The sequence below is a fragment of the Polypterus senegalus genome, chromosome 2 (genome assembly GCF_016835505.1).
Source record: "Polypterus senegalus isolate Bchr_013 chromosome 2, ASM1683550v1, whole genome shotgun sequence".
NCBI lineage: Eukaryota > Metazoa > Chordata > Cladistia > Polypteriformes > Polypteridae > Polypterus > Polypterus senegalus.
Genome location: NC_053155.1, coordinates 4449847 through 4521935, shown reverse-complemented (window position 1 = coordinate 4521935; position 72089 = coordinate 4449847). Strand labels below are relative to the sequence as shown.

The 72089-nt window shown below is 40.8% G+C and overlaps 1 protein-coding gene across 1 annotated transcript; it reads left to right on the top strand.

The window, feature by feature from the left end:
* The first annotated feature begins 25901 nt into the window (after window positions 1-25901).
* LOC120521494 (E3 ubiquitin/ISG15 ligase TRIM25-like) lies at window positions 25902-71706 on the top strand. Its single transcript, XM_039743077.1, has 6 exons — window positions 25902-26513; window positions 43148-43243; window positions 50280-50513; window positions 55283-55442; window positions 64105-64170; window positions 67221-71706. The coding sequence occupies exons 1-6, from the start codon at window positions 25935-25937 to the stop codon at window positions 67760-67762; spliced, it is 1677 nt and encodes a 558-aa protein (XP_039599011.1). The 5' UTR covers window positions 25902-25934; the 3' UTR covers window positions 67763-71706.
* The last annotated feature ends 383 nt before the right edge of the window (window positions 71707-72089 follow it).

The following is a 72089-nucleotide window of genomic DNA, read 5'->3' as shown; positions in this document are numbered from 1 at the left end:
TGAGTTAAGTGTTAAATGATGTGCCCTATTTGGTAATGATCAGTATTATGGCCAGTGTCACCAGGGTCACTATCAGCTATTTCAGGACTTCCCAAATTAATATTGCCAAGCAAGCTGGCTGATGGGGGATAGAAAGATTACTGATAAGCAACAATCAACTGAGGCAGGTTAATCAGGGAAAGCAGGTGTGTTCAGGAACCGACAACTTCAGTTTCTAGGAGCTGTTCTATTTTCTGTCAATGATGAACCAGCAAACCAGAATGTACCCATCTTTGGAGCTTGCATGACCATGTTTCAGACTGTGGGAAAGGTATAAATGCTTAGACATGGCCCATAACTGCAGAGCTTACCTACTGACAAATGGAAGACATCATTCCTGCCTGTGCCTAGGACACAATGCTTTCCCATGTGCTCTTTCTCGAAGACTGGACAAGCGCCAATTGCAGGAAACCTCCCCTGCATTAAAGCTTTGGGCAAGTATAAGCTCTCCTTCCATTATTCTTATTATTATTTTATTGTGAGTGTTAAGCTGATATTAAACTGAAGCTAAAATATAATCTTTTTTAGTGTTACTGATTCTTTCTTCCGTTTAGAATCACCGCCGTACCACTAGGGAATGATATAATTCTTTGTTTTATATATTTTTATGTATATTAGTAGTATAGTAAAAGCTACAGTCTCTAACAAATCTCTTCCTATGGAGCATGAACCCCTCTGCTGGATACAGAAGCACAAGGAGGGGAGGATTTTCTCAGCTGGCAAATGATGGTGTCACTTCTGAATGTGTGTGATATCACAGACCTGCTGAACACACTTTGAAAGCTGCCATTCTCTGATCTCCAGATTGCAAGACATGCATATCCCATACAGATGACTTCTTACAGAATTTCAGTCTGTTCAAAAGTGGCTTCAATTTAGATGTAATGGTGATGGAGCTGACTTTATTTGCACTTCTTGTATATCAAGGCATAATTCAAATTTATACAGAACACTAGCTGTGATAAAAGTGCAAAAACCAACAGCTAACAAATACACAGACATCCTGCAGTAAAACAAACCTAAGCTGAGCAGCAACCAAAATTTTTCTGTTAGTGTGCATCTGTCTAACAAAATTGTTCATTTCATTTTGTACATTTGGGGTTAAATTCAGGATAGACATCTGCACTCATAATGAATTAGATTTGCAGTCGCAAAATTAATTTGAGCACTGTCAAAAAAGGAGAAAGAAATCAGATATGAAGCAAAAAACTGGATCCAGTAAATTTTAGCTGTTGCTACAATGTAGCCTTTGAAGACTCTTGCTTGTTCAGAGAATGTCTGATGTTCAACCACAGCATCCCATAAAATGTTAAATGCGTGAAAATCCTAATGGAAAATTAAAATTAGTTTCTACTTGTACAATGTTGATTGAAGTCTGTGTTATGTCAGTGGGTACACCTTTCTAATATTGATTTGGACCGCATTTACCTCTAGAACAGAATACATTCCTTAAGTCGTGGGTTCAAAAAGGTTCTTGATACATTCCTTTGGGAAATTTGGTGCTTGCTGACTTGATGTTATTACTGAGTTCCAGCAAATGTTCTTGTCACATAATAATGCTGCAAACATCCCATCTAACCTGTTTGCTCTATGGTTTTGTGACCTGCAAAGTATGCTGACCACTGGACTAAACTGAAGTCACTGTCATATACCGCACAAGGAGTTGCTGAACTAGAGTCAATCGCACGAGAGGGTGCTGGAGAAGGTACTCTAAAAGCAACATAGTGCTAGAAGTGTTCAATAAATACATAGTAGAAGAACTGACTCCAGGTGAAGACCCACAGCTACCATCCCAGATTAGAGATGGGAGTCTGACACGGGCCCTCATTCTGTCTTAGTAGTGCGGTCTGGAATGGGCTGAATTGAGGCAGGTGGGATGAATGAATAGATACAGGTCAAGAATAGTGTGGGGCTTATTTAGTATATAAGCTCAGAGAGGGTGACCATAGGGACCAAGTGAGTGCAAAGTGTGAATGAGTTAGTGAGGGAAAGAGCATTAGAATAACTGACAGACTAGTGCGGGGAAAGTGCAGGGATGTGTAGGCATGAATAGGGTTAGTACAGTAACTTTACAAAAATAGATAGGTGACCATAGGATAGAATAGGGGTGACGGAGTATGTGAGGAAACAGTGATTAGTTGACTGAATGGAGATTCTGCACAGATCTAAATATAAGCTTTGCATGTAGTGTTGAATATACATATATTGTGTTTTAGGCTTGAATAAAATATAATTTTGTATAAGCACTTGCCAGTGTAGCCCTGTTAGTGAACATGAACTGATGGTGTAGGGTTTTAGGTTAATAACACTAAAATTACAACAGCACCTAGTTGAAGTGTAGGCAAACACACACATATATTGTAAATGCCCTATCACAGAATAAGAAATGATTGAGTCAGTGAGTGACTGCATGAGCTCTCTGTGGTAGTAAAATGAGCCACAAGAACAAGTATGAATGAGCTCTGGGACACTGGTAGTGGGTAACGAGAGATGAAATAAAGTAATTAAGCCATAATGAGTGTGAGTGGAATTTTGTAGTCGAGCACCTTTTTTATTGAGACACATATAGAAATTTTCAATTAAGACATTATTGCTATTAGGAGGTATAACAATCAATGTAGAGATATATTAGCCAAACCAGTTCAAATACGATGAGTATAAATTGTAAAAATCATACAGTATATATAAAAAAGAAAAAATAGCAATTGAGAAGTTTGAGAAAAACAGATAAAACTGATAATGTAACTCGAGTGCATTTAGAAGAGATAGGTGTGTGCTTTGCTCACAGTCAATATACAAAAAAAATCAGAGAAAGAGAATACAATGCAAAAAGGCATCCACAAAAAAACCTGGGGAATAAAATTAAATGTGTGTTGTTTTGCTTGTATTTAGGAAAAAGCTGCTAAAGGAGTAACATGGTTTATCAGACAAAATTTCTTAATGTAAGTTTACTGACATGATTTACATACTCACACTTAACTTAGGTTTCATTTTTGCAGTGTACTAGGATTTCATAAAAATTATCAAGAAGCATAAATGAAACAACCATAGGAAAATTAGGACTGGAAAAAACACAAACATATGGGAATTGGAAAAGTATTTTAAGTAGAATTTGGATAATAAAATGTAAGAGAAGTGTTGAAAATGTTAACTCAATTGAAATACTTGTGCCTCATGTTAGTCCTTATTGAAGAACAATTTGAGCTGTATTTACAGGTTTGCTGAGCATAACGGCCTAGAGGGAGGAGTAGGAGGAAAGCACTAAAAGAAAAATTAAGCGATAGAAGATTTTGCCCGTGTATAGACTATATGTGTGTATGTGTTGTGGAGCTTGGCCCAGACACAGACAGGCAGATATCACTTGAATCACCTAACGCATGCTTTATTTACAAATATTATTTACAAAGGTGCACACAACCCTAAAACTCCCCCAAAGTTCAATGCCTCTCTCTCTTCAGGCCGTCTCCTTTCCTCTCCTCCCAAGCTCCATCCTTCTCCGCTCCTGACTCAAGCCATCAGATGGAGGGAGGCGGCCCCTTTTATAATCACCTGGACGTGCTCCAGGTGCCTCTGGATAAAGTACCGGCTGTACACACGGAAGCACTCCAGGTGTCCCTGGTCATCTTCCCCTCAGCACTTCCGGGTGTGGTGGAAGTAATAATAATTCTTTGCATTTATATAGCGCTTTTCTCACTACTCAAAGCGCTCAGCAATTGCAGGTTAAGGGCCTCGCTCAAGGGCCCAACAGAGCAGAGTCCCTATTGGCATTTATGGGATTCGAACCGGCAGAGGACCAGGGCTCTCCAGGCATTGGGGCACCCCCTGGCGGTGACCACGGGTCCCTATAGGATTGAGCTTCAAAGCTCAGTTCCCATGGTCCCCAATGCCATCAGGGCGATCACCCCCTCATGGTCTGGAAGAGATGTAATCCCTCCTCCGGTCCTTCTGGGCATCCTGGCTGGGTGCCACCCCCAGCTGCTTGCCACAGTGCCCCACCGCAAGCTGAGACCCCTAGGGACCAGCGGCCCATCCCGCGAAGGCAGGTCTCCCACAGCGGGAAGCTGACACACTCCACTCCAGGGCCCGGTCCTACAAAACATAAATCAGAACAAGCTCCCAGCCTCACGTCTACCCTTATTGCAGGAACTGGCTCTCTTCCTTCAATTCTTCCTCTTTCTCTGGGATGCTGTGACGGTTTGGGTCTCCCTATGGGAAAGGTATAGACCTCTGTCCCGTCTGCGTCCCTGTGGAGCAACGTCAGACTGTCACTGGCTCGGGGCGTAGGGCGCTAGGACCTGCGGCACACATCAGCTGGCGTCCTGCCTGCCCTCTCGATCTCTCCCCCGTCACCGTACGCTCGGCTCTCACCGTCACATCCACTATCGGAGCCCCCCACTTGAATTCAATCACTTACGTCACGGTTCTTTTCGGTGAAGCCTCCCTTATCCTGTACAGGGCCGGTTCTACACAGCTGCCCCGCCATGCCTCTCTGGCCGAAGGATCCAGCGTCATGTCGTTCCATCCACTGACGTAGCGTCTTCACAGACGCGACCACTTTCCCCTCCAGCTTCTTCATTTCCTCTTGGAGGGCACGTATCACCTGTAATAGCAACTCTGCGGGCTGAAGGCACTCCCCCAGCTTGCTCAGAGCCACTGGCAAGCACAGAGAGTCAGCCGATAGTGGACTTACCTGTCGATCAATCACACTCCCCGGCTGCTTCCTGTGGGGCCTCTCTCTCGGCCCAATTGGGTCCTTCCCCGGCTCGGGATGGACATTCCTTGGTCCCGCCTCCATCGAAACCCTTGCCTTTCTAGGGGAGGGACTTCCGGTCTGTGGCCATCTTGTCTCCCCTTCTCCTGGCTCAGTGGCATACCTCCGGACACCCTCACAGCTACTGCGGACTCTCAAGCTGCAGCAACTCCTCCTCTGCAGCTTCTCCTGCTGCCGCCGTGCTGGCGAAACCCCACAGACCGGAACGTGTCTGCCACCAACGCGGATCTGGGCAGTCCCTGTCTACAACGCACAAAACACGCCTGGCCATCAAGGGCCGGCTGCCGGTGAGCAGGGAACTTACCTCCCGGGTCCTGCATGTCTGAGTATTTGTCCTTGGCATGGCCTCACTAGATGCAATGCCGTCCCAGGCGCCTCCAGCAATGGCATGCTTGTAGGAGCCCGCTGCACTCCTGCAACACCCATTGTCTTCCTGCATCAGGGGGAAACGGCCCTTCTGCGGACCGGTGGCAGTCAGAGGGGTGAGTATCTCTCACAGGGTTGTGTGTGTGCTGCACCCGCGGCACGTGTGTAGGTTCCCCTGCCGCGCCAGGCCATCCACAAAATTATTTACGACGGGTCCCTGCCTTGCAACAGGTGGAGATTCCCATCTGGGATGCCATTGTGGAGCTCGGCACAGACACAGACAGGTGGACATGGTTTGAATCACCCAACACACGCTTTATTTACAAATATTATTTACAAAGGTACACACAACCCTAAAACTTCCCCAAAGTTCAGGCCTCTCACTCAATGTCTCTCTCTCTTCAGGCCACCTCCTTTCCTCTCCTCATGAGCTCCCTCCTTCTCCGCTCCCAACTCAAGCCATCGAACGGAGAGAGGCGGCCCCTTTTATTATCACCCGGATGTGCTCCAGATGCCTCCCGATAATCTTCCACCGGCATTCCCCAGTGTAGCGGAAGTACCGGCTGTGCACCCAGAAGCACTCCGGGTGTCCCTGGGCGTCTTACCCCCAGCACTTCCGGGTGAGGCACTGGAGCTCCCCCTGGCGGTGACAACGGGCCCCTATAGGGTTGAGCTTCAAAGCTCAGTTCCCATGGTCCCCAAAGCCACCAGGGCGGTCGCCCCCTCATGGTCTGGAGGAGGCGTAATCCCTCCTCTGGTCCTTCCAGGCATCCAGCTAATATACACCCACAGTGTATATATTTATGTACATATTTGTAGGGAAATAATGAGACAGAAAGAAATGTGCACTGTATTTGGTTTCATGGGTACCTAGCACACACTAATATCTATTTATGTTTGTGTGCTGAATTTATTCATTGTGTGTGCGCATGTTTTAAACCTTATGTTTTCGCTGGGGCTATGAGGATTGAAAGCAGTTTTTCCAAACTTATTTGTGTGTGAGCCTGGAGAGAGCAGTGGAGTGGTATATGTGTGTGTGTAAGGGAGGGAGCGAAACACTGAGACCTCTGGGAAATGTAGTTTAATTGTAATTTGCTGAAACTACCTTGTGCAGATAAATTCTCAAGTATTAGATATAAATTTCCAGAGCTCTGAGCAAATTTGGGTTAAAATGAGTTTTGAATATGTGTAATCTCTAAATATATATAATACCCAACATCTGTCTGTCTGTCTGTCCGCTTTTCTGCAAGAGAATTAATTAATGGATTTAGATAATTTTTTTTTCTATAATTTGTTTGAACATTCCGGTTGAGTTTGCTGCTTCTCTCATTGTGCTATGTATTATAGTTCATTTGCGGTACCAATTTATTTGCGCGAATCCGAAAGACACACAGCAGGCTGCGTAGCTTTCTCTGGGAGTGCTTTCTTGCTGTGGTATTGTACTGCGTGGTTTCTTGATAGTTGAATTTGTCCTTGTTGTTGCAGAAAAATTAGATCGCCAATGCAGTCTCCTTGATCTGAAGACCAGTGCCATGTGGAGCTGAGCAAGATTGTATTGTGCTCCCTACTTCATGACGTTTAACACCAGTTAGCATTGTGAGAAGCTGATTGATGTTTGCTTGTCCTGATTAATAATGTTAGTGAGAGTGGAGGTTGCTCTTCTTTGGAGTTCTTTTATTTTCTGTTTCCTTTATGTATTGTTTGCTTATAAATATAGTGTGTGAGTAAACAGATGTCTTAACGATTGGTGAATTGAGAGACGGAAAATATAAACCTAAGAGGTAAAGAGTGTGTTAATGCTTTAAACAGTAATAATACTGGGGTGAGTCTGAATGTGTTAAAGACAGTTTGGGTGATTCTGTGTGTGTGTGTGTTAAAGGGATCCCTGTGTGTGTATTTAAAACAAGAATAATCGTGTTTAAGAGCGTCTGTGTCAACACATGTGCTGCTGTTTGAAAGGATGAGACGACTGATAAAAATGTGTGCAAGAATGGAAATATGTCTGTTTGTTTGTTTGTTTGAGTTGTCACACACGTGCGCATGGGAGGCAGCTAAAGGGCTTGAGTGACGGCAGTTCTGAGACAGGCCGGGCTGTGGCACAGTGCACTGACTCTTTTTCTCACTTCCCTGTAGACCATCCCTGGGTGACTCCACCTGGCTCTCGTGACATCACTTCCGGGACCGAACCAATGGAGACAGAACTAACCGGCGCCGGCCCCCCTGATGTCACGTCCAGGCCTGATCCAATGAGTGGCGAACACGTGCCCGATTCCCATGACCTCACTTCCTGTCTTCCCCTTTAAAAGCCTGCCCTTTTTCCCCTTTCCCTCAGTCTTGTTTTGGACTCATTTGTATGCACATCAGTGCTGTTGATTGTGACAAAAAACGACTTTGCAGCCAGGATACCAGAATATACGGGTGGCTGCCCCAAACCTTCTTTGAGTATGTCTCAGTTTTGTGACAGAGTTCAAAGAGCTCTTAATGCTAAAGTAGATAGGGAGTGCTGAGCCTTCATGGGAAGTTCTTCTGTCACATGTGGATGTGCTCCCGGGTGCCTTACATCAGGGGCCAGCAGACACTACGTGGTGAGCCAGAGTCAGAAGAAGGGAGATGAAGCTTGACCGAGAAGAGTAGAGGAGAAGGTGAAGGAATAGAAAAAGAAACAGAAGAAAAAGAACTGTGTTTGGGACTGTGTTTGACTTGTGGGGATGAGGAAGACGTTTTCCACAAGGAAAATAAAAATAAAAATCGTGTGTCTCTCTGTGTTGGGTAAGGTGGCTGGCATGCCCCCTGTTGGTACCACACTGTCCAGACTGTGGATTTCTTTCTTGTCTTCTGCTTGCTATGCTGATATGTTGAGATGTTCTCAATGCATGTAAAATATCTAGACAGTGTGTCATAAATACAAATAATTTAATTACAATTACACTGCTAGATGAACAATTTATTAAAACTATAAAAACAGAGTATAGATTAAATACAAATGCGCACAGAGTGGTACTAATATGAATAACTTAATCTCTATCTCGAATAACCATAACGCTCCTACAATTCAGCTCTGCTCTTCCGAGACATTAAATAGGGCCTTATTAAATGTTAGAGTATTAACCAACAAGACATTTTCCATCAACAATCTTATTAGTGACAGGAAAATCGATTTTATTGCACTAAGTGAAACGTGGCTTAGCTCTAATGGCAGGACTGTTTTAATCGAATCTGCACCTTTGAATTACAGCTTTGCTCATGCGGATCGCCAAGTTAAGAAATGCGGCGGTTTAGCAAATATTTACTGGAGCTGGTTAAAGTATAAAGATGTTGGTTATGACCTAATAGTTGGTGACTTTAACTTTCATATCGATAATCAGTATGACCCAAAATTAAAAGAGTTCATGAACCTCCTGGACTCTTTTGATATGAGCCAGCACATTAGTCAGCCTACACACAAAGCAGGGCATACATAAGACTTAGTAATTACTAAAGGACTAAAAGTTGATGTGAAGCAGACCATTGATATCGGTCTATCAGACCATTTTCTTTTACTATTTAATGCAGAAATAATGACAGAAAATATTCACGAGAAGCATATTGTTAAAAAACAATTATTTGATTCATCAGCACCTTCAAAATTTACAAACATTCTAAGCAACCAGTCCGTTTACTACAATAGTGATAATGATGTAAATAGTAAGGTGGAAAATTTTAATACTAAGGTGAGAGCTGCTACTGACATAGTCACACCTGAAAAGACAGTTAAAAAATCTTCTAGCATTGTTATACCTTGGAAGACCCAAAAAGTGTCCGATGTAAAGAGAACATGCCGTAGAGCTGAGCGTAAATGGGGAAAAACTAAACTGATTATACACTATGAGATATTGAAGGTTAAAATAACAAAATACAACAACACTGTCCATCTTGAGAGGCGCTGCTATTTCTCTAGAATTATAAATAACAATGCTAGTAATCCCAGAGTCTTATTCTCTACGATTGATCGTCTGCTAAACCAGGTAACTCAAAGGAATGCCTACAAAATAATTCCAGTGAAACCTGTGAGGCTTTGCTGTAGTTTTTAATCAAAAAATGAATGATATTAGAAATAATATAGTACTTCTCCCCAATACTGATCCTCTTAAGCCCCAGTACTCCATTGTAAACAAATTTAATTCTTTCACTAGGATAGATTTACCTGATTTACATAAAATAATTTCTCAACTGAGATCCTCCACCTGCGTCCTTGACCCAATACCAACAAGGTTTTTCAAAAAAGTATCAGGCGTGCTAATTGATAATGTTCTTGACATAGTAAATTCGTCATTAGATACGGGGGTCTTCCCAGATTGTCTTAAGACTGCTGTGGTTAAACCCCTACTCAAGAAAATAATCTTGACCCCTCTGCTTTTGAAAATTTTAGACCCATTTCTAACCTGCCTTTCTTAAGTAAAATTCTAGAGAAGGCAGTCATTATGCAGTTAAATGACCACCTCAATAAACATGCTATTCTTGATAAATTTCAGTCGGGTTTTAGAACAAATCACAGCACAGAAACTGCACTCGTTAAAGTAGTAAATGACTTTGGGTAAATGCAGACAGAGGCCATTTATCTGTTCTCATCCTCTTAGATCTGAGTGCGCATTTGACACCATTGATCACAATATTCTTAGAAATCGCCTTAGTCAATGGGTGGGCCTCTCTGGCAGTGTCTTAAATTGGTTTGAATCCTACCTGGCAGGTAGAAAATTCTTTGTTAGTTGTGGTAATTACAACTCAAAGACACATGATATCCTATATGGTGTTCCACAAGGCTCTATCCTGGGTCCGCTGCTCTTTTCAATCTACATGCTTCCGTTAGGTCAGATTATCTCAGGGCACAACGTGAGCTACCACAGCTATGCTGATGACACACAACTGTATTTATCAATAGCACCTGATGACCCTGATTCTCTTGATTCACTAACACAATGTCTTACTTGTGTTTCTGAATGGATGAATAGTAATTTTCTCAAACTAAATAAAGAGAAAAGAGAAATTTTAGTGATTGACACATAATGGATATAATGAGGGTATTAGAAATACACTTGGTGCATTAGGATTAAAAGTCAAGACGGAGGTAAAGAATTTATGGGTAACTGTTGACTGTAACCTGAATTTTAAATCACATATTAATCAGATTACTAGGACAGCATTTTTCACTTAAGAAATATAGCAAAAGTTAGACCTCTTATATCATTGAAAGATGCTGAGAAATTAGTTCACTCTTTTGTTTTTAGTCGACTAGATAACTGTAACGCACTCCTCTCAGGACTACCCAAAAAAGTCATCAGTCAATTGCAACAAGTGCAGAATGCAGCTGCTAGAATCTTAACTCAGAAAAGAAAATCTGAGCACATCACCCCAGTTTTGATGTCACTACACTGGTTACCTGTCATTTAGAATTGACTTTAAAATACTGCTGATGGTTTACAAAGCCTTCAATAATCTGCTCCATTTTATATTTCAGAATGTCTTTTACCTTACACTCCAAATCATAACCGTAGATCTTCAAATGAGGGTCTGTTTAGAATTCCAAGAGCTAAACTTAAAAGAAGTGGTGAGGCGGCCTTCTGCTGTTATGCACCTAAAATCTGGAATAGCCTGCCAATAGGAATTCGCCAGGCTGATACAGTGGAGCACTTTAAAAAAACTGCTAAAAACACATTACTTTAACATGGCTGTCTCGTAGCTTCATTTTAGTTTAATCCTGATGCTCTGCATATTCAATTAATTGTCTTAATTATTCATGGTGGCTCCAAAATCCGTACTAACCCCTACTTTCTCTTCTGTTCTTTTTCTGGTTTTCTGTGGTGATAATCTGCACCACCACCTAATCAAAGCACCGTGATGTCCCTACATTGATGGATTAAAGGCCACATGACCGTCATCATCAAGTTCTTCCATGAGAACCCTAAATACAATAAGGACTGATTGGTGTCATTTATGTTAGGTAGAATGCCTATAGGGGGCTGGGTGGTCTAGTGGCCTCAGACCCCCTGCAGATTTTATTTTCTTTCTCCAGCCGTCTGGAGTTTTTTTTTTTTCTGTCCTTCCTGGCCATCGGACCTTACTTTTATTCTATGTTAATTAGTGTTCCCTAATTTTAATTATTTATTTTGTCTTTTTTATTTTTTCTTCATCCTGTAAAGTACTTTGAGCTACATCATTTGTATTAAAATGTGCTATATAAATAGATGTGGTTGTTGTTGCTTGTGGAGGTGAGAGAGGACACTGGAGTACTGGAGGGTCTGTCACTGCAGCCTGTTTGGTGTGTAAATCAGCTAAACCATTTCATCTGCTCACCATGTCGTTGCCTTTAGTATGTGCCTGACATTTTATCACAGCTAGTACTAACAGCAACTGTAAACCATCATCATTACCATGCCTGTGTCTAATAAGAGAGCCAGAGGATGGTAAAAAATCCATGATGCTTCCAAAGAGCCCAAAATTCATGGACTACCCCAAAAGCATTGCGTGAATCAGTATAAATGTTAACAGTTTGTAGTTTAGCTAGTATGCATGCTCTGGTCAAAGCAAATATTTCTGCTCCCTGCGATGAACAGGGGCCTCATGTAGAAACGGTGCGTACGCACAGAAATGTTGCGTAAGAACTTTTCCACGTTCAAATCGCGATGTATAAAACCTACACTTGGCGTAAAGCCATGCATATTTCCACGGTACCTCATACCTTGTCGTACGCAAGTTCTCCACTCCGGTTTTGCAGACTGGAGGCATCCAGCGTCAAAGCAGTGCTCCTGTTCCTGTGTGGTTATCCTTTCTTTTCCTGACGCGGCTTTATAAATACACTGAAATTAACTGCATATTGTTTATTAGTTTAATGGATCTGATTGTAATTAAAAAGTAACAATATAATGGTCCACGGAATGGTCAAACTATTGTAAATACCATAGCTGCTTTAGCATTGTTACTCTTACTGCACCTTCTTTTTCTTCTTTTAGCTGCTCCCGTTAGGGGTTGCCACAGCGGATCATCTTTTTCCATATTACTCTCACTGCACCACACGGAGCAGCTGATCAGAAAGAGAATTATCGGTATACAGCATCAAGCACACGCTGCCTCAGCCATTCTTCCTATTTGAACTGTTTCTCATACGGCAGCTTCAAACCTTTCCTGCACAGACCTCGCGGTTCAGAAAGAGTTTCATCCCAAGAGCTCTAAACGCACTCAATCAGTCCATCAAGTGCTCCTTGTAGAACTGTTAGTACTTTAAGTACAATCACCTCACTGTAAAATTGTGATACAGTTATAATATTGCACAACCTGAGCCACTTTATAAAGAGCGTATTTACATATGATGACAATATCATTTTTAAGATGAAATGCAGCAAAATATGTTTATTATATTATACAGATAAAACTTTAACTTCATTTAAATAATCTATATTGTTAATAATTAAAGGACACGGTGTTGCTATTGTAGCAACCCGGCAGTCCGCGCTGGCGGAGTGACGCCTTGTGGGTAAATTATGTAAAATAGTTGTGGGGAATTTATGGGAAATTTATGTGAAAGTTATTGTGTGTAAAGATTAACTAAGTTTGTAATTGTCTTTCCTGTTGTAAATGTTATATGTGTTTGTGCAGCCCGGTGGGGTGGGTTGGGATATCGCCGTCCGGGGTTGTAAAAATGTAAATAGATACCGCCGTTAAGAAATGTCGTTTTGTTGTTGACCTTGACAGTGGTTAAGCGGATGAATTTGAGCTTTGCTTTCTGGCTATCTGTGAATAAAGAGGTACAACAGGACAGAGCTGTTATTCATTACTAAGATTTCATCTAAGCAATTAATGCCGAGACACTCGGAGTCGTGCGGTGTATGGGACACGAGTGCTCGTTATTTAAGAAGCTGGGTACAGCTGCGTGCTGCCGAGACGCTCGTAGTCGTGCCGTGTATGGGACACGAGCGCGTACTTAAAGAGCTGGGTACAGCTGCGTGCCTAATGCTGGCAATCCGCTAGCCGACAGCTTGGAAGAGGTGCACGGCGAAATCGGCTTGAAAATCTTCAAGACTCGACCACGGGTCGCTACACTATTCTAGCAAGGATCTGGCGTTCCGCTCACGGATTGTTCCTGTCGTGCAAGACCTGGGACTGGCATGAAGGATAGAATAATTAAACATGTACTACGAAGATATTTCAATGTTCCTTAAAAGTTTTGAAGAATCTGCATTATATTATTGGAGAAAGAAAAGGAAGAACAGGAATTGGAGGTTAGTACATTTGAAAGAGACAATACTGCAAGGGCAGCCTTAGGCATGTGCAAACTGTGCACCTGCACAGGGCCGCCAAATCCCAGGGACCGCCACGCCAATATATATTGAATATAAAACAGAAAGAGAAAATAACGACTCAGCTAAAAATGCAGTGGCAAATCTCGGCAAAAGTTAAACGCTTGTGTCATGAGCACGAGACGGCTATGCAGTGTCCACAATGGATGTGGCCATCTGCCGTGCATAAGATACCATATTGACATTGGCGGGCGAAGGAGCCACCGATTCTTTCTCTGCCCAGGGCCGCCACGAGCCTAGAGCCACCCTTGAGTACTGCTGCAATAAATTATTTCATCGAAGGTCGTGCACAATCACTACACCACTGTGTTTCCAAGTTTAATAACGTGCTTTAACTCCTATCAATGATATCACGTATACATCTCAGTATTTTAATTATCCAGAAAGCTGCAATATCATGAATGTAATGGATTCTGTGTCCTGTTGGAGGAAGAGAGCCGGTTTAACAAGCACGTAGTGATTCACACACATAGAGCACATAGAAGATCAAATACAAAACAAAGCATTTAACGTGCTACTTTAATTACGATGGGATTTGAGAAACTGGTTAATTAAACAATTTTAAGATGAAGCTTATGATGTTCTACTTTAATGACAAAATAAACTACATGATTAAAGTGGAAATTTCGAGATTAAAGTTGACATTTTGTGCTTTTTTTCACACTGTGTGCCTTTTTTTTTTCTGTGTACCCTAATAAGCTTTCATATGACACTCAGATGGTGGGCTACAACTTGCCTTTTCACGGCGACTTTGATATGTGACAACTTCTTCTTTATTTTGGGCACTGTGCGACTTTGTGATCTTGAGCTTTCGAGTTTCTCCGACACGCTATGTCACTCGATCAACTTCCTTTTGTTGTTTATACCACTGTTTAATCCAACAAATAGTACGTTTTTCTTTGCCTCCAGTTGGTATTCGCTGAAATTCTTCCATTTTCCCTCTTCCTTCTCCCATTGTCTTTTCACAGAACGCTGAGCTTAAGGGCTATTTATATTGATTTTCATATTCAAAGAGGCGTAATTCTGGGAGGAGTTGGGGCGGGACAGCAGGCGCGTGCACAAGCGTTACTTTTCACGTTGACCGGGATTTATGTAGCGGAAGAACACAGAAGTTGGTGAACGCACATATTCCTGCATCTGGATTTTTCTGTGCGTAAGCACATTTCGACTTTTGTGCTTACGTCATGTTATAGTGTGAATTCTACGCACGGCATTATGCATGAGGTCCCAGGTGTTTGGAAGATTAACCTTTTCTATGCACTCTGTTTCTGTATGTATAGCATATCCTTTCTAATTATTGCCGTCCACAGAATGGCTAAAGGTGCCATCCACAAAAAGCTCAAATTCAGCAAAGATGTGATTTATATGATGAGTAGCAATGTGACACATCACCTCCTCAAGCTCATGAGAATCCTCATTCACTTCTCTATCAAGTGATGAAGATGAACATGTAGCAGGATTGAACTGAGAACAATGATGAACCTTAACCTTGGAAATACAGTACATATTTGCTCTGTCTAGAAGATGTCAAGTGCTGAGTAGCTGCTTTTGTCAGAATAGCCGCCCCTGCACATGGGACTAAGAGTGTAACATGATGTTCTAGCAGTAAAAAGGCCTCTAAAACCAGATGTGCTGCTGCGACAGCTCTAAGACATGTTGGAAGAGCTGCAGCCACTGGATCTAAAGCCTTAGAATAATAAGCAATCAGACGGCACATAGAATTGTGTTCCTCAGCGATTACAGCCTGAGAAAATAACTATGTTTCATGAACAAAAAAAAGAATTGTTTTTGAAAGTTAGGAAGACCTAAGGCTGGAGATCAACATAAAAGCAGTTTTATTTGATAAAAACTTTCTTGTGCCTTATCAGTGCACTGTACAGAGTCAAGAGCAGAAGGTTTAGAAAAGTCAGAGAGCAGCTGCACTATTAATGGATATTCTGAAGTCCACTGTCCAGAGTAACCGCACATCCCCGAAAACATGCACATTGTCTTGTAAGTTATTAGCCTAGGTATGTCTTGAATAGCAGCTCTGTGATCTGGAGAAACAGCTTGTGTTGTACCACACAGGTCATCATCCAGGTATTTGACTTTAACTTGGCAAAACTGCAATTTAGATAATGATGCTGAAGCCTTTTTCAGCTAATGTTTGCAGTAATTTTGAGAGTAGAAGAACAAAGCAAAAGGTCACCAACATTCTGAATTATTGTTGAATTTGTGAATTTCACTCCATTCAGGTCTTGTTTTAGACTTTGTTAAAGCAATGTCAAACTTTAGCAAAAACCCTACAGAAGCGCTGTCGACATGTACTGAACTCCCTCATATATACTGTAAAAATAAGAACATACAGTATTAGGACAGAAAAGAATGCACAACACATACAGTACATCCGGAAAGTATTCACAGCGCATCACTTTTTCCATATTTTGTTATGTCACAGCCTTATTCCAAAATGGATTAAATTCATTTTTTCCTCAGAATTCTACACACAACACCTCATAATAACAACGTGAATAAAGTTACTTGAGATTTTTGCAAATTTATTAAAAATAAAAAAATTGAGAAAGCACATGTACATAAGTATTCCCAGCCTTTGCCATGAAGCTCCAAATTGAGCTCTGGTGCATCCTGTTTCCCCTGATCATCCTTGAGATGTTTCTGCAGCTTCATTGGAGTCCACCTGTGGTCAATTCAGCTGATTGGACATGATTTGGAAAGGCACACACCTGTCTATAGAAGGTCCCACAGTTGACAGTTCATGTCAGAGCACAAACCAAGCATGAAGTCAAAGGAATTGTCTGTAGACCTCCGAGACAGGATTGTCTCGAGGCACAAATCTGGGGAAGGTTACAGAAAAATTTCTGCTGCTTTGAAGGTCACAATGAGCACAGTGGCCTCCATCATCCTTAAGTGGAAGAAGTTTGAAACCACCAGGACTCTTCCTAGAGCTGGCCGGCCATCTAAACTGAGCGATCGGGGGAGAAGGGCCTTAGTCAGCGAGGTGACCAAGAACCCGATGGTCACTCTGTCAGAGCTCCAGAGGTCCTCTGTGGAGAGAGGAGAACCTTCCAGAAGGACAACCATCTCTTCAGCAATCCACCAATCAGGCCTGTATGGTAGAGTGGCCAGACGGAAGCCACTCCTTAGTAAAAGGTACATGGCAGCCCACCTGGAGTTTGCCAAAAGGCACCTGAAGGACTCTCAGACCATGAGAAACAAAATTCTCTGGTCTGATGAGACAAAGATTGAACTCTTTGGTGTGAATGCCAGGCGTCATGCTTGGAGGAAACCAGGAACCGCTCATCACCAGGCCAATACCATCCCTACAGTGAAGCATGGTGGTGGCAGCATCATGCTGTGGGGATGGAACTAGGAGACTAGTCAGGATAAAGGGAAAGATGACTACAGCAATGTACAGAGACATCCTGGATGAAAACCTGCTCCAGAGCGCTCTTGACCTCAGACTGGGGCGACGGTTCATCTTTCAGCAGGACAACGACCCTAAGCACACAGCCAAGATGTCAAAGGAGTGGCTTCAGGACAACTCTGTGAATATCCTTGAGTGGCCCAGCCAGAGCCCAGACTTGAATCCGATTGAACATCTCTGGAGATCTTAAAATGGCTGTGCACCGACGCTTCCCATCCAACCTGATGGAGCTTGAGAGGTGCTGCAAAGAGGAATGGGCGAAACTGGCCAAAGATAGGTGTGCCAAGCTTGTAGCATCATATTCAAAAAGACTTGAGGCTGGAATTGCTGCCAAAGGTGCATCGACAAAGAATTGAGCAAAGGCTGTGAATACTTAAGTACATGGGATTTCTCTGTTTTTTTATTTTTAATAAATTTGAAAAAATCTCAAGTAAACTTTTTTCATGTTGTCATTATGGGGTGTTGTGTGTAGAATTCTGAGGAAAAAAATGAATTTAATCCATTTTGGAATAAGGCTGTAACATAACACAATGTGGAAAAAGTGATGCGCTGTGAATACTTTCAGGATGCACTGTATCTACAACTGTATAAAACTTTGACTCTGGTGATAAGGACACCCTGAACTACTGGGAACCATGGAATAACACATGCATTAGCTGCTCGTAAATCTTTTATAAACCTCCAGGCGCCTATCTGTGCTTTCTGAATAGGGAAGATGGAGGTGTTACAAGAACTTACTGTATCTATGGAATTATAATAACCTGCTTTAACAATGCAGTTATCACAAGATGTATGTCCTGTTTTGCTTCAGATTTCAGAGGGTATTGGGGAACACAAGGAAAAGGTTTAGAAGAATCCTCTGGGATATGGACAGGGTTTACAGTTAGAATACAACCTACTTCATTTTTATCTTGTACACACAAATTTGCAGAGACTTGAGCTAAGAGGGGCTGAGGTGAAGAGAGGAGCTAAAGAGCAGTGTCTAATGTTCTCTCAGCACTTTGCTCTTTGATTGTCTCTAAAGTGTCAGAAATTGTAAACCTCACAAATGATCTAATTCCTGGTTTAAGATTTCTTGAACCATACTAAGGTGACCCTCTGGGGCTTCTAGTAAATGGCATCAGGGGTATATTTTAAAGTCCATTTCCATTTACACAGCAGGTCCCTTCCAAACAGATTGGCAGGTGTTCCAGTGGAAAGCAGGAAGGCATTTTTATCTTTTCATGGTCCCCACTGCACATGTAAGTCTGTAGTAATTGGAGTCGAGATGGGAGTGCCTTCAACTCCGGAGGCTGTAAAATGTTTATCTGCCAGTGCCACATTGGCAAAAATCAACTGTCTTAATGGTGGATATTGTGGCACCCATGTCCACTATAAACGGAACAGTTTTTCCCTCTACTGTTAACATTTTTGGGGGGTTCATCTAAAGTATTCTAACTAATATATGTTATTAAATGAGTTTTAGGTTCCTCAGTAGAACTCAGATTCATATATTCCTATGCTTGAACTGTTTGATTCTGCAAAGTCCAGGACACAATATTATGTGCATGTGGACCATCATTTCTAATTTATCTCATACCTGGATCATTTTGTAAATCTCTAGGACATTTACCTCTCTAATGCCAACTCTCTCCATAGACATCTTATGGTAGATGAATATTACCACAGCCTCTGCTTCAGCCTTGACTTTGATGTCTAAAGGAGCCTATTACTTTGGCCAACATAAAACAGAGTCTGAGGTCAATTTGTAATTTATGTGATTATTTTTGTTTCTTTTCTTTAATCTGGTTACAAAAATGCATGGCTGCTGACCTTGCACGAGTTTCACTGAAAGTGTGATCGTCAGTGCAGTGCTCTTTAATTGCCTCTTGCACCTTACTTTGCAATCCATTAATGAATATATTGACAAACAATGGCATAGTATCCGGCCCCAAAACCTGTTTAGAATATTTCTCAAAACTTTCCCATGACCTCTCCCAGTGATCATTAGGTTCTTCTTCAGACTTTTGTATGTAATCTTTTATTTTACTCCAGTCAATTTTAATCAGATATGTTTCTTTCAACTTGTCTGACAATTCAGTAAACCCATCAACTGCAAACAAATCTTCCCGAGGACAGGACTCCACGGCGGGTGTACTTTAACCACTACATCTCCACCAGCATTATCCATTCTCCCGTAATAAATCTTCCCAGCCTGCTTTGCACATGCTGGCAGTTTTAACTTCTCTGAACACCTAACTGTTTTTTCTCTTTCCTCTCCTAAAACTTCACCTTCCGTAGTAAAGTAACTCGACTGTCTGCAACTGTTAACTGGGCAGTGGAAGTTTGTGTTGGGGCAGAGATGGCAGCAGCAGCCTGCTGATTTTGATTATAAGAAGCAGGTGGTAGACAATCTGTCCTTTCATCATCATCCTGGTGACATTTTGAAGTGCAGTTTCATGTTGGAATTCCAGGAGTTTTGGGGATTTGAGGGTAAAGGGATTTTGCCTATGGAACCACCATAGAATTTTTTTTTTACTGGGGAGTCACCCCGACTGCTAATGCTGCTGTTCCCACATATTTCCTTTCATCTTATGTATTCCTTTTCTTTCTCCATCAATTTATTAGCTATAATTGAATTTTCATGTCTATCATATAATTCACCTTTCCAGGCATTATATGCTCTTTATATAGTCCAATCTTTTTTTTTTTTTATCTTTGGACAATATATCTTGTAAGTTTGCCCATATGTCCCAGACAAAACTACCTTGCACTGTCCACTATGTTAATCCTGCAGTCTTTCTGTGCCATTTAATTTATTTATTAACATTTGGCCCATCTGTGCAGTAGGACTACATTTACCTGTGCTTACTTCACGGTTTTGACCTGAAGTTTGTTTGAGACCCATTAGTAATAAATGAAAGCAGGTTTAGTTAGGAGAATCACTCCTTAATTTCTCAAGGCCTGGCCATTTTTTTTTTATTATTATTATTATTTAATTACTGACAATATATGTGCAAGAGAACTGAACCTAACACTCTAAAGGACCCACCTTGAGCCAATATATATATATACAAGAACAGAAAACCCACCAGACCTCCTGCCAATTTGGTTTCCAAATTCTCTGATAGACAGAATTGAGTTATTCATGTGAGAAGAGGCATATTTCAAAAGGCATACCTACCTTATGAAGTGCCAGTTGTTCCTTATCACAATGCAGTCCCAGATCCTGTGCTGCTGGAAAGAACAATCAGAGCAGTCTGATCCCACTTCTAAAACCAATAACCGTGGAAGAAAAATAAGCCACAATATTGTAATTTAACAAAAAGGAGGTCTTTATTAGCATTAATGCTGATCCAGAATTTTAATGTTAAAGTTCTGAATGAATAATTTACACTCTGCATAGCTTGAAAGTTGTCATCTCTTCTCTTAGCCATGGCATACATCAATCCCAAACTGCTCAGTTCATACCAAAAAAAGAGTTCAGTTATGTCTGATGACTTTTCAGTGACCCTTAGTTATCAAGCATATTCTCAGCTTTATTGCTTAGAGAGATCATTAATGTCTGATCAGTAACAGCCTGACAGGACACAAGTCACATCACCTTCACTTAACACTAATAACCACCTATGGATATATAACATATTACATACATATTGTGAAATGATGAGTCTCAACACACTAAAAGAAGGTTTGGGGAAGCCACCCGTATATTGTTCCTAGCAGCAAAAGGATCTTTTAGAGCACAATCGATGTTGCTGGTTTGAGTTCCAAAATGAACTGCCTCGGTTTGGCAATATGGCGGATTTATAGTTCGTAACCCCAAAGTAACTTCAATCTGGGAGCCGGAACCGGAAGTGATGTCAGTCTGGGAGCCGGAGCCGGAAGTGATGTCAGTCTGGGAGCCGGAACCGGAAGTGACATTGAATCAGGCAGGTTTTCCCATATTTGATCTACAGAATTAACAGAAACAGGTTTAGAGCACCCCGACACCCCCTGGCCCGGTGGGTAATCACCTCCACTTGGTCCATTCAGCTCACTCCTAGTCGCACGTGTGTGACAATATATACATAAAGCCAGTTTATTACTTAGTGTTAAACAATAAAATATATTTTTCTTATGATGGGATTTAAAGTTAGCAGAGCAGAATACAATCAGTCAGTCATTTTCCAACCTGCTATATCCTAACACAGGGTCACGGGGGTGTGCTGGAGCCAATTCCAGCTAGCACAGGGCGCAAGGCAGGACACAAACCTTGGGCAGGGCGCCAGCCCACTGCAGGACACACACACCCACACACCAAACACCATTTAGAATCGCCAATGCACCTAACCTGCATGTCTTTGGACTGTGGGAGGAAAACCACGCAGACACGGAGAGAACATGCAAACTCCACACAAGCAGGACCCGATAAGCGAACTCAGGCCTCCTTACTGCGAGGCAGCAGCGCTACCACTGCGCCACTGTGCCGCCCCGCAGAATACAGAATACAATATAACCATATAAATACAACACAAACTGAGCTTATATTCTCCCACACTTACATCAATTCTCATAACTGGCTCTATTAAATATTTAGGTAGTGACATTTTTCCTGCATTACAAAATACTGTACTATAATCTCTAATTAGTTTCAGATCTTTAATAGTGTTAAGGATTCACTCACTACATGGTCATATTTTCTGTCTGTGTTTTTGTTCCAGGCTGGTCATTATTAAAAGGAATATACAAGCTCTCTTGCTTTAATTTTGTAAATACTATGCTGCCTATCCCCACTCCAAAAAAATTTCGGTTGAAAGTTAGATCCTCGATCTGTACATGTTTATTGCATAAAAAGAGACCCTCTGTTAAGTTTTCTGCCATAATTCGTGATACATCAACATTTTGTCTGCACCAAGTTTGTAACTTGCTGATCTCTCCAGTTAATCCCCCTTCCTGGTTTACCATTGAATCCAGTATATCTGCCCCTAGACATCTTTCTCTTTTTCCCTTCAAAGGGTTAAAAACCTTTTGTTTAATTGTCTCAGATGGCACTTGCACACTCTCATCTTCAACCTTCCAACTTTTTGTATTGGGGTCGTCCCATTTCATTTCCTTCATGAACCACTGTAGTAATTTCAAAATTCAAAATTCAAAATTCCTGCTACTGAGGTCAGAGTTTGGAAATCCCATCCTCCTCTTTTTTCTTTTGTTTACAACTAAGGTCTGTTCTCAAATCTTGTAATGTTTCCGTGTCTACCACTGTTCCCTGTTGTTCACTTCACAGTTTCTGTAACTCTCTATCCTCTGCCTTGAGACCTGTGGCATCTCTATATGCTTGTCTGTACAAGGCCTCATATCGAGCATTAACAGTTATCTCTGTTTGGCAGTGGAACTTCACTACACTCCCACTTTCTTGGAAATCAATTTTTACAAGTATTTTATTTTTGTCTAACAACTCTAAACTTCAAAACATTCCATTTAGGATTATTTTTGCACTCATCTCACTCCCAAAAAGCATGTTACCTTGGGTCTGTCCACTGATCCCTTTTACCCCTTCTGCTAGGTGAGCATTCCAGGTACCTTTTTGCATATGTTTTGCTAGTGACCCTCAAGCTAGGATTTGTGGTTGTCTATTGCTAAATTTCCATCAACTGTTTTCTTACATTAACATTCTTTCCTTTTGTCAAATTTTTCTTTTGCAGGTCCTCTCGTCACTCTCTGTCTGTCTCATTTCTATCCAGAGACTGTTTTGCTTCAGCAAAATAGCTATGAAGACATCCTTAGCTTCTCATCAGAAATCTGATGTTTCTACTCTATTTACTTTGTATCTTGGCGAGCCTTTTTTTCAATCTGTTCTCCTAGATCAGTGGGTCATCCACTTCATATATTACAAAATGGCATGCTTTAGTAGAAATTCTACTGAGCTAGATGACTGGTGTTTGCTGTTGCTCAACTATTTCTGCTTCTTAAATCCTGTCTTGGTGGAGTCTGGCATTTGGGCTGTGTTTCTTTACTATGTTCTACTCAGGCTGTTTTCTTTTTACCTTGTTTTTTTGCAGGGCAAATTTTGTATGGGGATGGGATTTCACTGAAGTTCCCTACTTGAGTAATGCTGCTTCTTAGACTAGGCTCAGTCAATAGCACAGAGCTAGAATTGATAGAGTGGATTTTAGAGCTAGTTCAGGATACTCAGTTCTAAGGTTTTATGGAACACCAAAGAAAGTTTTTAAGCTCTTTGCACTGCAGGGAGTGGGTGGTTTCTCACCCCAAAGAGAGAGTCTCATCAGCTTTCAATTGACAAAGAGAACAGAACTTCAGCTTTCAGCTAACCCAAACAGACAGAAAAGATCAATTTTGCCAGCTATGAAGGAAGGTGTTGCTTAGGTAATTATATAAAGGTAACTTTCATTTGCAGATCCAGTGCATGCTGATAGGTGTGGTATTTTGTCCATTAAATCCAGCAAAAGTTCATTTTGCAGTTACAAGCCTAAAATGAATGTCCATTTGGATGCCTTTTTGAAAGAAGTAGTCTCTGCAGAGGTGTCAGAAAAACTCTGATTTACACCTTTGTTATCAGATGAAATACAGAGCTGACCAAAGTGTTGGTATGAGCTGCTGTTCAACCACTCACTCAGGAATGCAGGTGGGGATGAAACTGGCTTTCTGCATCCTTGTAAAATCTGCTGTCTTAACAGCCCTTTTGTGCCACTAAAAGCCTAGAAAAACAGCCAAGGCCCACTTTGTCCTAAACAGATGTGTTACAGACGTAGACTGTGGTACCTCTCTGCCACTCTAAGGCTCTTGTTCTGAACTGAATAGTACAAGTGTGCTTTGTTAAACTGCCAGATTCTACTATGTCTGCTGCATTAATCCAAACCTTGTTCTTCAAATGACCTTCCCATAAGCACCAGCAGCCTTTAATGGAACTTATTTTGTGTGGTCAAAATGCATATTCCTGGCTGCTGACCAGATAGTGTGGTTCTTGTTATATTGCCCATGTTTCTCCCCATTTTACTGTTCATCAGACATTTCTTGACATCCTTCACGTTCCAGAAGTACCCTTATGAAGGACAGACTGCAGCTTCATTCTTTTTCCATGAGTATGGCATTTTTGTTGTTCAGAGATTCCAGATGCTTCTCACAAAGCACCATTAGTGGATTGGTCCACTTCTAAGTCTGGACCTGAGTTTATGTACTTTTTGAGTGAGTTCTGTGTGTATTAATAATCATTGTGTTTGTTGGACTATTTATACGTTTTCTTCATGCCATTTTTGTTAAATGTTTAAATGGCTCAATAAAATCCCACACTTGTGCTTCAGAAATGATTATGGATAGGTTCATCTAAGATATCATATTTTAATTGAACTCTTCCTGCTTTGTGTTTGGGTTGGACATTGTTTAATGTGATCTTATTAATCAAAAGGGGAATTTATAGAATTTCAGAGCAAACTCATGTTATCCAAATCTGTATTATATACACATATTGAACTTTTGTAACATGAAATTATGAAAAACAGGAATAGCTATTATCTTCCCTTTGTTCCCTACTAATAAAAATTTAAATCAATCCCAATTGTTTTAAACAATTGAAAAACAGGATCTGACGATTCAGCTTTAGCTGTCCTTTTTTATATGGGTCGCATACATGGGAGACTCATACTCATCTATAAAGTTTTTTTTAGCAATGTTTGTTCTAATAAAACGTGAACACTTAAAAGTAAAAAGACCTCCATTTGTTATTAATATTGTGGCTTTCTTTTTTAACATTACTGAGCTGTCATTATTGAAAATACTTCAGTAAAGAATAATTTTCTCTTAAACTCTGGTCTCAATGACCAATATAGGATAAAAAAGTGTAGAACAATTAACAACTAAAGAAAAGCTAATAAAATAACAAGAAGAAAAAGAACAAAAAGGAATCAGTAACAGAGCAGTCATGAGCCAAATATTAACTTTGGATTAAAGGTCTCTTGGGCCTATTTGGTGATTCATACCTGACTGCGCTGGGATGGCTACACACTAAGGTTGTAGATTGGACTTCCCAAGTCTCCTCAAAAGATGTCCAAACAGCCTTATGCTCCCCCAGTGAGAGTCCCAGATGTCCTACAAACTTTCACTTCCCACATGGACACATGAAACAAGAAAAAGGAGCAGTTTTGTCTTAGAGCATGAACAGTGTGGACTTCCTTATTGTGTAAAGCAGTCACAAAGTAACATGCTGGAAATCTGTAATGACACCGTGTGGAATGTGGATAGTGTGACATTTCTCACATATCAGCTCATACAAGGAAGTGCAGTGGACATGGAGAATCACTGAGGAACTCTTGACATGTCGGAGCTTATTTTGTACTTTTCATGGGATACCAGACACATCAAGAGAGGGCTTTTGGAAGTATTAAAATGGATGCCAAGCCAAAAGAAGTCTAGAAGGTGAAAAAGAGAGAACTGATGCTTTTAGTTTAGTGATCACTCAAGTAAAGATAAAAGAGCTGCCTTATGTATATAGATATCTCAAAAATATTTTCTTCCAAGTTACAGTATCGATTTTCATTGTTCTTATCCTCAGCTCTAGGACAGAGTGAGGCTTCATTCACTGCTATTACATTGTATGAAGTGCAGTTTGCACCTGAGCATTAAAGGGTTTAAAACTCACAAGACTCAAGTTAATTCAAGAGGACATCTTTGGACTGGTGCTGAGGTTTACAGGATAAGTAGAGATGATTGGGAGAAGAGAACTTACTGTGGGGATGAGAATTTGTGTAATTAAGAACAGCAGCATGGCTTGAACGAAGAAATCAATTTAAGAGCTTCTGTCCTGGCCACAAGACAAATCTCTTTACTGTAAGTTATACAACATCTCACCTCATGTCTCACATTACATAATTGAGCCTCAGATGTTCTCTCTGTTTATGCTCTCATGTTTCACTTTAAATCTCCTCCCCATTCCCATCAAGTAAAGACAAACTTCCCCTTTTGTTTCTTCACAAGTCACTTCCTTGTTTATTTGACTGATTCTCTCTGACTGTTTCTCCTCAGATTGACGATGGCAGAAACCCTGCTGTGTAGTTTACAGGATGAGTTCACCTGCTCACTGTGTGTGGACACCCTGACTGACCCCGTCACCATCCCCTGTGGTCACAATTTCTGTCTGAAGTGCCTCACTGACTGCTGGGATGAGAGCCAAGAGTGCTGCTGTCCTCAGTGCAGACACACCTTCACCACAAGGCCTGAGCTAAACAGAAACACTTTGCTGAATGAAGTCATCAGTAAATTAAAGAAGACAACAATCAATCCTCCATCATCTCAGAATTATGCTGGCCCTGAAGATGTGGAGTGTGACTTCTGCGCCAGAAAGAAGTTCAGAGCTGTGAAGTCCTGTCTGACCTGTTTGGCCTCCTACTGTCAGACTCACCTGCAGTCTCACTATGAAGGAGATGCCCTGAAGCACCACAAGCTGACTGATCCTGATGGAAATCTAAAGGAGAAACTTTGTGGAAAACATCAGAAAAGTCTGGAAATATTTTGCAAAACTGATGAGACCTGCATCTGCATGATGTGTGTGGTGACTGGACACAACAGCCATAAAATGGTGGAGCTGGAAATGGAAAGAGAAGAAAAAAATGTGAGTGCAGTTTAGTATTTAATTAAAACAAACTAAATAACAGGAGTTAAGATATTTGTAAATGCAGTGTAATAAAGAAATATATTTATGCATCTCATAAATCTAATTTTTCAATCACAGGAGCTGGAGTACACGGCAGGAAACAGATAGCCAATGTTATCCATGTACACTCAAGTGTGCAGTGAGTGCTCTCATTAAATCGAGATGAGGTTCCTTGTGCTCTGAACACTTGTATTTAGTGTAACTGAGACAGTGGTGGGCAAACTTTGACCCACAAGCTGGATCAGGCCCTTGGCAGAGAAGCATGCTGCCTATGGGATAGTCATAGAAATATCTAAATATCTATCTTGTCCTCACAAGGTGCTTTTAGCAAGATGATGCTACAGTTACAGTAGCTGGTGTCATCCAAAAAATAATTCAATGCACCAAGCTTTTATCATGAGAATAGAAACAGTCTGTAGTGCTGTGACATGGAGGGTGCGTTTAGCTTTTTGTTTGCCTTATGAGTTTTTAATGAATTTGAGTTTACATGTCTCTGATCTCGGGCCTTTTTAAGGGACACGTGATAGTCACAAATCAACTGATATGTAGTATGCATCACGATTACTCTTTTAATAAATTCAACTTAAAAATAATAATAATAATAATAATAATAATAATAATAATTAATTTTATTTATAAGGCACTTTACATTTGTATTAAGTGCTACATAAAAAAATTTAAACAAAGACACAAGATAAAAACAAAGATAAAACAATAATTAGAGGCAATTTTGTTAATATGCTTTCCTAAATAGCAAAGTCTTTAGCTGTTTTTTTGTTTGGTCATAAGGGGGCGAAGGCGGTGTGTATTTGCAAGACGAAGGCTTCTTGTGGTGGATTGTAATATAAGAAGTTCCTTATGGTATTGTGGAGCATTTCCATGGATACACTGGTGAGTAAACAAACAGAGTTTGTATTCGATACGGAGATGAATAGGGAGTCAATGAAGAGATCGAATGATTGGTGAAATGTGTTCATATTTATGCACCCTCATCAGGATTCTTGCAGCACTATTTTGGATTTTTTGGAGTTTTTGAAGGCTTTTGCTGGGATCCCAATGAGGAGTGCATTACAATAGTCCAGCCTGGAAGAGACAAAGGCATGAACCAGCTTTTCAGCATCACAGAGGGAGAGGTAGGGATGGAGTTTGGCTATGTTTCGGAGATGAAGGAATGCAATTTTACAAAGGTGATGGACATGAGTATCAAATGACAGATGGGAGTCTAACTTGACACCCAAATTAGTAACAGAAGGGGAGAAAGTAATGGTATGAGCAGAAAAGGAAATACAATTTAAATTGGAATGAAGTTGATGGGGGGTACCAATTAAAAGAGCTTCAGTTTTGGTGCTGTTCAGCCTTAACAAAGTTCTTGGACATCCAGGCCTCAATCTCATCCAAGCAGGAGGAAAGAGTTGATGGAGGTGTAAGAGAAGTCGGATCCAGTCTGATGTAGAGCTGCGTATCATCCGTATATCAATGGAATGAAACTACTGATGAAACACTAACCATTAACACTAACTCTAATTACATTTTTATGAAAATGGCATACTTTTTAGTAGATAAATACATTTTAATTGTTAAATATTTAGACAATTGAGCCAGTGCCTGCTCTTTTGAGCATTCTCCTCAATCTTCACCTAATCCTAATTAAATAAGTAATTATGCCCTTTATTTTTGATTAGAGGTAATTTCATTTAATGGAGCTGTAAGGATATTTTGACTGTCAACACACTAGGATCTCCCACAGTCCTTTAAATAGTCCGTGACCCAGAAGTGCTCCTGAATCCCTGTCCATGTGACTTCTTAGCACTTCCGGGTCAGATAAAAATTCCTCTTCTTCAACCCGGAAGCACGTCATTCCCTTTGTCCATGTGACTCGGATGCACTTACGGGTTGTAAGGAAAATACTCACTGCTCCTCCCTGTAGCGCCTTCTAGCGACCCCCATGGTATCCAGCAGGGCTGTGGATAAAAACTCCATTGTCCATAATCCCCGGCTGGCATTCGGGGCACCTCCTTGCTGCAGGAAGGGTTCCACCTGGTGGCCTGGGGGTATTGACAGGGATGACTGGCCGGCCATAGACCACAGTACTCTCCCCTCAGCGAAAAACCATGGTTTGGAGCGTCCAGTTCCGCGAGGGTCGTCTTCCTCCAGGAGGAACTTCTGGTCAGACCTTGGCTGTGCCTTCTGTAGTATTCCCTGGAGAATCTAGGAATTTCATAACGGTAATCCACTTTATCCCCCGTTCTCCAAGGACAGCTGTGCCAAATGTGGCCTGACCGTCAGCATCCCTAACACCTCTTCTGTCCTCCTGGAATTCTCCCTCTGCGACGCTGGAAACACTCAAGGAAATCAGTCTTTGCCCCTTTTCTCGCTGAGGAGGGTTCTACAGCCGCCTCTGTACTTTTTACGCCTTTTTCTTTTTTCTCATAAGACCCCCACTTTACTTTTGGGATGTCCTGCAAACTCTGGGGCTTGTCCACAGTTTGGGTCTCTCTATGAGAGAAAGAGAGCCCCTTTCCTGTCTGCACCCCTTTTGACTTAATTATAATAGTGGACGGGGTCTTCAGGACCGAATCGCTCCGAGAGGCAGCACCATCCAGCTGCCACGGCTCGATCGGCCCTTCCCCCGACCGCTCTGTTAACGTTCCACACTCTTTTGTAGGGCTTGCAGTGATTTGGCACCCGCTACTTATCAATCGCAGGCCCGGATCACACTGCGTCCCTCTATGCTGTACGGTACCGGTATTACTCACCTGTACCGCTAAATCACATAACATGGGAGGTTGTCATCCCAAACGCCGCAGGTATTCATCCACTTTCCTGATGGGCGCTTCGGCTGTCTCTCCCAGGTCTCCGACGATCTTCTTTATCGCCGCCAGCATCTGAAAAATACCTCATACGGGCTTGATCAGTTTCTCGAGTTCCCGCACGTCTAAAAAGTTATTTAATTCAGCCGGAGGTAGGCCCAGGCCATCACTAGCCTTACCCTCCGGCTGGGAGCCAATGGGCACGCCTGCTCCTGGCACGTGCTCTGACGGGCTTCGCAGAGGTTCTGGGATTTGGAGTTTGCATCGGAGGACTGGGCCGCCATCTTTAGCTGACTGTGATCCGCCTGTATTAATTTGTCGGCGGATCGATCAGCCATTTTCCGGCCCTCCTTACCTTTTTGTAAAGTGAGCGGTGCTTCACTCGCCTCCCCCTTTGGAATGACCGATTCCGTCTCCTTGCGGGCTAAGTTGGAAGCAACGGGACGCGGAATTTCTCCTTCCCACAATGCACTGGGTTGGATCACGTGTCCCTTGCTGGCACCCGACATGCAGAAGTCCTTTGCTCCTCTTACCGGCTCGACCAAGAGCACACCACGGTCTTCAGGAGCTCCTCCTGCCTCCCGCAGAGCCTCTGGATGACCTTCTCCGAGGTATGTGCATGGTACAAAATGAGTTATTTTAAAGATATGATCAATTAGTTCGCTGGCACATACCTCGTTGTAGTTATCTTCCTCCGGAGGCCTCCTTGGAGCCGCTCTGTAACTCCCCCCGAGTGTCGACCATAATAAGAGGGGCTCCTTCGCTGGCGCTGCCGCTTGGCTTCAGCTTCTTCTTTTCCATGACGGACTTGGAAACTCGTTGGTTCTGGCGATTGTGCTGTGTGTCCTGACGCCGCCTTCTTGGGGTTCTCTGTCAACAGAAAATTTTGAGCAAGTCCTCTGCCAAATCGACGGCCAGAGTATCCTGCCGACTATGCCACTGTGACAGGTAGAGGGCACTATCGTCCTCTTGAACCCTCAGATCAAACATCAGATACTGGGTAAAAGTCCAAATATTGACTTTTTGATTAATAAACAGTGCACAAAGCACCCTCCTCTCCACTCCACAATACTCATACAAATAATTCTCCAATACAATAAAAATACTCCTCCACCACTCCCAGACGTGTTGCCACACTGCCACCCAGCTCAGCTCAACCCTAGGATCTCCCACAGTCCATTAAATAGTCCGTGACCCAGAAGTGCTCCTGAACCCCTGTCCATATGACTTCTTAGCACTTCCGGGTCAGATAAAAACTCCTCTTCTTTAACCTGGAAGCACATCATTCCCTTTGTCCATGTGACTCGGATGCACTTCCGGGTTGTAGGGTAAATACTCGCTGCTCCTCCCTGCAGTGCCTTCCAGCGGCCCCCATGGTATCCAGCAGGGCTGTGGATAAAAAGTCCATTGTCCATAATCCCCTGCTGGCATTTGGGGCATCTCCATGCTGCAGGGAGGGTTCCACCTGGCGACCTGGGGGTATTGGCAGGGATGACTGGCCGGCCATAGACCACAACACACTGGGTGATAATTCTATCTAACGCATGATAGTGAGACACACTCTAATCTTTAACGATTTGACAAAATTCACCAAGTCCAGTAGGTGTTTAAGCAACTTGCTAAAGTTGTCCATTTGAAACTATCTATTGTATGTCAATATTAAAAAAAATTCTTGCAGATTCCTGTGTGTAACCCTACATTTATACAGTATTTTTTCAGACTGTACAAATTTGAGACACACAATTAACTTTCTGATCTCCCCAGTCTTACCTGCACTGGCATGTAGCACAGACAGCACTTCTGATAAGACAACCTTGTCTGTTTTTCCCCTACTTTTAGGTCCTCACTCTTTACATTTTTCTTTGCATTTGCTGCTAGCCTGTCTTTACTTCTGCTAATTGCTTTGAAGTGGACAATGACAATTGCATCAGCTACATGATACTGTATGTGGTCGGGAGTCAAACCACATATTCAAGGAGTTCTCACACCAAACAAGGCTATCTGTTGCTGTTGCAAATCTGTCTCAGTCTTTCTAATGATAAAAGAAATGTAAGGCCAGAACTGTCAGAAGAACATTTAAAAACACTCCTGAATGATGTTTCCTGAAGAAAATCAAACTCACTCAAGTGTTGAGCCTTCCTCTGAAAAAGAGAAAAAGATCAAACTAAGTTAATGCATAATTATGGATTGTGTTGCTCATTGTTACCCTTGTTGCCTTGTATATACTTGTACACATCCATCTTGCACACATCCAAGTATATATATATATATTTTTTATTTATTTATTTTTTTTTTTCAGCAAGCATGGTTGGGTTATTTGTTGAAAAATAATCTATCAACATGTCTAAATCACAAACAACGAAAGTGAACGTTTGAACATTTGTTCAGCCTAGATGAGAACAGGCCATTCAGTCCAACAAAGCTCATCAGTCCTATCCACTTCTTCTAAAATGGCATCAAGTCAAGTTATGAAATTCCCTAAAGTCCTGTTGTCGGTCTCACCACCTGGTAGCTTATTCCATGTGTCAAATGTTATAGTTCTCAAAGACATAATAAATACATCAAGGGTTGGAAGCAAAAATCAAAAGAAAAAGGAAGGCGTAATGGTATGGAGGTTATTAGTTAAAAGGTTGTGTACTTTGGAGGTTCCTGTAAAAATTAAGATTCCAATTGAGTATTTGTCTCCATGTCCATTCTACCTACTGAAGATGAGGAGTGGTCAGTGCATGCAGGTCAGGAAGCTGGGATTTAATGGATGTCACCATAACAACAACAACAATATTTATTTCTATAGCACAATTTCATACAAATGGTGTACCTCAAAGTACTTTACAGGATGAAGAAAAAAAAGAAAAATATAAAAAATAAGATTAAAATTAAATATTAATTAAAATAGAATAAAAGTAAGGTCCGATGGTCAGGGAGGAAAAAAAAAAATCCAGACAGCTCAAGAAAAAAAAAATCTGCTGGGGTTCCAAGGCCACGAGACCACCCAGCCCCCTCTAGGCATTCTACCTAACATAAATGACCTCAGTCAGTCCTCATGGTATTCAGGGTTCACATGGAAAAACTTGATGATGATGGTCATGTGGGCCTTTGGCCTTCACTCCATCAATGTACTTGATTGCTTTGATTGGGTGGTGGTGGTGGTGCAGGTCGCCACCACAGAAAACCGGAAAAAGAACAGCAGAGAAAGTTGGGGTTAATACGGAATGCGGAGACACCATGAATGATAATGATAATTCAATGCATTGTCACAAAACTGAGACATACTCGAAGAAGTTTTGGGGCAGCCACCCATATATTTTGGTATCCTGGCTGCAAAATCGTTTTTCATCACCAACAACAGCACTGATGTGCATACAAACGAGTCCAAGACAAGACTGAGGGTAAGGGGAAAAAGGGCAGGCTTTTAAAGGGGAAGACAGGAAGTGAGGTCATGGGAATCGGGCACGTGTTCATCACTCATTGGATCAGGCCCGGACGTGACATCAGGGGGGCCGGCTCCTGTTGGTTCTGTCTCCATTGGTTCGGTCCCGGAAGTGATGTCACAAGAGCCAGGTGGAGTCTCCCAGGGATGGTCTACAGGGAAGTGAGAAAAAGAGTCAGTGCACTCTGCCACAGCCCGGCCTGTCTCAGAACTGCCATCACTCAAGCCCTTTAGCTGCCTCCCATGCGCACGTGTGTGACAAGGCCCCCCCCTTAGCCCAGACCCGTCGGGTCGGGCGACTCTAACCGAGAGGTCGTGAACCGAGAAAGAGCATCAGCGTTGGCATGGAGAGCACCCGGCGATGAACGAGAAAACTTGTGCGGCTGCAGGTCAAGAAACCACCGGGTGACCCGGGATTCGACTCTTGTGCAGGGCCATCCACTGTAGAGGCGCATGGTCCGTGACAAGAGTGAACTCCCGCCCAACAGGTAGTACCTCAGCTGAGTAATCGCCATTTAATCGCCAGAGCCTCCCCTTCCACCGCTGCATACCTGGTTTCCGGTCCAACAGTTTCCGCTTAGGAACATGATGGGGTGTTCCACACCATCGACACTTTGGCTCAGCACGGCGCCCAGGCCTGTGTCCGAAGCGTCCGTCTGGAGGATAAAAGGCAAAGAAGTTAGGTGCCATCAAAATAGGTGCGGACGTAAGGGCCTGTTTCAAGTCACTAAATGCAGTGCCTGTGTTCTCAGTCCATACCACAATGTTCGGGCCCTCTTCTTTGTTAAATCAGTCAAGGGTGCGCTCTTCTCGAGAACCGGGTACAAACCGGCGGTAGTACCCGGCTAATCCGAGAAAGGCTTGGACCTGCCGCTTGGTTCGCGGACGGGGCCATTTCAAAATGGCATCAACTTTGGAGCACTGTGGCCTCACGGTACCCCGACCCACCAGGTAGCCTAAATATTTGGCTTCACTTAACCCAAAGAAGCATTTCTTGGGATTAATCCGGAGCCCGGCCTCACCAAGTGTTCGCAATACCGCTCGGACCTGCTGTAGGTGTTCTGTCCACGTGCTGGAATAGATGACCACGTCATCCAGGTAGGCAGCACTGTATGAGTTATGTGGCCGAGCACTTTGTCCACCAGACGCTGGAAGGTTGCTGGCGCCCCGTGTAACCCAAATGGAAGGACACGATACTGCCAGTGTCCGCTAGGGTACTAAACGCGTTTTTCCTTCAGGTGTCCGTTAAAGGAACCTGCCAGTACCCTTTGTCATGTCAAGTGTGGTCAAGTACGAGCCTGTCCCAGCCTCTCGAGGAGGTCATCCACTCGAGGCATAGGATAAGCATCAAATTGGGAGACTTGATTAAGCCGACGGAAGGCATTGCAAAACCTCCAACTCCCGCCAGGCTTACTGACGAGCACAATTGGGCTGGACCAGGGACTATAACTTTCCTCAATCACACCTAGCTCCAGCATGCGCTTGATCTCAAGCTCCACTTCAGCCTTTTTGCCTCGGGAAGACGATACAGGCGTTCTCGGACAACAACCCCGGCTCTGTCACAATGTTGTGCTCAACCAGAGAGGTCCTTCCGGGCGTTCACTGACTACCTCCCGGACGGCCCAGATAACTGTTTCCAGCTCCTGCCGTTGTCTGGGACAGTACCGAAGTTAAGGTGGTGTGTGAGCGAAGAGTGAGCGGGGCTGGCCGGAGGAGGGATCGGGGTCCCTGTCCTTCCACGGTTTCAGCAAGTTCACATGATAAACCCGCTCCTTTGGCCGACGCATTGGGTTGACTCACCAAATAGTCGACCAGCCCCTTCCTCTCCTTAACTTCGTAGGGGCCTTGCCAATGGGCAAGCAGCTTAGAGTGGGAGGTAGGCACTAGGACCATGACCCGATCTCCCGGGTGGAACTCCCGAAGAGACGTGCCACAGTTGTAATAACAGGCCTGTGCTGCTTGTGCTTCTTCCATGTGACTTTTAAGGAGAGGCGAATCTTTCCCAATCTATCGCGTAACTGCGCGATATACTCTAATATATTTGTAGAGGGAAGAGCCTCTTCTTCCCACCCTTCTTTTAGAATGTCTAATATGCCCGAGGTTGTCGCCCATACAGTAATTCAAAAGGGGAGAACCCGTGGAGGCTTGAGGGACTTACCGATAAGCAAAAAGGACGAGGGGGAGGAGCGGATCCCAGTTCCTTCCATCCTCGCTGACCACCTACCGTAGCATTTGCTTGAGAGTCTGATTAAACCTCTCTACTAACCCGCCGGTTTGAGGATGATACACGCGGTCTTTAAATGCTTTATTTTCAGCAACTTGGCAGTCTCCTTGAACGTCTCCGAGGTGAAAGGTGTCCCCTGGTCTGTCAAGACTTCCTTGGGAACACCCACACGCGAAAAGACCCCTAGTAATTCCCGTGCGATAGCTTTGGATGTAGCTGAGCACAACGGAACAGCTTCGGGGTATCATGTAGCGTAATCCACGAGGACTAAAATGTACTTGTGTCCTCAGGCTGAGGGCTCTAGGGGTCCAACCAAATCAACCCCGATTCTTTGGAAGGGAACATCAATCAGGGGTATAGGGACAAGAGGAGCACGGTCCCTCCTGGGAATTTGTCGCAGTTGACACTCTGGGCAGGAAGCGCAAAAGCAACGAACCTCCTCATTGACTCCGGCCAGTAGAAACGGAGCTTGATCCGCTCCAGAGTTTTTTCGGTGCCCAAGTGGCCACCTAGGAGGTGGGCGTGTGCTAGCTCGCAGACCTGCCGCCGGAAGGTACGTGGAACTAGCAGCAGCTTTCTCCTGCCCATCATGCATTGCTACACGATAAAGAAGGTCGTTGTCTAATACAAAGTAAGGGCCCTGTGGTATAGACTGATCAGTGCGTTGGCCATTTACAAGGACCATTGCATTTTTTGCAAATTTCAGGGAGTCGTCATTCCATTGCTCCCTTCTGAAAGAAGCCGGCGTCTCTTTAAATTGAAACCGCAATACAGAGAGCGGGTCAGCGTCGACCTCAAGGGCCGTGGCCTCCATCCCGTTCCGTCTCGGCTTCAGTGGATGACGTACCAGCACACGACGGCCCGAGGGTAACCACGTCACTCAGGGAAGCCGCTTCGTCTCTCTCTGCCGGCTGATTACACAGCGTGAAGGCAACCTGAGACGGCTCGTGCCAGTCTATAACAAGGCTCAAAGTATTCCAGGGAGTGGTATGTGTCTCACCGCTTTTAATTTCAGGCCAGTTCCGCCCCAGTATCACCGGGTGTGGAGGATCAGGAAGGATTGCCACAGTTAATTTCCGAACCGATCCCCCGTAACTGATGACACACGTGGCGGCCTTGTACCAGCGGGTTTCCCCGTGGACACAGGTTATACCGACCTTATAATTTAACCACTGTCGCGGTAGCACAAAACGGCAAGCAACAATGGTAGTGTTGCTGCCGGTGTCTAACAGAGCAGATGTTTTGTACCCGTTGACGACCACCATGCCTGTGTGTGGAACCACCAACGGGTTTATCAGAGCACACCAACCCCTCCTCCCCCTCCACCTGCATTCCGCCTCATTCCCAAGTGGTTTGAGCGCCCGCGACCCCGGGGATGCCGGCACAAGCTCTGGGTTGTACAGGGGGGGGCTAGGTGTTGGGACATACCCCGGTTGAGTTCGGCTAGAGGATGGTTCAGCTCCCCAGATTGCGAGGCCGTCCTTTGTTTCTCTACGAGCTCTATGAGCTCTGCCATGTTTGTAAATTCTCTACCCCAGACCGGCTGGGTGAAACCACGGGGTAGTGTGTCCAGAAGCAGGCTTCACAGGGAGGCAGGCACTCTCCTCCGAGAGAGCACAAACAGCCCTCTTCGCCTCCCCCTTCCGAAGCAGCCCACGTCTGTGAGCCCCTCACGAACATTCCCTGGCCTGTCTAGATTGCCTATATGAGCATGCCGGGAGCAGAGCCTGTACCGGGCCACTCCGAAACACGGGCCACCCTCCCCGCCTGAAAACTCGGCCCCGGTACGATCCCACCTGGACGTGTTGCAGGTCCTGTCCCCTTCTCTTCCAGGACTTCTCCATCCTGCCGGCTACGCCAATGTCACAAAACTGAGACATACTCGAAGAAGTTTTGGGTCAGCCACCCGTATATTTTGGTATCCTGGCTGCAAAATCGTTTTTCATCACCAACAGCAGCACTGATGTGCATACAAACGAGTCCAACACAAGACTAAGGGTAAGGGGAAAAAGGGCAGGCTTTTAAAGGGGAAGACAGGAAGTGAGGTCATGGGAATCGGGCACGTGTTCGTCACTCATTGGATCAGGCCCGGACGTGACATCAGGGGGGCCGGCGCCTGTTGGTTCTGTCTCCATTGGTTCGGTCCCGGAAGTGATGTCACGAGAGCCAGGTGAAGTCTCCCAGGGATGGTCTACAGGGAAGTGAGAAAAAGAGTCAGTGCACTCTGCCACAGCCCGGCCTGTCTCAGAACTGCCATCACTCAAGCCCTTTAGCTGCCTCCCATGTGCACGTGTGTGACAGCATATACAGAGTAGCAGGGTTAAACTAAGATGAAGCTATGAGAAAGCCATGTTAACATAATGTGTATTTAACAGTGTTTTAAAGTGCTCCACCATATTAGCCTGGTGAATTTCTATCGGTCAGCTATTACAAATTTTAGGTGTATAACAGCAGAAGGCCGCCTCACTACTTCTTTTAAGTTTAGCTCTTGGAATTCTAAGCAGACCCTCATTGAAGATCTAAGGTTATGATTTGGAGTGTAAGGTGACAGACATTCTGAAATATAAAATGGAGCAGATTATTGAAGGTTTTGTAAGCCATCAGCAGTATTTTAAAGTCAATTCTAAATGACACAGGTAACCAGTGTAGTGACATCAGAACTGGGGTAATGTGTTTGGATTTTCTTTTCCTAGTTCAGATTCTAGCAGCTGCATTCTGCACTCATTGCAATCAATTGATGTCTTTTTTCGGTGGTCCTGAGAGGAGTGCGTTACAATAATCTAGTCGACTGAAAACAAACGCGTGAACTAGTTTTTCAGCATCTTGCAATGATATAAGAGGTCTAACTTTTGCTATATTTCTTAAATGAAAAAATTCTGTCCTAGTGGTCTGATTAATATGCGATTTAAAATTCAGGTCAGAGTCAACAGTTACCCCTAAACTCTTTACCTCTGTCTTGACTTTTAATCCTAATGGATTGTTTATTTCAAATACCCTCATTTTATTCATTTTTGCCAATCACTAAAATTTCTGTTTTCTCCTTATTTAGTTTGAGAAAATTACTATTCATCCACTCAGAAACACAACTAAGACATTGGGGTCAGTCAGAGTCGGGGTCATCAGGCGCTATTGATAAATACAGTTGTGTGTCATCAGCATAGCTGTTGTTAAGCCTTTAGATAATCTGACCTCATGGAAGCCTGTAAATCGATAACACATGTGTCCTCCAGCGAACATCTCACAATCAACGCAGCAAGCAGAAGTCAAGGAAGAAACCTGCAGTCTGGGCTGTTAAAAGCCTAATTAGCTTCAGAAATGAGATCAAAATAAGATAAAACAGCGAGGCTCCACCATCCCTATTTGTGTTTTTTCTAAATACAGAATATTATTCAGGAATGTGCAGATGTTTGTTTATATTTCAGATTTTAAATCATGTATAAAGTCACTGTGTCTAAAGCCAACTGGTAATTCATATAGAATATATTTCATCTTTTCCCACATAATGTCCTTTAAATAATTTCAGTGGTTACTTAGATTAGCAAAAATGATCTTGAAATACATCTATTAATAACATCTCTTAACATGTTATCTGAAAGCTAACAGTTTCTTTATACATAACCCAGCTATGTTTTTATGCTATTATTTTTAATTAAATTGTTATTACATTTTAGTCAAATTATTATTAGAATAAACCATACATTTCTACCTTGGGCTTTTGAATTATAACAAAGTGTCTGGAATGTTTTATTAGAAAATCATATTATAGGAAATAAAAATAAACCTTCCATCAGCTGTGTAATCATGCAAACACTAATGTTCTATTCTATTCCACATTTAAAATATACAAAATACTTATAGCACAAGAAGTGGATGAGAAAAGAAATCATAATATCACAAGCATCAAATGCCTTATAATTCCAAGTCAATTTCTATTTAAAATGCCTTCAAGTAGTCAGTGTGTCACACCACAGCAGTCGTTATGATTACAGTTAAATTTTTGAATAAAAGCGCACTTGTTCTGTTATATTTGTGCTTTTTGTGAAAGTGTTTCTTTGATACTTGGACTTCAGGTTTCACACATTATACACTTCATGTCTACATTTTGTTAATTATTACTAAAACATGAAAAATGTTTCTGTTTTAACGATATGTTTGTACATAGATCTATGTAGACACTGAACACACATGAAATGCAAGTGTTCCAAATAACGATATAGTATTTATAAAAGGTGTCATTTTGCTTGACTTCTCACTCTATACAACTCTAAGCAACTGGCATGCAGGGAAACAGACTTGAGCTGAGAAGACTGTGCCGGTGGGAGATGTAATAGCAGGCTGCTTGCTGCTTATCAACACATTTACAGGACAAAAGACGCTGATGGAGAAGTTTTTTCGTAGGCTGTGGTAATTCTAGTGTTAAGGTGGTCAATTGCAAGTTGTCCTTCCCTTTGACTCTCTGAACAGTGACAGACAGCATGGAATCCTCAAAGCAACTCTCAAAAGATCTGAAAACAAAGATTATTCAGTCTCATGGTTTAGGGGAAGGCTACAAAAAGCCATCTCAGAGGTTTAAACTGTCAGTTTCAACTGTAAGGAATGGAACCAGGAAATGGAAGGCCACAGGCACAGTTGCTGTTAAACCCAGCAGGCCTGGCAGGCCAAGAAAAATACAGGAGTGGCATATGCAGAGGCAGGATTGTGAGAATGATTACAGACAACCACAGATCACCTCCAAAGACCTTCAAGAACATCTCGCTGCAGATGGTGTATCTGTACATCGTTCTATCTATCTATCTATCTATCTATCTATCTATCTAGCTACAATTCAGCGCAATTTGCACAAAGAAACTCTGTATGGCAGGGTGATGAGAAAGAAGCCCTTTCTGCACTCACACTACAAACAGAGTCGCTTGTTGTATGCCAATGCTCATTTAGACATGCCAGATTCATTTTGGAACAAAGTGCTTTGGACTGATGCAACAAAAATTGAGTAATCTGGTCAGAACAAAAAGCGCGTTGCATTGGTGGAAGAAGAACACCGCATTCCAAATGAACACCTGCTACCTACTGTCAAATTTGGTGGAGGTTCCATCATGCTGTGGGGTTGTGTGGCCAATTCAGGGACTGGGGCCCTTGTTAAAGTTGTGGGTCGGATGAATTCAGCCCAATAGCAACAAATTCTTCAGGATAATATTCAAGCATCAGTCACAAAGTTGAAGTTATGCCCCTGACTTGAATATCATCGAAAATCTATGGGATGATTTGAAGCAGGCTATCCATGCTCAGCAGCCATCAAATTGAACTGAACTGGAGAGATTTTGTAATGAAGAATGGTCAACAATACCTCCATCCAGAATCCAGACACTCATCACAGGCTATAGGAGGACAGCGTCTAGAGGCTCAAAGGAGCAAAAGGAGACTCAACTGAGTATTGATGTCATATCTCTGTCGGGGTGCCCACATTTATGCACCTGTCCAATTTTGTTATGATGCATATTACATATTTTCTGTTAATCCAGTAAACTTAATGTCACTGATAAAATACAGTACTACTGTTTCCATAAGACGTCATATATTAAAAGGAAGTTGCTACTTTGAAAGCTCATCCTTCCATCCAGCCAATGAAAAACAAAAAAACAAAGAATTAAGAAAGGTTCCCAAACCTTTTCATATGACTGTACCTGTAGCCTTTTTATTTTATAATTATCAAAACAACATTTTTCCTTAAAACTTGATCAGGGTCTGAATGAAAGATGTTTGGCACATTGGTATATATTTTTTATTAGCAAAACTGGAGACGTTTTCATTATATAAAATATTATACACATTCAAAACTCATATTTTACCCTAAATTAATTCAGAGCTCTTTTCTTTTAAATGAGATATTTCTAGTTTTATGTGAGCACAATATATTTGCAGCATTTGAACGTTCAGTTTAATAATATATTTCAGAAGAACAAGTCCCGTTCACAACATCTATTGGCATTCTTTTAACACTTTTAATCACACAATTTTTTCCTGAAACATGTCACTTTATAAAACAACTAAAGCTGCATTTTTTGCCTTTCATCATATTCAAACATCTTTTCACTCTCTCTCTGTCTCTCTCGTTGCACTCTTTTCTCATGTTTCTGACATCTCTGCTCATTCACATCTGTGTATTTGAACTCATTTATATCATTAACATCATCTGTTCAAACTTTTTCCTTTTCTCCATCATCTTTAACTTTCAACCGTTAAAAATTATTTATCATTAACTCACATTATTGGCTCAGTTAAATGTTTACTGCGAATATGTACATGAGCCAAATTTTAAAAAACAACAAATATTGTAGGAAGACAAAGCCATCTTTTGTAGACCACCTCGTTTGTTCTTCTCCTACTCTCAGTTCCTCACTCTTTACATTTTTCTTGAACAACTACCAGTCTGCCCTCACTTTTTCCAGTTTTTCAGAGAAGTTCCATCCAAATGCCTAAGAACAATACACTGTATGAGATTACCTAGGGCTAGGCTATCACTGTACCCCATTTATCAACACTATTCTGATTTATTTCTTAAGAAATGTCCTTCTGCAGCATTGAGCTTACCTCCATCTCTGTCCCATGTTCTCTTTCAGACTTTATCCCTCTGTGCTCTGTTCACACCCAGTTTATGTTTGGTTAATTGATTTGCTCCCTTTCTTGTAGCATCCTTGTTTGTCTTGCATGTCCTGGTCATCTTTTTTGACCATCTACTTTGCTTGTTCAATTCACAGTGCATTGCTCATTTGATTTCCCACCAGGTTTATCTGAGCGCAGTAAATTCATCTACAGACTGGAAGCTTGATTTCACAATTGCTGACATCTTAGTCGTCTCAGTCATCTCATGTGTTTCAAAAGTTGACAAAACACTTCACAAAGTCCTCAACAGTGTGACTCAAGTTACGAAATGACCTTGTAGATCCTATAATTAAATTTCATTCATGATGTGTGAAAGTCCTCCAGAATTTTCAAGATGCTAATAGCAAATTGCTTCACCATACATAGGCCTTTTTAATGTGTAAACATCGGATTTCCCACTCTTCTTTTAATCTTTTTTTTTTTCCTATTTGTTTAATAAAATCTCTGAGTGTATGACAGTGCAGGTCCAGCTCCTAGCTCCCTCTTCCTGCTTTGGGAGCCTCTTGAATCCAACACCCTTGGTAACATGAATGGAATGAGCTGCCAGATAGGGACAGATCACACTTAAAGTAAGGGGATGGTGTAAAAGTGTACAAGTGCCTTGATTAAAAACAAAAATCAAAAAAGTGTCCACAGTGCAGTGCTACCAGAAATCCATAAATAAATAATCAATAAAATCAGGTGCAATAAGTAGAGGTTAAAAATAATCCCATAAATACAGCCATTAAAACAAGGTTAAAAATGTCGCCCCTTTCAGCTGCCTTTCAAACTGGTCCTGTAGCCTTCCGTCCCCTGTCTATGTACAGCTCACTCGCGGCACTGCTGTTCCCTCTATAGCCAGGGCGATCATGTTGGGGTTCAGCCTCCGAAGCCTCCCTGACTCCCACTGCCTTCGGTGGTGAGCTGTCAACCTCCTTGGTTGCTACACTCCCAGCTGACCAATTGTCTTTTGCAGCATGCCTGCTATCTCTCTCACTCCTGCACCGGCTGTCAAAGCCTCCTCCTCTTCTAACCTCCACTCTCTTTCTCTTTCCTTCTCTGTCGATCTCTCCCTACTCTCACACTTCTCCTACTTTATATGGGGACATGGCACAGGTGTAGCGATTAGCTTCTCCCGGCATCAATTAAAGACACAGGCAATTCCTCAACCATGCACGTAAGTGTGGAAACACCCACACTGTTTCACACCCGGTAACTGCTCCCACCACACTTCCACACCCTCTCCTTTATTTAAAAGCCAAGGACCTCACATTACCACGGTGTGTCACTTACTGTTTTAAGTATTAAGTCAAATGTGATGGAAAAGTAAGTCATGTCAGAAAATGTAAAACAAATATGTTTTAAAAATTTCAGGAATCAGAAAGAGAAAAAAATTAAAAAGTGAAAGTGAATTCTTGTAAGACTATGCAAATTCATGCATATAAGATCATGTATATCCTCTTGCATATCCTCTTGTGTGTCTAAACAGAAACAGCTGGTGGTGACACTGAGTGAAATCAGGAGGAGACTTGAGGAGAGAAAGAAGATACTAGAGGAGACAAAGAAAGCGGTGGAACAGATGAAGGTGAGTTGAATTATGATGACGCTTCATATCAAAGAGAGGAGAAATAAATTAAAAATAGAAGAGTGGACAGATGCTTCACTAGTAATGAAGTGTATAGGGGCATAAAAAGGGAGAGACATTTTTATTTTACCCTTCATGGCATTTCACCGTATCCCACATTTTATTCATTAGTAACTCAGACAGTATGACCCTAATATCCATTGGATTTTTAGTCATACTTTTATTTTCATTCAATTAACTCAAAACTGCAGGTTGGTACTGATGTTCTGAATTTGCACAAAATTCCTTAACACTAGAATTACCAGAGCCTACAAAAAAACTTGTAAACCCAGCCCACCTTTTTAAATCCCTTCACACCTCCGTCAGCGTCTTTTGTCATCTAAATGTGTCGATAAGCCCAAGCAGCAAACAGCCTGCTATTACACACCCCCAACCACTGCTGTAGAAGTTCTCCCAGTTCCTGCCTTGATTGATTATCTGGGAGGGAGATACCCAGAATTGTAAGGGGAAATAATTTGATATGTGTTTTGTGTCTACAACAATCTGTGTAAACACATCTTTAAAATAAAAGCGCTTTTCACGTTTTAGTAATAAATGACAAAATGTAGACATAAACTGTATAATGTGGCTGATGGCCAAATATCAAATAAACACTTTCACAAAAGGTACAAATAAAATACTACAGCTTCCGTGGTGAAGCGTTACAAACTACTGATTTATGATCCAGAGGTCGTGAGTTTGAAACCAGCTCCCCAGCAAGTTTACCATTTTGAATAGTGAGCTGCTGTTATTGTTAATATTATACAAAAAAACATACATTTGATTTGTGTCTGCAACAGCCAGTGTAAATTTATAGTACTTGTAAAAGTTAGCATTTTTTTTTTCACTTTTATTCTTTCGGTCGCGATCACGATACAACACATCCCCGTACAACAGAATCTGCCTTCTTCGTATCTCAACGTCACTTGAATTTTGTTTTATTCAGTTTTATTGAGTGTTCCTGCTTACGCTGAATTAGTATGCACCTTATGGTCCATGATGTCAAAGACACACTGACAAAAAATAGAGATAAAGGTATACAAGTATATGATATTTGGAATAACTCATTTTATGACCTGTATAGTACATTTTGCAAAACATTGTGGCACTGATGTAACATTATTCATATTATTCATATTCATTCGCATGCCTTCTTGCGCTTGTAATCAGTGACCACATTTTTTTTTCAATCTTGCTCATGCAGTCTCCTCATTTTGGTGCACAGTGCTGTTTCTTTTGTACTCCAAGACATGCAGAGGAAAGAATAGTACAGAGAGGTCAGTTCAGCGCTATATGCAATCATCAAATTCAAATGTTAACAGTTCACACACACACAAGGACCGTCCTTCCTACATTTACAACGTGTGTACCTATTGCAATGTACAGACTTCTGTCTGTGCTGTGGTTACTATTACACTGAAGGGGCGGGGGAGAGCGGCAGTCTTGGAACAGAAGCTTGTCAATGTTGTATCCTCTTTTGTTTTACCCATCACCTTTTCTTGTAAGAAGCGACAACGAAGTTCCTCTGCAAGGTGAGCCACGAACACTCTTCTTTTCTTAGTGGCCACTGTGCATGCCTTGCACAGTACATGCTCGTTGATCGCCACCAGGTCAAGCATGTTATAGCACACATCAACTGGCCACCTGTGTCTTCCTGCTCGCACTGAATAAGCTCACGCATTCTGATGCATTATGTCAATACAGCACCGGGCAAAAAAGACAAATATATGTAAGATTTTGAAGAAATCATTTTATGACCTGAATAATACCAATCAGAAAACATCATCGCACTAATGCAATATTATTTGAAAACAAACAGAGTCAGATCAGCTGTAAATGTATGGCATTTCTAAAAGTTAGCTTTTTTTCAGTTTTATTCTCTCAGTCACATTCATGCTCTCCCTCACAGCCCCCTTCTGATCTGACTCTAACTAACAGCACCAGTATAAATTCAAACCCGATCTGACGCAGTTCATTTTCAAATAATATTGCATTAGTGTGATGATGTTTTCTGATTGGTACTATTCAGGTCATAAAATGATTTCTTCAAAATGTCACATATACCTCGTATTTGTCTCTTTCTTTTTTGTCCGGTGCTGAATTGACATCATGCACCAGAAGGTGTGAGCTTATTCAGTGCATGCAGGAGCATGCGGGTGGCTGGTTGCTTGTGCTATAACAAGCTTGACTTGACGGTGATCAACACACATGTACTGTACAAGGCATGCACGGAGGCCACTGAGAAGAGAAGAGTGTTCATGGTTCACTTTGCAGAGGAGCTTCGTCATCAATTCTTACAAGTATGTCTCTGTTTTTTTGTCAGTGTGGCTTTGACATCATGGACCATAAGGTGCATACTAATTCAGTGTAAGCAGGAACATTCAATAAAACTGAATAGAAAAGAATTCAAGTGACGGTGAGATACGAAGAAGGCAGATTCACTAGCGTTTGTGTGTCAGCTTTTATCCCTCCAGATCAGATAATTTCCAGTTCCATTGTCTCAAAACACCACTCACATCTACAGTTATTTCCAGTTTCAGATGAAAAGTAACCATGTCAGATCCCTGGGGGGGATAGGGGGTAATGTTGGGGGGAGTGTTGTATCGTGATCGTGACTGAAAGAGTAAAAGTAAAAAAAAACGCTATCTTTTACAAGTGCTATAAATTTACAGCGACTGTTACAGACACAAATCAAATGTATCATTTTATTGTATAATATTAACAATAAGAGTAGCTCACTACTCAAAATGGTAAATTTGCTAGAGTGGCGGTTTGGAACTCATGACCTCTGGTTTATAATTCAGCAGATCTTACCGCTTCACCAAAAACTCCAGCACTTCACTCCAAGATAATCAGGGCAAGAACTGGGAGAACTTCTTACCCTTTTCTGTGGAGGTGGGGGATGGTATAGCAGGCTGCTTACTGCTTGGGCTTATCGGCACATTTACAAAACAAAAGACGCTGACGGAGAGGTGCGAAGGGATTTAAGGTGGGCCGGATTTAGTTTTTTCGGTGGCTCTGGTAATTCTAGTGTTAATGGCTTTTCCTTGTTTATTTTCAAGTCACAACTTTATTTGAATTCATAGCTGAAGGTATTGACTGAGTTCAGTTTTGATTGTCATGACTGCTGTTCATACATTTATTGTATTTAAACATTTTTCTTCTAAGCTCTTAACATTTTATGTCTGTGTGTCTCTTAGTCTATGTTAATTAGTGCTGACTTATTCTAATTTTTACTTTGTCTTTAATTTCTTTTTTCTTCATCATGTAAAGCACTTTGAGCTACATTATTTGTATGAAAATGTACTATATGAATAAATGTTGTTGTTGTGTGACTTAAGGGATTGTTTCATTACATTCTGAGCTATAAAAATTCTAAAATTGTTTCCTTAGTAAAACTTTGTTCTAATTTAGTCAGAATTATTGACCATTTTGTTTTAAATTATATCAGGGGTTTGTCCGTGCAAGTCACAATGAGTGACATCAACTATTGATGTGAGGATATTTAAGCAGCATACGTTTTTGAATACTTTCTGAAACTCAGGTGCCTTCATTAGTGTTGATTTCCATCATCAAAAATGAAAGTTCCTGCATTCATTTTGTGGTACAAGGACAACAACCTGCAATTCTCAACATCACCAAGACTTTAGGCATGCCAAAGACCTTTTCTGTCCCTCATTTATATTTCCATCTTCCAAATTGTCAGTCCCTGTTCTTGTGGTCTGCCATTTTACATCTCACAGCAAAACATTTATATAATCTACACTTCCACCTGCTTCATTTAAGCTTTAATATTTTAAGGAAATGGTGGTCCAGTGGTTACATCTACTGTCTCACAGATCCAGTGTCCTAAATTATTTGCCCATATGCAGTTTGTGTTTTCTATCTGTCTCCTTGTGGGTTTTCCTTCAGATGTTCTCTGGCTTTGTTTAACTGGCAGGGACTCTAAATTATGATTGTGAGTGTTGGTTTGTGTGGTACTTGGCCCTACAATGGACTGGCACACTGTCCAGGGTTGTTTCTTGCTAGAATGAAATTTTTTTCACCAGAGGAAGAATTCTTCATAAAAAACATTTCCAATGTAATTTGTGCAGCACAGAAGTATATTAAACAGTTTAGTATTAATTTTGTTAAAGTACTAAAAACAGCAGGTCTTGAGTTGGTGGACACACTCAGCATTATTCAGTCCAATTAACATGCCGATAAACTGAACAGAGGTGATAGTCGAGGGAGGACAATTGATTGTTGCTCAGTCTTTTCTTAAAAATTGATTCCATTAATTTACATCTGATAAATGGTTAGCTTACATTAGTTTCCCTATGGTTCAAATGTAACCCATTTAGACTCCTTCCTTCTACACCAAAATTTGCGACATGCATTAAATCTCCTCAGTCTTACCTGGACTGGTGCATGACAGGTAAAATTCCAGACATGAACACATTTCACTTCTCTTTCTGTTTAACTTTGGACAATACAACTGCTCTTATGTATGCCATGTGTTGCACTATGGACAATGAGAACTGAATTTGCCCAAGTGTAGCCAAAAGACCCTTCTATGCACCCTGGAAGGTCTTCCACCTGTGTAATAGTAAAGTAATACACTTATGAGACTGAAAGGCCAGGTATATACCTGCATCTTAGATTCCAGCTATCACTGTTACCCATTTTTTGTGCACTGGTTTGGATCTCACCTTTTGGGGTTTCTCATTTCTATCTACCACCTCAGAATTCCCAGAGTAACCATCTACTACCGAAATAGCTTGAGAACAGTTGGGCAACTTCAACTGTGGGCTTCATGCAGCTTGATATTATATCTCTTTATTTGTGCTAAATTCAGACCATGAATCATTTGTTTGTAGTTTTCGGGAGTCCTCCTGTGACACTTTAGGAGTGCACAATATCTCCAGAGGACATTGGGGTAAGTTTAGTTCTTTAGGCAAACACAGGCTAGTTACCTCCTCTCCAGGTTTGGTGATTCTGAGCTGGAGGCGCTGGACTAGTTGGCATCTCCAACATCATATAGGACTTGGATTAATTTTAAAAATCTCTTTGGGAGACTCTTTAACTTATTTTATAAAATAAAATAAAATGTTTGATATAACTTCAGTATTTGTTTCATACCTTCTATATTTATTGTCACAGCCTGCTGTGTGTTTCTTGATCTGTTCTAAACTCTCCCTTAACTCTTGTGTTATCTCCTAAAGGATGGTCTCTTCACTGCTTTCTTTCTGGTCTGATTTAATGTCCTCCCTATTTGAATGAAATCTTTATCTGTTCATTATCCTCCTGGCACAAACACTCACCTGACTGACTGTTATGTAACTGAGTTAACTAACAAACCCTTCTCTTGGCTATTTCTTCTGTTCCGCAAGGTCAATCCCATAATAATGTGCTGTATAATTCAAAGAACATGCATTTTTTTGTGGTATTTGCCAACAATAAACCACAACACAAAGGCTACCCTCAGTCCTCTCCAAGACCTGAACGCATAAACCTGAAATGGACAGTCATCCTCAGACCAACCTCTGATGAAGAAGAAAGAGGAGAAGATGGGAACTAAAATATGATAGAAACAAGTATCATCCAGAAAGGAACATGGGAAAAAAGTATTGTTAACTGAGATCTAATAATGAACAAATACACTGAGACACAAATTAACTATCAGAATATAAATATATACATATATTTTGAAAATATAGTTAATTAAAGTCATCAGAAAGGAAACTAAATGCTAAAAAAATTAAGTGCAATTTTTAGTATGTTAATTTAAACATGTTGGTTGAATTTTGATGATCTTATAGATCCAGTAAGCCCATCTAAGTTAAGAGGAAGTTATCTATGTCAACAAGTTGTGGGGTGGCTTGGCGATCTCCCGCACTATACATTTAAATTTTTAATGGTGTGTCACACTGTTATAAAATGCCTAGAAATGTTTTGTAGAGCATTTTATAATGTTCATTTTGTGTTCAGTAATGTGTTGTCTGAGTAGGAGAATATCTAACTTAAGTGCAGAAAAAGAAATCCAGAGATGATTAATTAAAAATCACAAATGAAAAAACAAACAATGGGTGATTTTAGTAAAGAACTCTTTATGCCCGGGCTTTTAAATGATGTATTGGATACAGTTAACTTGTGTTGAAAAAGTATGACTAGGTACTCTTCTGTTATGGAGGATGGATATCACATTAGCCATACTTGCAATGGCAGAGTAATCAGTACTATTGAGAAGTTACTAAATGAAATACAAATGCATTAACTTAGAAAGTAAAGGCTCAAATCTGAGTTTGAGAAAAATAGATGTCAGAAGATAAATTAACAAAAAGTTCATAAAATTAAATGAAATGAGAATCTCCTGCTCTAGCATCTGGCACATCTGTTTAATATCTCCATCACAGGTTTGACATAATGATCAACTAGGGGCATCTTGCACCCCAAAACCAGAACACAACCATCATACACATTATGTCACTGGTCCTAAAAGACCCTTTTACTTTCACACAATTATCTTCCTACATACATACTCTTCTTCACAATACCTGGATGTCTTGTTCTCTCCTCCTCTATTCCAAGTGAGACTTGTCCTATGCCACCTGCCAAATCCAACTCACTCAGTGGAGCAGGAGAAGCTCTGTTTAAAGATAAACACTGGAGTATTTCCAGCATGTGGCAGGTTTGCATCAGACAAATTTCTAGGTCTGATATATTCCTCAGTGAGCTATCTGTAGTGGCTTACTTTAGCGGCTCCAAAAGACCTCAGAATGACTGCTTGTTCAGACTACATAACCCAATGTGGGAACCCAATTGGAAGCACTGGTAGTTGGACGCTGCTACCCAGCATACTGAGGGAACATATTTCACATATTCTAGCTACCTGTTTGGCTACAGAGCCACCATTACTCCAGTGGTGATGTTAACCTATCCATAGCAATAAAAGTGCCTTGTGACTGATAATTCTTTTTAGATGACTCAATTCAATATCTTTCTCATACCCAATCAGATCTTAGTTGAAAAAGAAGTGGAGGAACACGAGAAGAGCTTCACCGTTCTGATTCACTGCATTGAAGAAACCCGCAGGAAAGTAACAGAGAGGATAAGGGAACAGGAGATGAGAGAAATGGAGGAGGCTGAAAGAATCATGGAGCAACTGGAGAAGGAGATCGTGGAGCTGAAAAAGAAAGATGCTGAGTTGAAGGAGCTTTCGGAAACCAAGGACCATGTCCACTTCCTGCAGGTGAGAGCAACACAACATAAGGAATCTGATCAGACTGAGGTGTATAGGATGTGAAAACACTTAGAATGTAAAATCTGAAAGATCCAAGGAGGTTTAAACAACATGACAAGATTAGGTATTCAGCCTAATACACATCATTTTTCATCTTCACCTGATATTTTCAACATATTTAATGGTCTCTGAGTTTCTGCACTCATTGTAACAAATGGCTTCTTGTTCTATGTACACACAATTCTTTGTGTGGTGAATGAGTCCATTTCCACTTAACCAGCTTAAAACATGACATTTAATAAAAGATGACACCAAATCCTTTCATATCTTGAAACACTTCTGCCATGTCTATTCCTTGTGTATCTGTCCATAAACCAATGAGATTCCAGTCCTTCAGCATTTCCTCACAGTTGAATCCCCACAGTCCAGTCTCATCTCTCTTCTCTTGGCTATTGTTTCTGTTGTTATTTCACTTATTGAATATGGAAACCAAACCTGCACACAATAGTTCTGATGTGTACTCACAACTTCTTCTTTATACACTAGATGGTCAAGGATATAGTGCTGTGCAAAAGTATTCATTCCCATTGATGTTTGTCTTGTTTTGTTGCATTACAAGTGGTACTATTTAATTGACACAACATGCCTACCGTTTTGAAGATGCAAAATATTTTTGATTGCAACAGAAGTAATATTTAAGACAAAAAAAACAGAACTCCTGAGTTTGCTAAGGTATTCACCCCCCAAAAAAATACTTTGTAGAGTCCCCTTTTGCTTCAATCGCAGTTGCAAGTTTTTTTTGAATGTCTCTATTAGCTTAGCACACCAAAAAGTTAGCAGCTGATCCCACAAAGAGGAGGTGTAAGACTGTTTGCTTCCCATTGAAATACTGCTTAAGAGGGGGTTTCTGAGGAGCAGCTGCATCCCCTAGGGGTAGCACTCACTATATATATATATATATATATATATATATAGCTATATATATACACATACACAGTATCTATATATATAATTCACTAAGGCAAGACACCCATGGAAAGCACGCCGGAAGGGGCGTGGATTCACTAAGCCGCCGACAAGTAAGACGCCCATGGCGCACGCAGGAAGGAGCCACGCCCACCAATTTTAAGACCATTGGATACGACGACAACTTGCAGAACCACGCCCACCAACTCGGATGCGACGACACAGGAAAAACGGCGTCATTTATGTTCGTCTGTCGTAGAGTCCACATGCACCTCTGAGCCACATTGACTGTTCATAGAGGCATGTTTCTCGCGGAAATGAATCGCTATATGCAGCGTAAAACAGTTTGCGAGGGGTATCCCATGGGATCCTTAAAACAATCCTTTAAAACTGAGGTTAAAACACAATGCAGGAAGAAGTCTTTAAAAACCAATAAGCCCTGTGCCTCTGTTTCATTACCATCTCACCTGCTTCACTAATTCAGGCCCTGCAACAGTCGAGACGCTTTCTAGGCAGCTGACCTTATCTGTGCCTGACCGGTTAACACTGAGGCACCACATGACCAGGCGGTGTGTATGCTTCGAGAACGAGGGTGGACGCGGCAGGACTATCTAAGAAAAATCATGTCGCGGATGTGAATCGCTGTATGCAGTGTGTAAACTGGAATTATTTTCAGTATACGGGGCCGGAAACCCCAAACTTTTATGTTTGCTTGAACTTTCTTTACTATATATATATATATATATATATATATATATATATATATATATATATATATATATATATATATATATATACTAGCTGTGCCCCGTGGCTCTGCCCACATAGTATTGAAACAGAACAAACAAACAGGTGTTGCTAGCTAAGCGGAGGCAAGGTACATACCAAAACGTGACCAGAGGTAGACCGATTCGAACAGAGGCTGGTAAGTTGGGAGGGTCCTGCCTGGCTTCCCACTCATGATGTCACGCTTCCCCCTCCCCTTGGTCTCAACCTCTGTCTCAGATTAGAGCAAATATATCTCTCCTGCAAGTGAACTCTGATACTAAGTGCGAAGACAGAAATTACAAAATCAACTGGAATGTTCAAGCAAATTATAGAAAAAGTCCAATCTCAAGTAGTTCTCTAGTGAAAAGTGGACAGACAGACAGATGTTGGATTTTATATATAGAGAGATGTATAATCAAATTCATTACATAAAATCTAAATGAAAATCCATTTTAATTCCAGATTGTAATGCAACGAAACAGGACAATCACCAAGGCGAATGAATAATTTTACAAGGCACTGTATGTGGACAGCTCTTCTGATTTATAGGTTCAGCTTTTTCAGCCACCTCCATTGCCAACAGGTCCATAAAACCCTGCAATCTCCATAGACTACCATTGGCTGTAGAATGGTAGTGTACTGAACAGTTCAAAGACTTTTGGCATTGTGCTGTCATTGGATTCCTCATTTCTAACAAATCAGTTTGTTAACTTTCTGTTGTGGTTAACTGTAAGTGCTGTTATTGTGAAGTGCAAACATGTATGAGCAGGAACAGCTCAGCTGCAAAGTAGTAAGGCACACAATATCTGTGGGCCTCATGCTGAAACACATAATTATAATCATAATCATAATCATCTCTGGCTGTAGCTCGAAGCGGGGTGCCACCATCAAGAGAGAAGTGGAGAGAGCAAACCAAATGAACAACTTCTTTAACAGGTTTGACCACCCTAACACACTCTCACCTCGGAGTACTTCATCCTCCAACCATCCTTCTGCTGATACCAGCATAGGTGAGACATCCCCACCCACAATTACAGCAGCACAGGTAAGCAGAGAGCTGAAAAGACTTCGTGCCAGCAAAGCAGTAGGTCCAGATGGTGTATCGCCACGACTGCTGAAGGCCTGTGCGTTGGAGCTGGGGAGTCCTCTACAGCGCATCTTCAACCTGAGCCTGGAACAGGGGAGAGTCCCGAGGCTTTGGAAAACATCTTGTATCACCCCAGTCCCAAAGGTATTACGTCCTAGTGAGCTGAATGACTTCCGGCCTGTTGCTCTGACGTCACATGTGATGAAGACCATGGAGCGGCTGCTGCTTCACCACCTGAGGCCACAAGTCCGCCACGCCCTCAACCCTCTGCAGTTCGCATACCAGGAGAAGGTGGGAGCGGAGGATGCCATCATCTATATGCTACACCGATCCCTCTCCCACTTGGACAGAGGCAGTGGTGCTGTTAGAATTATGTTTTTGGACTTCTCTAGCACCTTCAACACCATCCAACCTCTGCTCCTTAGGGACAAGCTGACTGAGATGGGAGTAGATTCACACCTGGTGGCATGGATTGTGAACTATCTTACAGACAGACCTCAATATGCTTGGGAACTGCAGGTCTGACATTGTGGTCAGCAACACAGGAGCGCCGCAGGGGACTGTACTTTCTCCGGTCCTGTTCAGCCAACATACATCAGACTTCCAATATGACTCGGAGTCCTGCCACGTGCAAAAGTTCGCTGATGACACTGCTATTGTGGGCTGCATCAGGAGTGGGCAGGAGGAGGAGTACAGAAAGTTAATCAAAGACTTTGTTAAATGGTGCGACTCAAACCACTTACACCTGAACACCAGCAAGACCAAGGAACTGGTAGTGGATTTTAGGAGGCCTAGGCCCCTCATGGACCCCGTGATCATCAGAGGAGACTGTGTGCAGAGGGTGCAGACCTATAAATACCTGGGAGTGCAGCTGGATGACAAATTGGACTGGACTGCCAATACTGATGCTCTGTGTAAGAAAGGTCAGAGCCGACTATACTTTCTTTGAAGGTTGGCATCCTTCAACATCTGCAATAAGATGCTGCAGATGTTCTACCAGACAGTTGTGGCGAGTGCCCTCTCCTACACGGTGGTGTGCTGGGGAGGCAGCATAAAGAAGAAGGACATCTCACGCCTGGACAAACTTGTTAAGAAGGCAGGCTCTATTGTAGGAATAAAGCTGGACAGTTTGACATCTGTGGCAGAGCGACGGGCGCTAAGCAAACTCCTGTCAATCATGGAGAATCCATTGCATCCACTGAACAGGATCATCTCCAGGCAGAGGAGTAGCTTCAGTGACAGACTTTTGTCACCGTCCTGCTCCACTGACAGACTGAGGAGATCGCTCCTCCCCACACTATGCGACTCTTCAATTCTACCCGGGGGAGTAAATGCTAACATTATTTAAAGTTATTGTCTGTTTTTACATGCATTTTTATTACTCTTTAATTTTTTTTTTTTTGTATCAGTATACTGCTGCTGGATTATGTGAATTTCCCCTTGGGATTAATAGAGTATCTATCTATCTATCTATTATTGTTTGTGTTAGGTTGCAGCAGTCATTGCTAAGTTCCCAATTGCCTCTGCCTATTCTTGTTTTTCGGGAGCATCGTTAAACCATGCACAATACCAAGTGTCAGCTGGAATGGTATGAAGCAAATTGCCACTGGACACTAGTGCTGGGAAATGTGCTCCCTTGAGTGATGAATTATGCTTCACCATCTGGCAATCTCCTGGTTGAATCTGGGCTTGGCAGATGCCAGGAAAATGATTTACAGAAACAGTCTGATAAAACGCCTCTCATACATTAAAAGCTTATTGAAAGTCCAAGTTAATAACATCATACAGTATTTGAAACTCCACTGAAATACTCATAAATAACCAATGAATAATGAAGCCTCTTCTCCCCAATTAACCAAACTGATGATCCATCACATAAATCCCTTAAAATAGAAGAGTGTCTTCTGATAAACAGTTCTTTTTATTTCTTCTTGTCTACTCTTCTCTCCTGATGCAGACTTTCTCATCTCACTGTGTCCTTCCTGCTGATGCAGACTTGCTCAGCTTTACTGTTACTGCAAATTTCTCTTATGAGGACCTGAGAAAGGAGCTGTTATGTCTGAAAAAGAGTCTGGAGAAGATCAGCCAGGGAGGCATCATGACATTGACTCCTTCAGGTACAGCGTCTGTTCATGTTCTGGCCATTATTATACTCTATTGGAAAGACCAGAGTGACAGTAAGAGGAGACTGAGAGGTGAGGTGCATATAGAAGGCCAGCTGTTTAACATTTATCAATCTACCTTTGATATGAGGATTTTGTATTATGTATGCCATGCCATTTATAATGACTAGTTGAGTGATTCCACTTGCACAGTAAACAATTGCATTAAAATTTTCAAAAAACTATTATATTTCTTATATATTTTGTCTTTACCTGGCAGAAAACTACTTTTTCATTTCATGTGCTTTGAATGAGGATCGTTTTAAACTGGCCAAGCCAGTTCAGCATACAAATGAAGTGTTGTTTGCTCGAGATCAGTTAAGACTTAAATGGAAATGAACTGAGATCAGTATCAGAGCTTTTTAATGTTGTGACATCTAAATTTACTTCTGCAACAATAAATTTGCTTCACTGCAATGCAATTCAGGGTCATCTGATTGATTTCAGGATCTTTGTTTTACAAAAGATCCACACTTTACAGGAGATACATCAGAGAACAGTTTCCAGCAGGTCTGATATTCATGTGTGACATGACAGTATTTCTGTAGGGAGCAGCATCTTCAATGGACCAGCAGTCATAAAGGCTTCTACTCTGGATGCCTGCTGTCTGGAGTGTTCATTTCATTGTGTCATTAATCCATTTTTCAGGTTCACTTGTTTTATATGTATGGTGTCACCTGTTCAGACTCTTTTCCCCCACAGATATTAAAGAATGTTGTACAGTCCAATGTTTTAGTTCATGTATTTTGGTAGAAAAGATGTAAAAACTGGAGGACTGCGCTAGAATCCTGACCATCTCAGGACAAACTGCACAAAAGACTGCCTCGGTTTGTTTAGATCAAATGGCTGCTTCTGATTTGACTTCAGGCCCTCCTATCGCCCCTGTAATCAGTCAGTGGACAAATACATGGGAACATTTACATTTTTAAGGAATGGTGGTAAACCAACTGCCTATAATGAATCTGCACCTGTGTTTACTTATATTTTAATATAATTTTAATGACTATATCATTTTTCCAGAAGTTTAAAAAATGTAGATTCCTGTTTTGGTTTCATTTCACTGTTTCAAAGCAATATGGACTAGTTTAATTTCCTTAATCATTTCAGATGTCACGGTTTTTCGTCCCATTTGCTTTTCCTGGTGCTTCATGTGATCTTCATAGTTCTTGATAGTGGTATAAATATAATGGTGAGTGGATGATTACATTTTGTTTGTCAGTGCCAAACTTACTAAAATTGAGAACAGAAAAAGATGTTGACAATAGAGTTAAAGAGAATATGGCCTGTGATTTTTCTGGTTTCTGTCCTACTGTCATGCAGTGCCAGAAGATTTCCTCCCAGGAATCCTGCCAGGATTCAACTTGCCTGAGACCATTCATGATAAAATTTCTAATTTCTAATGGTCAGCAGATAATTTTCTTCAACCAGCTAGGAAACACTTATCAACATGAAGCCCAACTTTTTTCCAACTATTCTGCTCCAACTGTGGCTGCAGGGAAGGCTAGGCAACCCACAAGGTGGTATTTGCTGCTGGGCTGCACTCATTCCTTCGCTATCTTCACATCTTAACACTAGAATTACTAGAGCCTACAAAAAAACTCGTAAATCCGTCCCACCTTAAATCGGTTCATAAAATCGTTCACAGCTCTCCACCAGCGTCTTTTGTCATCTAAATATGCTGATAAAAATCAGGCTGCAAGCAGCTGGCTATTCAATCACCCCACCGACTTAGAACATGCACAAACTTCTCCCAGCTCATGCCTTGATTGATTATCTGGAGTGAAGTGGAGTTTTAGAATGGAAATAATAGATTGTTGTTTGGAACACACGCATTTCATGTCTGTTCCATTTCTACAGTAATCTGTGTAAACACATTGCTAAAACAGAAACGTTTTTTATATTCTAGTAGTAGACGACAAAATGTAGGCATAAACTATATAATGTATGAAGCCTAAAGTCCAAATATCAAATAAATACTTTCACAAAAGGTACAAATCTAACACAACAATTGCGCTTTTATTCAAAAATATAACTGCAGAAACAAAAAGCCGCCTTAACATGCAACATTGACATCCGTTTATTATGACTGCCTCCGTGGCGCAATAGAATCAGCCGCCGACTGGGAATCAAAAGGTCGTGAGTTTGATCCTGCACCACTCTGTTTAGAGAAGTAAACTGCTCTTAGTCTTACTATTTTAGAATAAAAACATACATTTGATTTCAGTCTGTAACAGCCGGTGTCATTTATGATACTTGTAAAGGTTAGCTTTGGTTTTTTTTTTAGTCAGTTTTATTATCTCAGCCGCGTTCACGAGCCCAAACACCCCCCACCCCCGCATCTAACACTGCTGTTTTCACATAGACGCGCTGTAACAGACGTGAACTCAGCTCCCTTCTACATCGGAGCAAGAATGCACATACCATTGCTTGCATACTAAAGCGTCAGCAGGCACTTTTCGTGGCATTACACACATTTTTGAGCATGCCCTCTGCACACTACTTGTGACTTACATAAGTAAATAAATAAAGGTAAATCGTGTCATAAAATGATTTCTTCAAAACGTCACATATATTTGTCTCTTTCTTTTTTTTAAATGTACGTTGATCACCGCCAGCATGTTGTAGCACACAGCATCTGGCCACCTGCATGTTCTTGCGCGCACTGAATAAGAGACAAATATACAGTCTGACTGAGAGAACCAGACTGAAAAAAAGCAAACATTTAGAAATGCCATACTTTAACAGCTGATCGGACGCTGTTCGTTTTCAAATAATATTGCATTTCTCTCTATGCTGTGGTTTCTATTACACACCTGAAAGAAAGAGACAATATATGTGAAAACATCATCGCACAAATGCCAGATGCTGTGTGCTACAACATGCTGGCAGTGATCAACGCACATTTTAAAAAAAGAAAGAGACAAATATATGTGAAGTTTTGAAGAAATCATTTTATGACACGATTTACCTTTATTTATTTACTTACTTCCTAAAGCCTAAAGTCACAAGTAGTGTGCAGAGGGCATGCTCAAAAATGTGTGTAATGCCACGAAAAGTTCCTGCTGACACTTTAGTATGCAAGCAATGGTATGTGCATTCTTGCTCTGATGTAGAAGGGAGCTGAGTTTACGTCTGTTACAGCGCGTCTATGTGAAAACAGCAGTGTCAGATGCGGGGGTGGGGGGTGTTTGGGCTCGTGAACGCGGCCGAGATAATAAAGCTGACTAAAAAAAAACCAAAGCTAACCTTTACAAGTATCATAAATTACACCGGCTGTTACAGACTGAAATCAAATGTATGTTTTAATTCTAAAATAGTAAGACTAAGAGCAGTTTACTTCTCTAAACAGAGTGATGCAGGATCAAACTCACGACCTTCTGATTCCCAGTCGGCAGCTGAGTCTATTGCACCACAGAGGCAGTCATAATAAATGAGTGTCAATGTCACATGTTAAGGCGGCTTTTTGTTTCTGCAGTTATATTTTTGAATACAAGAGCAATTGTTGTGTTACATTTGTATCTTTTGTGAAATTATTTCTTTGATACTTCAGGCTTCATACATTATATAGTTTATGCCTACATTTTGTCATCTACTACTAGAATATAAAAAACGTTTCTGTTTTAACAATGTGTTTACACAGATTACTGTAGAAATGGAACAGACATGAAATGCGTGTATTCCAAATAACGATCTATTCTTTCCACTCTAAAACTCCACTTCACTCCCAGATAATCAATCAAGGCATGAGCTGAGAGAAGTTTGTGCACGTTCTAAGTCGATGGGGGGATGGAATAGCCGGCTGCTGGCAGCCTGATTTTTATCAGCACATTTAGATGACAAAAGACGCTGGTGGAGAGGTGTGAACGATTTTAAGAAGCGATTTAAGGTGGGACGGATTTACGAGTTTTTTCGTAGGCTCTGGTAATTCTAGTGTTAAGAACTCTTGCACCTGAGGGAAGGTCACTCTTGAAAGATTGAAACAGACCATAGAGGCCACCAATAACTAAAAACTCACTAAAACTTTCCTTTTTGAGCCACAACATGTCTGCCTTCTTCCCATCTTCTACTGAGTCTGAGGATTTACACTTTCAGGCCCTTTGAGTAGAGGAAGACAATCTGTGTGATGATTCCATGTTACTGGACCACTGTGTCTTGTTTTCATCATGCTTTCAATTATTTGGTTTGTTTTTCTTACTTTAACTCTGTTTGACATTTATTGTGGTTAGTTGTACATGGTCTTGTGGTAATGTGGAACAGCCAGACAAGGAAAAGGGAAAATACTTTTTAAGTATCTTTAAAGTATATGAAAGTTAAGAAAAGGACAACAGAAAAAAACAAAACAAAACAAAGGCATGCGTGTTTTAGTGCTGCTTCAGCAGGGCAACACGGGAAGGCAATGATGTCTCAGCGCCTGTGTCACTCTGGAGGCCTATACAGCTTCACACAGTGCCCATTTTTAATGTTATCAGTTTGTAGCCACCTGCCACTGGAGTAAGAAAAAGTTGATGGGTGTTTAGTTTAGTTACCAAGAAGTCTTGCAGAGCTGTGACATGTTGCGCTGCATAGATGCACTTGTATTATCAGCGATTGGCTGGGAGAGGCAGTGGGCATCATGATAAGTCAATGCCAAGTGTAAAAGGCACCTCCTGCCTGCAGGGGTTAACTTTTTGACCAAGTCATAGTGGTGAGAGTTGGGTGTAGCTAAGCTTGTAAAGTACATCAAGCATAACGGCTTGCGCCTATTTTTGTGTATATTTTCATGGAGTTGTAATTATCTCCTACTTGATAGTTCTTGTTTGGTGGAAGCATTTATATACAGTAGTTTGGGTTTTGGTGCATTTTTTGTCTTTTTGTAAATACATTCATTTTTTTCTTTGTAAATATTTTTGTGGATCATACTATTTTAGAACTGTGTTATGGTGAGTTTCTTCCTGTCAGCATTTTCATTGAGGAAGACACATTTTGTGTGTATTTAATTTTATTGTTCTTGTTTGTTTATCTTGTGTGACTTTCCATACTCACTGTAAATATTGCATGGTTTCTATTTTTTTTTAAACATTGCTTCTTTGTATTTTGTGTGTCAGTTGCAGTGAGGACTGTGTCAAAAAGCCTGCCTGACACTATTCTATGTGCAACTGCAAATATAAAATAACTGTCTTGATTTTGAAACCCAACCTTTTGTTCCTGTGCCTCCCTGCCTTACAACCTTGGAACTATTTTTGTAATAATTTAATTATTGTCATATCGTTTTTCCATCATGTTATTTTTGTATAGTGCCACCATTTTGCACACTGTTTACATGATGACAGCTGGAAGTTAGTGCGTTAGGAAATGTTACTGTTATTATGGTATAAAGGTTAGTATTGTCCTCTTCTTGGTTATCTAAGATTACAGACTCAGGGTTGAGGTCATTTTAATTGCCATACATAAAGTGAAATTCTTACTTGTGTAATGTTGATTGCAGATAAAATAATCAACATAAAAAAATCTGACTCAGAAAAACATAACTTCAGACTTCATAATAATCACAGTAAATAACACTAAACACAACATTACATACACAGGAATAAGAGAAGAAGGGGAACTTAGTTTGCTACATTGATTACAGACAGTTTATCACACATGACAGTCGATCAGCCATATTACCTGCAGATGGAAATCTCACAGTTCAGGTATTAATAGTTCTATAGTGCTTTTTGGATGAGAGGGGGAGAAAAATGTTCATGCAGGGTGACTGTGGGTCCTTTATAATTTGTTTTACCTTTCCCAGATAGCGCTTGACAAACATGTCCTGCTGAGGTGACGTCCATGTGCCCATGCTCATCTGCACTGCTTTCACCACCCTCTACAAGGCCTTGTCTTTCCTAGCTATACTGCTGCCAAACCAGCACACCATGCAGCCTGTTAAGATGGACTCTACCACACATTTTATAAAAGATGATGAGGGCTACTGGAGACATTCATGCCTTCCTCAGACATCTGAGAAAGTTCAGTCACTGATGGGCCTTTTTGATGACTGCTGTAATGTGCTCTGTCCATAAGATCATTGCTGATTAGTCTTGCTGACATTCAGAGACAGGTTATTGCCCTTAAACCACTCTGATAGGAGCCTAATCTCCTCTCGCTCTTCTGATCATCTGTGATCAAGCCTAGGATGGTGGAATTGTCAGCAAACTTTACAACAGTATTGGGGCTCTATCTTGCAGTCATGGGTGAACACAGACTACAGCAGGAGACTCAGTTCATTGCCCTCAGAGGTGCCAGTATTCAGGATCAGTGTGAAGGTGGAGTTGCTTCTGTCCGAAAGTCCAAGATCCAGTTAAACAAGGAGGCACTTAGATCCAGGTCAAAGAGCTTCATAATCAATCTGGATGGAATTACAGTGTTGAAGGCAGAGCTATAATCATCAAATAAACAGTGTGACATAAGAGCTCTTCGTATCCAGATATTCCAAGGTGCTGTGCATAGCATGAGCTACTGAGTCTTCTGTAGACCTGTTGTCTATACAAGTGAACTACAGAGGGTCCAAGCTCTCTGGAATAATGCTGTGAATGTGTCCCAGCACCAGTCTGTCAAGGCCCTTCATAATAACAGGAACCAGCACTACTGGACAATTGCCATTAAGGCATTATTTACTGAGTCAGGTGTGTCAGTAGTCAACCAAATCTTCATGACACAGCAGTTCCTAATCTCTCTCTAATATTTTAGTTTGCATCAAAGGTCATCCAATTTATTGTCCATTGACTGAACATTGGCCAGAAAGATACTTTCTTGGCAAGAGGTCACAGTTAGCAGTGCTTTACCCTGACATGGATGCTTGCTCTTCATCTCAATTTCCTAGCTTTCTTCTGGCTGTTTCCAGAAAGGCTGGGCAGTCTCTACAGGCCATACAGGCCTTTACAGGGTGAACAGAAAAGCTCAAATTCCAGATCATAAACAATCCAGTCTTGTATGCTTATTGTTATGTTAGGAAGTGTCTGCCAGCAGTAAAAATAGTTGAGTGAACAGACATAGAAAACAATGACAAAAAAAAAAAAATACAAAAACAAAACAAAGGATGAACACAAAAAAACATTGCCACTCTTCAGTAAAATGTGTGTTTTTTTGCTTTAATTATTTTGTATTTTGGTCCCTGCTTTTGTTCTTCAAGAAACTACTTTTTGTGTTTTACTGTTTTGGCAATGAAGTAAGGTTTAACTGAAATTACAGAAATCAACTCTTAGACTGTGTCTCATCTGCTTGTATTTTTCTTGTTTCCTCTACCTTCCTGACAGCCGGTAGAACAAATACAGACAAACATGTTGAAATAAAAACTGTATGCAAATATTTTCTACCTTAATTAATTTTGTATGGATTGTCCTCTTATTGGACACAGACACTCACTTAATCATAGTTTAAATTCAGTTATCCATTCATGTTGTTGATATTTATAATTTATGATAAGTCTCTCTCCTGTGACATTACGACCATTACAGGTCCTTTGGTTTATCATTGATCTGCTCCCTGCTTTGTTGACAAACACAACTATGAGGTGTCTGTGATAAAAGCCACACTTTGGGGTTTAGTAAACCTCAAACCTGAATAAGGAGACTGTAAATCAAAAAGATCAGCTGACAAATAACCACAACTGGAATGTGAAATGCACTTCAAGTAAAAAGGGTTTGGTTTAATGATAATATAGACTGACTAAAATTAGATATGAAGAATGGAGACCAATACAGTTGTAAGTTTACTGGAGTGCATGGACTGAGAGAATTCACTGATAAAGGAAAGCTGTGTACATGATACAGTCTGATTACTGCTACAAATTAAGAGATGAAAATATCAATATAACTGAAGTTTTACTTGGTAAAATGATATGCTCTAAAATGAAATAATCAGAACTGTCTGAACAATTCAACAAAATAAAAGAAAAGTAGCAGAAACTTTATGAATGTCAGTAACAATATTGGACATGACGAAAAAGTGTTTAGTATAAAGTTTTGATTTCTAATTCCTTCAAAGCAGCTGTTGTTAGACCTACTAAAGAAATCTTATTCAAATTCAGATAATGAGGCTACTTGGATCTTATCTTCAAAATCAAAATCTTCACAATAAACTTCATTGTGCCTTTCTACCTGGTCCCAGTACAGAACCTACTGTAACTCATTTATAATGCCAGCATTGTTAAGCTTCTCAGACACTGTCCTTACATGGTTTACTTCTTCTAATCAAATATGCATATATATATATATATATACAGTATATATATATATATTTTTTTTTAAGACAGCAGACAGCATTTCCAATTCCTTTTGTCCCTCATGGTCTAGTGTTCTCACCATTTCCTTTCTTTCCTTATGTGGCTGTTTTGAGTTGGCTTTCTGAAATTTTATATCAGCTCTCCTGTTCAGGCTGAAGACACACATTTGTATCAATTGTATTTATACTTTTTTCCAAAAAAATTTTTAATTACATTTAGAGAATTTTTTTTTTCACTTTCATAAAGAGAGCGTGTATTTCTTAATTGCTGTCTCTCTTCATTTTTTTGTGTTTAATCTTCATGTCATTTTGTATTTTATTTTAACTGTGCTGCACTTTTGTGTTTAATAATCTAATCTTTTCTTTTTATTTTCAGGAAGTGAATCCCCGATTTTTGCCCTACTGTCTCCTGAACCTCAGAGCAGGGAGGAGTTTTTACAATGTGAGTTTGTGCTTTGATTACAAAACACTTTGGACAGAAAGGTTTTCTCTTTTAATATCCCACTTTTGGATTATGACAGGAAAGTGTAACTACAACCTCTGAAATATGCAATCATTATTTTTAGAGGATGCTCATTCAGTTGTTTTACTTTGTATCAATAAAACCAATCAAAGATATGACACAGAACTATTTGATTTAACAGCTGAATATACCTCAAAAATTAAATAAAATTGTTGTAATTAATGATACATTTTTGTTCAAACCAAGTATAGGAAAAAATTATGGAATCACTCAACGATGAGAAAAAAATGATGAAATCACCTAATTAGGCCTATGAGTGTGCAGTTCAAAGCGCGTGCCAGCAGACCTTACCAAGCTGTTGCACTTTTCTGATTGACAGGAAACATGGTGCCAACAAGAGAGATGTCAGTTGAAAAATAGAAAGGATTATAAAAGTCCTATAAGATAGTAATTCAACACAGAATATGGCAAAAGATATTGGTTGTTCCCAGTCAGCTGTGTCTAAAATTTGGAGAAAGTTCAAAGAAAATGGGAAAGTTGGAAAAGGGAAATGTACAGGTAGACCAAGGAAGACATCAAATTGAACTTTAAGACATTGGCTGAAGGAAATGGGATTTACATATCAAAAAGCTAAATGTAAATCATCATTAACATCTAAACAGAAGAAAACCAGGTTACAGTGGGCTAAAGAGAAGCAGTCATGGACTGTGGAAGATTGGATGAAAATAATGAATCACACATCACATTGGCCAAGAAGATAATGCTAGAACTTTTCTTTGGTGCTGTTCCAGTGAAACATATAAAGATGATTCCATGAAGAAAAGAAGCATATTTCCACATGCATTGCATGTCAGGTAAAGGACCAGGGGAGATGGCAATCATTACCTCTACAGCAAATGCACAGGTAGACAATGAAATTTTGGACACTCTCATTTCATCAATTGAATGTAGGTTCAATGATGATAAAGGTATTTTTCAGGATGATAATGCACCTTGCCACAGAACAAAGAGAGTTAAAACTTTTCTTCAGAAAAAGCTCATCAACGTAATGACATGGCCAGTAAATAGTCCAGATATCAATCTGCTTGAAAATTTATGGTGGAAATTGAATGGTCAATGACAAGGCTCCATCCTGCAAAGCTGATCTGTCAAGTGCAATAGCAGAATGTTGGAACCTGATGGATGAAGAATACTGTTTTCATCAGTGAAATCCATGGCTCAAAAATTCAAGCTGTCATAAATGCCAGAGGAGGTGCAGCAAAGTAATCATTTTAATTTTTTGGGTTAATGATTCCATAACTTTTCCTCATTGTTGAGTGTTCTATAATTTTTCCTCTACTTGGAAAACATGCGCCATGACTTACAACAATTTCATTTAATTTTTTGAAGTATGTTTTATAATGCCAGAATATTCAGCTGTTAAATAAAATAGTTTTGTGTCATTTCTGCTGAAACTGGTCCTGTGACCGGTCCATCCTGGGAAAGAGGGAGTGAGACTAGGGAATTTCCAATGTAGTCTGTTAGACCTGAGTTTTTTAAGTGTCAAGTGAACTCACAAGAAGCAAAAAAAAAAAAAAAGAAAAATCAAAGCACAAAAGCCTCAAATGAAATCCTGCCGACTGTGCCAGGTCCACCTGTAGCACAATTACTACCTTCATTGATCTTTTTTTTTCCTTTTCTCCCATTTTTCATTGCACTTAGTGCTGTTTTTTCTTCTTTTCCATTCTCTCCCTTCTATGTGCCTTTCTGAGCTGCCATCAATACTTCCTCCTGAAGACATCACACACCCTAAAATACAAAGATCATTATAATCAATAACTTAAAATACCCGGCAAAAGTGTTACTGAACATATGGATGTACTGACATCAGCTAGTCAGTGCATTTTTTTAATTTATATAAAATGGCTGGGAGATATCTGTAGACAGGGATACAAAGCAAAGTCGATACTGGAAGATCTAGAATACTAATTGTCAAAACCAAAGCATAAACTGAAAAAACAATTGACAAAAGTGAGTAGCAGGGGTCAATAATAAATTAAGAAAGTAAATCACATGAATTACTAACTTTTATCCAACCTCTGAGAGTGAGTAAAGTCCCAAGGCAATCCTTTATACCATCATGCAATGTTTAGTCAACAATTGGACACTTCCCATAGGATCATGTGAAATTGCCATGGCAACAAATCATACTCTCAGACATGGTGATATCCATTGGTAAAATGGAACAGCATAGAAAATATGGTAAAAACTATACGCTTTTGAATAAGGCACCCATTCAAATAACTAATAGCATAATTAGGTTCCTTGGTTTAAAAAGCCCCCCAAACATGATAGTTTGGATTTTTAACTATAAATAAAAACCCATGAAAAAAATAAAGAAGTTTGTAAAACATTAAAATGGCATACAGTGATAGACAGTCTGTGTGAAAATATGGAATACAGTGAATTGTATCTGTTATTAAAAATAACAGAAATTAAAACAAGTCATGTGCTCATTCCCAGAACACACCAAGTCCATGTCACACTTTCAGAATGTCAGACGTTTTCCTCACTAACTTGTCCTCAGGCCTCAGTAGAAGTTTACTGATTTGTGTCATTCCATAAAATTCAGTCACTGACTCGGTGATCAGTGAGTGGCAGATGATCGTCTTCATGGACTGACTCATTCAGGGTTTAAACTGAAGTGATATTTAATTTTAGTGATATTGTCAAACCGGTTTAATTGATTTCAGGGTGACAGAGGCTGCTTTGTGCTAAAGACAGGTGTTCTCACAGCTAAAATCACAAAAGTCCAATTTAGAGTCACCAATTAACCCAACATGTATGCATGCCAAAGGAATGTGGGAAGAAAACCCTGAATGACACAAGAAGAACATGCAGACTAGACAAAAACAACAGATAGACACCAATTTCAAAGTTGTCAGCGCAGCTCCTGATTACTTCTTGTTAGTTGTCTGTGTTGTACCCCAACCCCAGTCCCATTACACACTCACAAATTTCCTCACTCGTTTTGTTTTCTCTTCTTTCAGACTTCTGTCCACTCACACTGGACATCAACACGGCACACAGACTCCTCCGTCTGTCTGAAGGGAACAAGAAGGCGAGACGTGAAAGGAGAGTGATCAGATACTCTGATTATCCTGACAGATTTGACTGGTTTACCCAAGTTCTGTGCAGAGAGGCTCTGACTGGGACTCGTTATTACTGGGAGGTGGAGTGCAGTGGAGACTGTGTGCTGATAGGAGTCGCATATAAAGGACTGAGCAGAAAAGGAAAGGTCGACGAGTCCAGGCTTGGATTCAATGACAAGTCTTGGAGTTTGTGGTGGTCTAATTCCTTTTACCTTGCATGTCACAAAAAGAAAATGACAGTTATCATGACCCCTTTTAGCCCTAGAAGAGGTGTGTACCTGGACAGCCTTGCTGGCACTCTGTCATTTTATAGTGTCTTAGACAAAATGACCCTCCTGCACAGGTTCAACACCTCCTACACTGAGCCACTCTATCCAGGGTTTTATATTGGTCCTGATTGCAGTGTAGCAATCTGCCATCTGATGCCATCTGACAACTAAGCAGTACCCTCCACAAGTCACTTGATATCTCAACAAGCGCAGGTCATCTTTGTGTTTACAGTTTTGTGTAAAAATTAATTTTACAGGATGGGTGGAGGAGGGAGGCACCTCTGAGCGTACGTCTGGAGATCAGAATACAGGGTGAGTGCAGCTATCAGTGTCTCAGTTTTTATTGGGTTTGAGTAGCCAATCAGGCGTGTGTATATTATAGTGAGGGGAGGTGACACCTCCAACCTACAAATACCAATCTGCTCAGCAGGTCACACTGTTGATTCACAGCTACATATGCTTCAGGCTTATACCCCAGCAACTGCTGTGGACCCTGACAATCATTGATAGTCACCTGTTAAGGAGGACAGGCATACGAGCATGCTGGAGCAGCACTACTGAAAGATGCTGTATTGACTAAGTATAAATAACCATTGACCAACTAACTCAATATAGAAGCACAGAGTGACAAAAGTGACTAGAGTGCTAGAGCGGTGTCCTCTCACCAGGCTTTTTGTGTCTCTCAATTTCTCATTCAAGGGATTCGTCAGCTCTGTATTAATTCACTGTGAATGTCTAAAGATGAGGGCTCACTGATTACTTAGACGTTTGGGGTTTTGCTGAAGCACTTGATGTCACATGGTTATTAAACTGCACCTCCTCATTCCTACTTTCAGATTTGTCACTGTCACTCAAACTCAAGTAGATGAGTCACCTAACTGACTTTATCATCTCTATCAACATTTAAAGTGGCAATCAGATTTGATCCTTGTGAACACTTTTATTTTTCTGTTGACACACAGATTCCCAGAATTAAATTATAATTCCTTCAGGACCACTGAAGAAGCAGCATGTTACCTGACATCCTTCTATGTTAAGGGGCTCATGAAAACGTAGGATGGCAGCCCTTCTATTCTGCATTACATTCCTCACAAGCAGGTGATGACTGTGAGTTCTAAGTCTGTCATCTTCAAGGAGCCTGAGGAGTTAAAAGAAACAGGAGAGAATGTGAATAAAGAGTGAGGGGTGAGGGTGATAAAGAAAAGTGTTAGGGCGCTAAAGGGAGAGATGAACAACTTTGAGAGACAGAGTAAATCAGGTGAGCATGCCACTTATATTTCTCTACTGTATGACTTAGATAAATAAAGAACTATGTTTGCCCCACCTGTCTGATTTTCTCCTCTTTGACTCAGCAAACAGTAATAGCTGTCCTGTGATCTAGGATTTTATTCCTAGTTCATCAAATCTGTATCATTAGGCACGGCTGAAGTCTGATATTTTAAACACTCAGTCATCCGACAGGCTGATATACAATGAATTTTTCACTGCTGACCTAAACCCCACTGCCCTGTTCTCTCTGCTGTTATTTTACCTTGGCCATTGCTTCAGTCTGCACTGTCTGATCTCATGAAGCCACTTGTCTGTTATTACTCATTTTCACATCACAGCTACACATTGACAGTTGTTCAGAATTTTACAGGCCATCTGCATCTCTGGCTTGGCCAAGGTTATCTCCTGCTTCAGTTAGTGGCTCTTAGATATCAGGAATAGTGAACAGACCATTGTAAAAACGGAAATGTCAATGAGAGTTGTGGACAGGAGAGATGGTGGACATATTTAGCTCAGAATCTCATTTAAAATTCAATGAGCACACTGGACATATTCTCAGTCACTAATTATTGACTCCATGTCAGCACCTGTGGCCCTTATCACTTTGACTAGCTCTCCTGTTACCCTTATGTTACGAACATGAAAGTAGAAAGTGTATGGAGACTTTAACAAGAGGACTGAGTGGTTGTACTGGACTACAGCAGCTCCCTTCAGTGGACACTCGCATTGTGTTTCACATATGGGAAAGGTCAGTGGTGAAAGTGGATAAAAAATACACAATGCTTTATAATGCAAATAAGAATAAAACATAAACACAACAAAGAAATATCTGAAGAGAAGTGATTCAATATTATGTCTAACCTAAAGTAATTGTTAACTTTAGTAAGAACATAAGAGGTTAAAGTGATTATAGTCACATGACTTTCAGAGCTGATCTGCCTGTAGCCAAACTTTTCCCCTATTGGCCACTTTCCAGTTTACATGCACGGGAAATCTCAGGAGTGAAGTTTCTGGTGAGATCAAACAAATATTGTTCAAACATTCTTAACATTGGCATTACCACTGCACTGTCTACAACTGCCTCGAAGAGTCGGTAAAATTTAAGAGTTAGGGCTGGGAGAATGAGATGTCATCAAATAACATGGTGCATTCATAACCCAATATCCTTTTGTTAAACCCATAACACTAATTAGAAAGTTTAAAGTTGTTACTCAGAAGGATAAAACAGATACAGCAGGAAGGACACACTCAGTGTAGTGCAGCATCAAACAGTTTTATCCAAATTTCAGACAACACATAAGTAGATGAGTAGACCTTTATGCTGTTGCTTTTGATGACATAACAAGCACATCTCTGAGTATGATCTCCATGGAAACCCAGTGATGGGAATGGCACTGTTAGTAACAAAACAAACATAACATCACAGCAAAAATATTTTAAGTTTTAACTGACACATTCCACATCATGTTTGGATTCTAAATTCAAACTAAATACATAGTCACCAAAAGTTCTGAAATTCCTATAAAATATGAATGAATACAAGCAATCCCATCAACCTTTAAGGACAGTCATTTGTAGTTGGGTTTTACATATGGTAAAATAATATATTTAATAAATCTCTCTATAATGTTCCAGATATTACATTCACAGTGACAAATGATCTAATAATGCTCTAAAGTCTGTAAAGCAGACTCAAATAAATTTTATTATTTTGAAGAAAATAATGTTTGTAATAACAGATAAGATGATATTTCATGAATATTTTATTTTTAAATTTGCAATAGTGAAATAGATGATTTTGGCAGTCTAAGTCCGAGTCTACATGCTCATGTTCTGCTGTGAGTGTGCGTGTCCACGTGCGTCCAGTGTGACACATGTGCAGACAGTCGAGTGTGTTGAGATGGGCGGTCTCTGTGACCCCGCCCCCTCTACAGCTGCTAATAAAGAATGACATTGAACTTCATTATTTATAAGCGCCACGTTTGCTAATTACACACCTATTAATACACATCACTATTTATTACACTTGTTTAAGTTGCATGTAAATGTACTTTTCCAAGTGACAGATGCCTGCATTCAGTACGTAATCCTGGTGTGATTTAAGGGCCACTACCTTGACATCCTGTCTCACTTCTGATAAAGTTTCTGTAGAAAGAGCCTTATGTCAGGATTTCTGTTATTATTCTTCCTTTTCTAGGTATGTAAATTGTTAATGTAGTAATTAAATAAACAGAGTATGTTTCAACACAGCTTCTTTATGTCTGAATCAATAATGTAATAATGCAAAAATGCTAGATGAGCTCTTTAGTGTGAAAAGCATAAGATACATTCTTGATATATACTTGTTCATTAGTGCTTGTTGTGCTGCACATTCAATGTCACATTAATTCTGTAGTATTTATTCTTAGTTTAATTTGTCATAAGTACATCAAAATATATGCTATATTTCTGTTACTTTATTTGTACTGTATCTGGTTAAAGTGATTGATGCTGGAATACAGCACAGTGCATTGAAATGACACAATAGTACAGTAAGATTAGCAATAGTTAATTGTGGTTGAGTTACCTGTAATTGTTTTTGTAATTGTGTTTACTGTTTGAAATGTGATTTATTGTGCAAAGTATAAAAAAAGAACTCATAGTAATTATATTAAGGTGTAAAGTAACAAGTAGTATACCTTTGTCTCTGTTTAAAATATCACCAGCCTCCACTGATTAATCCGCAAGAGAGGATGCCTTCAATGTAAATTCCCTCTGTACATTAGTTAGTTCAATTGTCTTACAGGTACTGTAAAATCCTTTGTAAATTGGTTCATCATGGTTTGTTTGAATAAAATTGAAAAAAAAAAGCATAATATAAGCAGTTTGCAGTTTCAAAAAATGGCCATTTTATTCTCCAGGACAACCTGGTAACTGAGATAACTAAGCGTCAGCTTTCTGGCTGCTCCACACCGGGGTGAAGATGAAGCTTAGTATCGCCTTGTTGCTGAGAGTTCATGAAACTCACCACTGATAAGAAACTAAACTTCACCGAAAGAATCCACTTTCATTTTTATTTTATCTAATATTGTCTTCATTCTTAGTTATACTATCATTAAAATTTACAGAAATGTTTGATAAAAAAGTTTGAAACATTAAAACCTATATTATCTATCTATCTATCTACTGAAAATGCCAAGAATTAATGACATGTCACATTTAAAATGATTATTAAAAGCCCTAATTCCAG

Bases quoted from the DNA above. Each gene is read 5' to 3' on its own strand.
- LOC120521494 (XM_039743077.1), top strand. From the start codon at position 25,935: ATGGCAGAAACCCTGCTGTGTAGTTTACAGGATGAGTTCACCTGCTCA. The intron at 26,514-43,147 runs GTGAGTGCAGTT...GTGTCTAAACAG, and splicing joins TGGAAAGAGAAGAAAAAAAT to AAACAGCTGGTGGTGACACT. The intron at 64,171-67,220 runs GTGAGTTTGTGC...CTCTTCTTTCAG, and splicing joins CAGGGAGGAGTTTTTACAAT to ACTTCTGTCCACTCACACTG.